This window comes from Notamacropus eugenii, chromosome 2 (assembly GCF_028372415.1).
Source record: "Notamacropus eugenii isolate mMacEug1 chromosome 2, mMacEug1.pri_v2, whole genome shotgun sequence".
NCBI lineage: Eukaryota > Metazoa > Chordata > Mammalia > Diprotodontia > Macropodidae > Notamacropus > Notamacropus eugenii.
In genome coordinates, this window is record NC_092873.1 from 47,232,410 (window position 1) to 47,304,498 (window position 72,089).

At 41.0% G+C, this 72,089-nt stretch overlaps 1 long non-coding RNA gene across 1 annotated transcript; it reads right to left on the reverse strand.

Annotated features, from left to right (window-relative positions):
• Nucleotides 1-23,979: 23,979 nt before the first annotated feature.
• On the reverse strand, nucleotides 23,980-58,896 carry LOC140523465 (uncharacterized). The gene is made up of 3 exons (XR_011973404.1): nucleotides 58,836-58,896; nucleotides 55,274-55,344; nucleotides 23,980-24,276 (listed from the first exon to the last, which is right to left on the reverse strand). It is a non-coding gene; the product is annotated as an uncharacterized lncRNA (long non-coding RNA).
• Between the last annotated feature and the right edge of the window lie 13,193 nt (nucleotides 58,897-72,089).

Here is a 72,089-nt window from a genome sequence, read left to right on the forward strand (position 1 = left end):
TCACCTCAAACTTAAATTTTCTCCTTTTGGATCTTGGTCCGGGGGAAAGAACTTCGACTTTAGAGTTAGAGATCTTGGATGCAATTTCTATTCCAGATGTTTGCTACCTGAGTGATCTTGGGAAAGTCACTTAATATCTATGAATCTCAGTAACCTTATCTGATTTATTAGGGGGCTGGGATAAATGACCTCTAAGGACCCTTCCCACAATAAGTTAATGATCCTGTGGATTTCCACCCATATACTGCTCCTGGTTCTGCCCTCTCTTCCATGCCACAGTCATTCAAATATTTGAATTTTCTCTTTTTGAAACTAAAAATTCCACCTTCCACAGATCTTACCTGGATCATCATCCCATACCTCACTCCAATTCCATTGCTAGCACCTTCTTACTGAAATTAACTTTCTCTCTTTGTATCATATTGTTTACATCTGGTCTCTCCCATTAGAATTTGATGTCCCTGAGTGAACATTTTTACCTTTATTTATATCCTCAGGACCTACTACATTGTCCAGCTTATAATAATAGATGCTTAATAAAAGCTTTTCTACTAAACATTTTGAGTTCCTATAGTTGATCCTCATTTGTTATGGACTCAAGATTCTTCCTCCTCTGGACATGCGCTAGTTGACTATTTTTCTTCTTGAGATATGGCATCCAGAGCAGTTCTCCATGGAGCAGTAAAAGACCTACAGAAAGGCCTCCAATACACAGGGTCTATCCCTTCTGAAAGAAAGGAAGTTTAACAGGATAAGGTGCAGAAAAGTTGCAATCTGCACTAGTGGAGGAATTACCCCTATCCTTAAGATCCTAGACTCATCAAAACACTGAAAATGAGGTCAGACAAGCCTTTGTTGGTGCCATAACCATGTGCTAATTACAAACACACTTCATTTAATCATTAAAGTAGGTCAGCCAGGTTTCCTAATTGTCAATACTTCCTTAGCTATTGCCTTGCATGTAAATTTGAATTGACTGTACATTTGAAAGAAATATGACTGCTTTTCTGTAAACATGGTCTATAATTCAGCTTAGCCACCTCCCTGCCCCTGCAATTAGTCTAAGCTACTGAGGGTTTATTATATCTATAAGCGTATAATTAAAAACAAAAACTCACTACCCCAAACCCCCTCTTAGTGAAATGAACTCTGCTCCTTATTATGTTAGGTTTCAGTTTCTGTTCCAAATTCATCCATCCTTGTGACAATAAGAATAGCTCTTGTTCACACAGAACTTTAAGATTTGCAGAGCACTTTACAAATATTATCTCAGAGGCTCCTAGATCTAGAGCCTAAAGGAAGCATCAAGATATTCTAGTCCAATCCTTGTCCATCAATTTATAGATGGGGAAACTGAGGTCTAGGAATTGGATTTCCCAAAGTCACCCACAACACATGTTAGAGTTTGAAATTTGAACCCAGAACTTGGACCCCAGAGTTATTGATCTTTCTACCACACTGCCTCTTATTCCTGGAATGCTCTCTGTCCTTGTCTCTACCTTCTCTGGCTTCCTTCAACATTTAGCTAAATGTCTGCCTTTTGTAAGAAGTCTTGCTCTGTCTGTCCTCTTTGTCTCTAATTTAATCTCTATGTATCTTGTATGGATGTAGCTGTTTTGGTCTCCCCCATTAGAGTATAAGCACCTCCAGGGCAGGGACTGCCTTTGCCTTTCTTTGTATCCCCAGCATTTAGCACTGTGCCTTGCATACAGTAAGCACTTAATAAAGGCTTATTGACTAGACTTGACTGTTTCTTCCTTTTGATTTCCATAAAGACATCAGGAGGTAGGTTGTTAACTGCATTTTACATCAAGGAAATTGAATGTCAGAGCTTTTAGGTGACTCATCCAGGAACAGGGAGGTAGTGTCTATGGAATTATGAGAGGCGGCTAGGTGATGCCATAGTGCTGGACCTGGAGTCAGGAAGACTCATTTTCATGAGTTCAAATCCAGCCTCAGACACTTACTAGCTGTGTGACCCTGAGCAAGTCACTTAAAACCCTGTTTGTCTCAGTTTCCTCATCTGTAAAAGGAGTTGGAGAAGGAAATGGCAAACCACTCCAGTAACTTTGACAAGAAAACCCCAGATGAGGTCAGAAAGAGTCAGGCATGACTGGAAAATGACTGAATGATTACAATGAGATTCTAATTGGTGGAGCACTCAAGGAACACGGGACAGCCTCTTCAAAGTCATGAGGGCAGGAGATGAGATGTTGGGCTCAGGCATCAGCCAGTATACCACTGTGATCGAAACAGAGTAGCTAGATAAGTGGGAATTGTGTTACAAAAGAATGGGAAGATCAATTGGAGTCAGATTGTCGGGGCTTTCATCTTCAACTTATGGAAGTCATCATGTAAGGGTGAGAGGAAGAAGGCAAGTAGAGGTAGGTGGTTGAGAGGCACTGAGGATTCACTTTTTTGTATTTTGTTTTTATATTCATTCATTCATTCATTTACTCACATGTCTGTTTATTCATCTAGCTATTTATTTATTTATTTTGGTCAGCCTAATAGAAATAGGAGGTTTGCTGCTTCTTTGGAGGAAAAGTAAAATCTAAGCGAAAAAAAATAAGATTTTGCACAGTCTGTGTCTGATGATCAAGACCGAGACATGGGTACATCCAGTATGGTTTATAATTAGGAGAATGACTTAAATAGGAGAATGTTCTGCTCTTGTCTACAGGTTTACAAAGATGAAATTAAACTAGGGCTTTCTATTGCAAAACAATAAGGAAATTGAAGGCCAATTATACCAGCTCATCAAAAAAGCTGGTGAACTGGAGAAGATTTTGCATTTCTGAGCAGAACGACTTTTCAGATGAAAGAACTTATTACAAGAAATTGAGAACATCTGTGCCATCAAAGACGGAATGTGGTGAATAATTGGACAATCATAGACTGGCAGCCATTTGAATACGCGGCTGTTTGTAAAACCCCTCGTTCCTGGGTGGAACTAAGGGAAGTGATCAAAATTCAACATTTAGAGAGGATTCGACTTGGCTTATTTGCTCTTGGACTTCTCCCTGGCTGCTACTTTAGCTCTGAAAGAAATCTGCTTGTTATTTTTTTCATCCTGTTTGAGTATTTGTCATGAAAACAAGGGCATAATATAACAGGGGAGGCGAGGGATTGATGACTAAGATTACTCCCTGGTTTAATTTTCACCCTCTGTCCTTCTAGGATGAAGACAGCAAAGTCATTAACATCTTTTCTAAGATTCACAGGATCACAGGATTTAAAGCTCGGTGGGGCTTTAGTGGTCATCTAGTTTGAGTATCTCATTTTACAGAGAAGGAAACTGAGGTATAAAGAGATTAAGATAGATCAGAATTTAAGAATATTTTAAAGGACCAAGTCAATTTTGGGCATCAATTGCTTCACCTTATGCTTCTAGTGTTAAGTACCTCGCCCAAGGTCATGCAGCTACTGAGTGGCAGAATGGGGAGTCTCCCTTGGAAACAACTTCCCTTAATCATTTGTGTCCTTATTAGCATCAGGATAACCTCTTATGCTATATTCCCATAGTGGTCACACACATTTGTGGTCACACAACACTCTTGATTCAATATCTCAAATGACCTTTAGTGAATCCAGAAAGTTCTGAGTGTCATGGGACTTCAGAGGTGATGTAGCTCACTCAACCTCTTCCTTTCCTTGGGATGACTGGGGGGCAGAAATCCTCTCTTCAAAACACCAGCTGAGTGGTCAGCCAGTCTGCTTGAGGACTTCTAGGCAGAGGGAGCCACCACCTTTCTCAGCAGCTAATTCCACTTCAAGACAGCCTTCGTCATTAGCACAGCTATCTTGGAGTGGTCTAAATCTGGCTCTTTGTGCTTCATTGTTCCTCTTCCTTCAAGGACCAAGCTGATGAGGCGAATAACTCTTCTGACTGACAAGGCTTCAAATTCTTGATGATCACTACCTTATTCTCCCTCTGTCATATCATCTTCTCCAGTCTAAACATTCCCCTTTTATTCGACTGAGCCTCCCATGGCATAATCTTGGGGCCCTTCATTTTCCTTCTTGTTTTCCATCTGATGGGCTATAACTTGTCAATGTCCTTTTTTAAAATATAGTTCCTTTTGCTGAGATAGGGAGTTATGGGTAGAGAAGCTCTGCATATAAAGTCAGGCTGGTTTTTCTTTTTCTTTCTCTATGTTGGTTTTATCAAACTGTTTTTTCTCCCTCACTTAATTCTTTATTAAAATGAATGACTCTCTGGACACATTAGGAGATAGAGATCATATAAAAACAAAAGATCTTGATAAAAGTTTATTTGAAATTAAATGTGATGGCTTGAAATCAAATGTAATGCTGAAGATGAATTCTGATTGGATCAGAGCACAGTAATCCTATTGTCTTCTTATTCTTGAGGCTAAGCCTCTGCTGAGAAAGCCAAAGGTTCCAGTAGGCTTTTTTTTTTGCCTGTTACATCACAGTACTGTCTCATATGGCATCCATGGTCCACTAAGACCCCTAGATTTTTTCCAGAAAAATTGCTTGGATGGGCAGTCATAAGTGTGCCTTTTCCCCTTTGCTGGGAATCAAGTTCTCTTATTATAAAAATTCACCGCATCATGCCCCATTTCCCTTCCTCTTCCAACCTGCCTAAGACAGCATTGTTGCTGGGGATGGGGAATAAAGGCAGGAATTATTTTGCTGAAGTTCAGTAGGTTGATTCCCTATTTTGATCTCCTTGAGGGTTGGCAGCTTATCATACAGTGTTCCGTGACACATCTCACCCTTACCCCATTAGTATGCCTCCCCAAGATTTATAGAAATCCATGTATGACCTCTTTCTTCTTCAGAGAATCTGGGATTTGTGTTGCTCTATCTTTGAAGAGTCAGGGACTGGTCACCAGCACACAACCCTTCCCCTAAGCTGGCACTACCAGGGACTAGTGCTCTCCTTCGGAAGAGCTTATTAGTTCCGAAATAGGGAGAAGAGATTGGGGAGGATCATCTTATCTAGTTAAAGGGGAAAAGGTTGTTAAAATCAATATGACCCCTCAAAATAACGTGCTTTGTCTCATACCTTGCTTCCTCCTTGAAGGCTGTTGGTCTCCTTTTGTAGACCTGGGCGATTTGAGTGCAACTGGGCAGCATTTGAATACAAGTTCTAATAACCTAAGGTTCAGTTTTGGTCATGGAGAAAATATCTCAAACAAGAGACAAAAGGTTGTATTTCAATAAAAAGTCAATGGGAAGAGAAATTCCTTCCATGATTTCAAATCCTTGGCAAATGTCTTAGTTCCTTCTTCCTTGATTTCTGCTTTCAGGAGAGTTAAAGGTGCTGTTGTAATCTAGCAAGAGTCTCTTGTAAGAAGGAGATCCATAGAAACAACCAGAATATGTTATAGGCACATTGGATTAATGAGATCTGCTTCTCTGGGGTTTCTACCAAAGCTTACTTTGGGCTGTTTGATCAGTCTTCATTGGAACAGAATAATTTAAAGGAAAAAAGCCATTTCAGTCTGTGAGTTTCTCACATCCCCTGTTCATAGTTTCATCATCTATAAAACAAGAGGGTTGGACAAAATTTCTTCTTAGGTTCATTCCCACTCTAAATCGATGATCCTATAAATGATCACTACCCCAGGCTTAAGTTTCCTCCTTTGTAAAATGAGGGAGCTGAACTGAGGCCCATTTCTCCTCTAGATCATGATCCCATGACTTCTCTGTGCCTCAGTTTCCTCATTTGCAAAGTAAGGAGATTGGACTAGATGTCCTTGGAAGTCTTTTGCAGCTCTAGATATGTAATTTTTGTGCTAGCTTTCACTTGCTAATAGATGCCATACTGGGGAAGGAGAGTGAATGTTCTCAATACTATGAAATTTGGCCCCCTGGTCCAAAGCCCCTATGAACACATCCTAGTTATGACTCTGACATCTATCATGTGTGCAGTTGGTGTTGGGGATACACAAAGGAATGAGACATAGCCCTAGGCTTCATGGAGTTTATAATCCCTCATGGATTATTATTAGCTGTTGTTCAGATGTTTTTCAGTTGTGTCTGACTCTTTGTGACCCTCTTTGGGGTTTTCTTGGCAAAGATACTGGAGTGTTTGGTTATTTTCTTCTCCAGCTCATTTTTTTTCAGATGAGGAAACTGATGTAAACAGAGTGAAGTGACTTGCTCAGGGTCACATAGCTAGTAACTGTCTGAGGCTGGATTTGAATTCAGCTGCCTAAACCTATGGGACCCAAACCTTGAAAAAAATCATCTGATGAATGTTGCTGACAATTTATCTATTTAAAATTCACATAATGAGTGGGTTTTCTGATGTTTATGTCTCATGCAGCTACCTCATGGCGATTTACTTTGGAATGGATATTGTGATAGGAAGGTCTAGGACAAGGAATATCTAATACTTACACACCTTTTTTCACTATCATCACACTTGATCCATATGGGAAAATAAGTATGGCTCCATTTTACAGATGAGGAAAATGAAACTCAGGGAGGGAAAGCGATTTGGTCAACATTCCAGTGGTATTTAAATGGAGGCAACTGTCCCCCAAATTGTTACACTAATGCATGCTCTCCCTACTACTCTCTATACTTGCTTTATGGTAATGGTAAATAGAAGGCGATAAAGTGTGTTGGAGGGGATTCAGAAAAGAGTCTTTTGAGTTGTCTGTTATAGAATATTTTTCTTGGATTAGGGAGTTTGGACTGGAGCCAAATAAACAGTAAAAAGACCCCCTACAAGGTTGCCTGGGTTAATGAACCACTGCTGCTCCCTAGCACAAGTTACCAGAGATGCATTCTGAGTATCACTGGATTTGAAGTCAGAGGAACTCATTTGGAATCCTTCCTCTGTCACTAATGAGACTGTATTTCCTTGAGAAAGTCCCTCACCCTTTCTAGGGTTTAGATTATTCAGTTTCTAAAACAAAGGAACTGAATTTGATGATGGTAAGATGATTATAAAGCAGGGTGTGTATGTCAATTCAAGTATGGAAGACCAGATCTCTCGCCATTCCCAAGTTAGTTTCCTTGCTCAATTTTATCCAGGGTTCAAAGGCTGTCTAGTGATTACACTCAAGAACATATTAAAAAATTACCAAAAGATCAAACTCTCTCTCCCCCATCTCCTCTCTCTTTTTTCCCATTTTAATTACCTTTGACCTCCACTGAGTGTATAAGAGATTTGAATTCACCTTTGGGCACTGAGATGATCTAGAAGCATAGTTAAATAGGGTTAATTAATTTCAAGTCTTTATTACAAAGCAATGGACTTGTAGAAGGGCAGAGTTGGAAAGAAACTGAGAAATTTCCCAGTCCAATTTTCTTATTTTTCAAATGAAGAAATTGAGACCCAGGTAGGGGAAATAACTTGCCAAAGCTACACAGCTCATTGGTGGCAGGACTCAGGCTAGAACAAAGGCACCCTTTCTTCCTACTGAGGGTGCATTATACAACCTTTATCATGTCATACCTGGTACTGAATTAAAATAGTTTCTGATAAATCCCATTTTTTCATTTGTATATACCAAAAAATCCATCCAAGAGGAATGTTAGAGCCAGGTCATGATGTTTCTTTGAGCATGCATGCCTTCTAGCAGGAGAAAGAAGAAAATTCAGTATATAATGCTCATATTTTGTAGCAGAAAAAACACATATTGCAAGCTGTCCCTGGCTACTGCCTAAGAAAAAATGTTCAATTTCCCTCTTGTCTGGATCATTTCCAGCAGGCTTTGGTGTCAATGAGACCTCTTCTCTTCTCGGTAATCCTCTTCTTGGAATAAGATGTTCAGGCTGTATTTTTATTTCATATGCTTGCCACAAGTTGTATGCTTATAAAAGAACCTCTCTGACTGTGGATCATAAAATGAGAAACTTTAATGAGAAAATGTGCAAATACTCTTGGAGGGGTCCCCAGTCTGTAACCTATTCCACAACACTGAGAGTCTGGCAAAAGGTATAGAGTCACGACGGAGGCGGGTGAGTTGACTGGGGCATACTTGAAAGGTATGATTGGTCACATGTCAAAGTTTGGCTAAAGCAGTCTCATGTTTTGACCATTTACATTGGGTGCACAGACCCAATTGTCCTAGAGCAAATCTTAGGCAAGCTCATACACGTGATGATGATGATGATGACGATGACGACTTCGAAGATGATGATAACAGTGATGATGGTAACTAGGGTTTCTATAGCATCTTAAGGTTTGAAAAGTGCTGTACAAACACCGTCTCAGTGGATAACATAACCTAAAACTCTAACGTCCTTACAGTGACTTGTGAATGATTCCATCTAGCTTAAACTTCCTATTCATTCAGTCATGCAACAAACACAAATGTATCCACTGTGTGTGGAGATCTCAGGTGCTGAGGCTGATGCAGAGTTTATGTAAGACATTGTCCTTGTCCCCTTAGAGCTTACAGTGTACTGGAAGAATCAGATACAAACACAGATAACTAGGATTCTCAGTGATACTCAGTGGGGGAGTTCACTGAACTGATACCTGGGTTCCTATATAGTAGCTAGGTGGTGCAGTGGATAGAGTGCTGAACCTTGGAGTCAGGAAGACCTGAGTTCAAATCTGGCCTCAGACACTTACTAACTGTGTGACCCTAGGCAAGTCACTTCATCTGGTTTGTCTCAGTTTCCTCATCTGTGAAATGAGCTGGAGAAGAAAATGGCAAACCATTCTAGTACTTTACCAAGAAAATCCCAAACAGGGTCATGAAGAGTCAGATATGACTGAAACAACCAAGCAACGTAAATACCTATATCTCACATTCCAGACACTGGACTAGGCGTAGAATTGGATAAGAGGAAACAATCTGGATTGCATTTGGAAAATTTCATAAGACTTTCCATGATCCTACCTACTCCCTGAAACAAAGACTCTTTTAAAAAATATTAATCTTCTCCAGGTGATGCTGAAAGATTATGAATCATGAAGCATCATATTTTTGAAAGAATCAAAATTACATAGTCCAAAGAACATTAGAAAGATAAATGGGGAGTGAGTGGGTGAGACTGGGGCATAAATAGGTTATAGTTCATTACCAAATATGACTTTTATGTGGGAAGTTACATAAACTATACCATCCAGGAAATATGGTATCGGAAACAGACATAGGTAGTTCAGGTAACAAGCATAACATCCCCATATCCAGGAGTCATTTTTAAAAAAGTATTTGTAACATTTTATTTTTCCCCAATTCCATGTTAAAATGATTTTATCATTTGTTTATTTTAAACTTTGAGTTCCAAATGTTATCCCTTCCTCCCCTCCACTTTCCCTGAGATGCACCACAAACTATTAAAAACTGGCTACACATGGGGTTGACCCCTTTTGGAGGATTAACGGGGAGGAGGACACAGACAAAAGGCATAAAGGATGAGAAGGTGAAGGCTGTGATTTTGCCATTGAACAACATTCTAGAGATCACAGATCCATTGGGTGATGAGCATAAGGCTGACACTAGTGCCCAAATATCTATGAGAGATCTAAAACACTGATGTGTAAAGTCAGGAGGTGAAGATCACAGCAGGATTGCTGGACAAGATGGCATTACAGGTGAAAGGTGAAGAAGGTAAAGGAAGATATTCCAGTAATTGGGAAAGTACCAGAAAACACAAAGGGACAAGAGAGTGGAGGGTCTCTAAGGTCCTCTCCTACTCTCAATCAATGATCTCATGTTTGGGGGATGCAGAGGGATCTGTGGAGAGTGGAGAGGTAAGGATGCATGGTAGGCCTAGAATTATGGGAGACCTTGGAGGCAGATTATAGAGGGCTATGAATGTCAGGCAACAGAATCTGAATTTGATGTAGTAGTCAAAGGGGAGTCAGTGAAGATTTTTGAACAGAAGAGAAGCATTTCTGGATCTAGGTATAAAAAATGTTTCTCTGGAAGCAGTATGGAAAATCAATTGGAGGGGGCGAGAGAGGAGGAAGAAAAATGTTCTAGGAGACTATTACAGGAGTGAAACCATGGGAACAGAGAAAAGACAACAGATATGACAGTTGCTACAGAAGTGAACCTTGGGAAATAGACATGGGAGGCGAGGTTAAGGGAAGGGAATTCCCAAGTGGGCATTCACAAGTCACTGTAAGCACTCTATAGTTATAAAAATGGGAAATGGTTATATATTTTACAAAAATAATGAAGACAAAAAAGGAATGGGATTAGGGAAAGAGATTACCAGCTCAATTTTCTGAATGTTATAGGTTACACAAACAGAGATGCAGTCCATCTTTGGGTCTCAGCTTCCACATCTATAAAACAAGAGGGATGGAGTAAATGACCCTTGAGATAATTTCCAACTCTAGGCCAAAGATTCCTTGATTCTGAGTCCCTTAACCAACCACTTAATCAGTTTTCTTATCTGTAAACATGGGGTTTGGGATAGGAGAGCTGTTCCAAGTTGTCTGTGAAGTCCTCTCCAGATTTTAAGTCTATAATTTTATGATATTCATGGCTATACTCAAAAGTACAAATTCCTAATTTTGTATCTTGTGGCTAAATTTTGAAAGATGAATATGTCTAATGTGTGGCCATATCACTATGTGCCTGAAATGGGGTGGAGCAGATCCTGGGAGATGAAGAGGTCAAGGAAGCAAGTGGTTAAGTTGCTTGAATATTGAAGATCTCACAAATTATTGAAAGAATGAGGTAGAAAAGAGGAACATAAGAAAGCACTAAATCATGAAGAAAATCAGAGAGATGACCTACATAGGTATATGATAAGCCAAGAAGGAGGAGTGGAGGATAAAGGGAAGATTTTATGAACCTCAAAAAAGGACAGCTCACTGAGAGACTCAATTCAATTCAATGAAATCTGTATTATATATTTACCATATGCAAGGTAGTGTGCTAGGTAGTGAGGACATAAAGACCCCCTCTGCCCACAAAAAATATCCTGCATCCAAGGAGCCTGCATCCTACTTGGAGGATGCACCATTTGGGGATATAGTGACGTACAAAATGATTTGAGGAAGGAAAGGTTACTAACAACCAGGGGCACCAGGAAATACTTGAGTTTCCATTATGGAAACTTCAGAGATAAAGAAGGCAGAGAGACTTGTCATATTTTGCTTCTGTTTCCTCTGCCAGGACTGACCTTTGAATTGGAAAGAAGAAGACAGAAATATCTAATACAGAGTGGATACCCAAGATAAGTAAGGAGATAGTGAGAGGGTCCTCAGCTGCCCTTGACAAAGCTGAGTCACCTGGCCCAGGTGAACTACATCCTCAAGTGCTGAAAGGACAAGCAGATGGGATTTGTAAAACCACTGTCTGATATTTGAAAGAGCACGTGGAACATGAGGGACATGAGGGACAGAGAAGGGCAAATGTTCCAATTTTTTTAAAGAAAGAGAATGAAATCTACAAACACTAGACCAATGAGTATGACTTGAATTCCTAGAAAAATTCTAAAACAGATTGTTAAAGACCTAGCTAATGAGTATTTTTAATTGAAGCAGTGATCATAGGTGTCAGAGTTAAGACCCCCCCAGAAATGGATAAACAAGGCAGAAAATTGGGCAGAATACGGGCAAGATGAAATTTTAATGGGGATGAAATGTAAAGCTTTAATATGAGTTCCAGAAATCAATGTTGTAAGTACAAGATGATAGAGACATGGACAGACAGAAGGTTATCCAATCCAATCCAATCCAGTCCAATAAACATTTATTAACCACATACTTTGAACCAGGCACAGGACAAACATTCACATGGCATCCAGAAGAAGAGATACAAGGATACTCTCAAGGTTCCTCTTAAGAACTTTGGAATTGATTGTGTGACATAGGAGACACTGGCACAGGACTGCCCAGCATGGTATGCCCTCATCAGAGAAGGTGCTGTGCTCTGTGAGCAAAGCAGAGTTAAAGTAGTTCAAAAGAAATATGAGATGTGCAAACTTAGAGAATCTACCCCAAATGTTCACATGAGCTATTTGTGCCTGACCTGTGGTAGAACATTCAGAGCTTGCATTGGTCTGATTAGCCACAGTTAGACACTCTGTAATTTGACAGAGTGATGTCATTTTGGTCCAATTTGAGGATGAAAGACAGCAACCAACCAGTTAAGCTGGTGATATAATTAATGAAAAGACAGTCCTTGCCTCAAGGAGCTTATAATCTAATGGGAGAAGACAATACACAAGAGACAAAAGATCTTTCTCTGGAAGAGGTCTGAGGGTATGAACTGACCACAAGATGAGTGTGAGTAGATGGTACAATATGGTGGCTAATGACATGTTCGGCTGTATTGAGAAGTATAGATTTAAAGAAAAGGAGATGACAGCTCTTGATTACTCTCTCCCTTACCAGATCACATCCAGATGATTGTGCTCATTTCTGAGTGATATATTTTAGGCAGGGCATTGATGAGTGTCCAGAGCAGAGCAGCCAGGATGGTGAAGGACCTTGTATTTAGATCATGAGATCATCGATTGAAAGAATCCACTGAAAATGTATAACCTGGAGAAGATATAATTATGTTCACCTACTTGACAAGCCGTCATGTAGAAGAGGAAGCAGATTCTCAATTTGGCCCCAGAGGGTATATATATGCCTATATATTGTATACATATATACATACATACATACATATGAACATGTATATACATATGTATACATATGAACACAAGCACACAGCTGACTTCCATTCTTGGATAATGAAATTGCCTCTGCCAATGCAGCATATCCATATCCATATCCACATCCACATCCACATGCATACACACGTATGTTTATGTATACACATACACACAATGCATATATGTGTATGTATACATATATATGTATGTATAGATATACTATATACACCTATATAGGCATATAGCATGCATAAAGGTATGTGTATTATATATGAAGATGCTATATACATAAAGATACATGCACACATATATGCACACCTATACACACCTGCCTACATAGGCATGGGCGCATGTATATATTATGCATATCTACATACATAGATACATACATATATACCTGCATTGGCAGATGGAATTTTGTTATCCATGAGTTCCCGCCACCGATGAAATGACAGATCTGGTATTTATCCACCATGATTTGCACAGTGCCTGGAATCTAGTAGGTACTTAATGAAAATCTATCGCTTTGATTGATTTGGAGAGGGATTGAACCAGAGCCCTCTAAGACCCACCCACTCAACTTCCAGCCCTGCAGACAGCTATCTGAGTCACTGGGGATGGGAGCCCAGTTTCTTTGTCTATGCCACGTGACTCCTGGGAGGGGTGGGTGGAGGGTGGGGTACTTTGGGGTGTAGAGGAGGAGGCCTCCCCTCAGCTCTCTGAGAGGTGGATTCTGGAAGCAGGAATTTTCTCAGCTGTCCTGGTTTTCATGGCTAGCTCCATAGCCATTCCCTCTTACCTTGATACAGGGCAATATAATAACCAGCTTTCAGAAGGACAGACAGTATAATGAATGGATAGTAAAACTCACTCATAAAAACAGTGGAGTGTGTCTCAGAGCGTGTGTGCGCTATCCTCTCTCGATTTACTACTCAGCCAGCTTTGCATTTTCATATAATTTGCAAGTTTCCTATTAAAAATAAGCATTTAATGTGTGTGCAATTAATTTTAATTTTTCCTCTTTCCCCCCTCCAGGTGATAAAAAAAGAAAAATAATTCTTTTTACAGCCGTGACAGAACACTGATAACGTAGCCACAGAGTTCATTAGGTGGTAATTAATGTATGTGAAGTATCTTGTAAATATTATGTGGTAATAGCTCTAAGTAAATACGTACTGTATATTCGGAAGTGCAGGCTTCCCTGAATGAAACGGTCCCTAATTAATTCATTTAGAGAAGAAGCCGGTGTCACCTCTGATTGTCTCATAGAACTGGTGTCTTGCTTTGGGAAAGGTGGCAGCCAGGAGCTCGCGGTTAATTACGGGGCTTTGACATTGGTGGGGACCGTCCTGGCTTCGCTAACTGGATTGGACAGATGCCCCTGGATCTCAGCCTGCCATTGTTGCAGAGGATGCTGGGAGACTCCAGTGACAAAGCCCATTAGGGATGTGGAAGGTGGCAGCGGGGACCTGGCAGAGACACGTGGTTCTTTCTAGAACGCCTTCCAATGAGTGCCTCTTCACCTCGGGCTGCTTAATGATCTCCGATAGACAGACAATGCCGGGCCGGCCACTCTGCCTCCTCGGCGAGGCTAGACCCGCCGCTGGGTTTTTGTCTGTTTGATCCTCTTGACTGGTCCATGAAAGGCTTTTGCCTGGTGCTGGCGGGGCTTTTTTGTTTCTCCTCAAAGTAGGGCTCACCTGAGCCGTCACTCCTGGGGATGCTCGAGAGTCGTTAAGGGGGATGGAAAAAAAAGAAAGTCCGTTCTGGCTAAATGAGTGGAAGATTTTCTCCATCCCTTCTCTGTCTGTGGTTTTTCCTTAAAGAGTCTAGGACCAATCTTGACTATCAGGGCCCGAGGTGTTCTTTGAGGATCTCACTGTATGCTGGGAGGCAAGCTCCTCTTAAAACTTACTTTGTCGGAAACAGAAATGTCTTCTGAGTGGGGAGAGGGGGAGGACATTTTTGTTTTTTTCAACTTGATTTAACGCTGCATAGGGACCTCAGAGACCATCCAGATAACCCACATCATTTTATAAAGGAAGAAATTAAGGCCTAGAAAGCTTTAACTAACTTGCCCAAGGCCACAAAGAGAGTCAGTCTATAGGATCATAGACCTAGGACCTTGGAGAGACAACCTTATTTTATAAATGAGAAAGCTGAGACCCGGAGAGGCTTGCCAGAGATTGCTCAGATTCCAAGTAACACCGTGATTTGAATTGAGGTCTTTTAAAGTATTCATTCTCTCTATTACATGAAACTATCTCTGTTTTCTTTTACTGAAGCTTTAATAACCACTTATGCCACACCCTCCCCCTCCAGGACCCTGCACCTTGTCCTCTGTCCTCCACCGTATCTATCACCCTCCACAGTAAGAGTAACCATTTGTACCCAGTGGAGAAGGCAACTGCTTAGGGAACATAATGTAGTGGCTACAAGGATGGTCTCCCCTTCTGAAATATCCCTCCCCTTCTATTCACCTCCATCCCCAATACCTGATCACCTCTACTTGAGATCCCTTTGAGAGGAACCAAAACTTTCCAGTCCCTGGAAATACAAGGACATCTCTAATCTAGTCCAGTGGTATCTTGGGAGCTGCAGGCTGACATATTGTTCAGTTAATTCTTACTCAAACATTATCTACCCTAGAGGGATTATAGGATCACAGTTTTAGGACTGAAAACTATCTCAGAGGCTGCCTAGTAAGAGGGGCACTTTGTGCAAGAAGGGGATTACTGTATAATAAGACTGGAAAACATTATGATCCCACATTTACAGATGGGAAAAATGAGGCAGAGGGTTTCTTAATTGTTTTTTGTAGGGGACTTGTCACAATATGGTCATTGTCAGAGTGACTTAATGTAATATGGGGAAAAGAGCGTAGTATGGTACCATGGGAAGATTGCTGGACTTGGGGGTCATAGAGCCTGAGCTGAAATGCCAACTCTGTCACCTATTGCCTATGTGACTTTGGTCAAGTCATGTCTCTGGACTTCAGCTTCATCTCCTATAAAACGTTAGATTCAATGACATCCAAGGTCACTTCTAAGTCTTGGCAACTTGAGGTCTTCTCTCTGAGGTCCCTCCTGGACCTACAAAATCATGAGAAGCCTCAGCTATGCTCCTCCCTTTATTTCCAACCCACTCTCCATTTTCTACGTGGGTACCTTCCTTCCTTCCCCATCCCCTATACTCTTCCTTCCCTTCAAATGAGCTAATATTTGTACAAGTCTGTCACACAGTGCCTGGCACATAGTAGAAACTTAATAAATGCCTATTCCTTTTCCCTTTTCCTCTTCCTTCTCATCCCCTTTTAAGTTCTTTTTAATATTCTGTTTTACTCATTAAAACATGAAATCCTTGAGGACACAAACTGTTTTTTTTCCTTGTTTCTGTATCCTGAACACTTAGCACAAAGGTTGGCACATAGTAACTGCTTAATAAATGCTTTATCCATCCATCCACCCACCCAATCACCTAAGGTCACAAAGGGAAAGGAATACCCATTTATGTAGCACCTACCATGTGCCAGACTCTTTACAAATGCCTTATTTGATCTTCACAATCACCCTGCAAAGTAGGTGCTGTTATAATTCCCGCTTTACAGTTGAATAAACTGAGGCAGAGGTTCAGTGACATACCCGGGGTCATACTGGTAGTAAGTGTTTGAGGGTGGATTTGAATTCATCCCTTCCTAATTCCAGGACTGACCTTCTATGTACTATGCCACCTAGCTGCTAAGGGTTATGACAAGTAGAGCTGGGCTTTGAACTCAGGTCTGTTGAGGGTAAATTAATGTGTTTTTTCTACTATACTGTGATGTCTCATCACAGATTTAGAGGTGAAAGGGTCCTCAAAGGCCATCTAATTTAACTCACTCATTTTACCTAGGAGGAAACTGAGTAAGGCCCAGGGAGGGAGAAATATTGTGAACAGAAAGATCACTAGCTCTGGAATCTGAGGACCTGAGTTCAAATCTTGGCTTATTACCTGTGTGATTCTGAGCAAGTCACTTAACCTTCCTGGGCCTCAGTATCCTCATCTGTAAAATAAGGTATCTGGACTAGATGGCCTTTGAAGTCCCTTCCTTCTCTAGGTCTAGGCTCCTCTGTAGTGACTGACTCAAGGCTGGATGGGGAGCCAATTAGGTGGGCCAGGAGGTGACCCTGGTTTCTCTAACTCTGCATGCATCCTTCTCTGTACTATATCATACTGTCTTATCCTTGCTGCAGAAATACTCCCTGTGAACTTCTCTGTCTTCTATCTGATGGACTGTGGCTGGCAAGGGGGTGGGAAACTAGGCCAAGGTCCCCATCAGAGGGAGGCTTTCCATTTGGAGGTTATGATGGGTAGTAATGGGGCCTCCCTGACCTTTTAGTGGGGTTACCAAGGTGAACAAGGCAGGCTTTCATAGATCCTGGAAGCTGGCCAGGACCTGACTCCTGACCAACTGCCTTGAGGCATAGACTTGCAAAGTCTGTAGAGTTAATGGTCCTGCTGATTTAGAAACCTCTTCTAACCCTGGGCCTAACTAAGGGAAGTGGATGTGCTTTTGCTGATGGTTTCACAAAGTCAAGTCCAAGAGCCTGCACCTAGCATAGGCAGATCTCGTTGACTGGTCTTGAATTTTGGAACATTTCCTCATCTGGCACTGGAGATGAAAATACAAGCTAGTGTGCCTTGGGAAGGTATCAAATTATTATTGGACCAATAATGACTCCCATTTCTTTTCAAAGAAATGCATCTTTATTTTTTATCTTTTGTTTTTACATTCTGACCTACTGAAGCCCCTTCACCTACAAGAAGAAAGAATAAGTACAGTGGAGAAAGAGTTAAATGTGGGTTGGAGATCCACATCCCACCTACAAAACCAGGGCAACTTATTCCTCTTGATCACATGCCAGCCAGGTGGGAAAACAGAGGAGACAATATTTTTTTGTGTTTAACAGTAATATTCCACTGCTTTTATGCCCCAAACTTTAGTCATTTCCTACCTTTCTTTATTTTTAAAGTCTAGAAAACACCTTGATCAATCCATGAAGGGACGAATTTTAATTTAATGCCTCTCATGTACCAGACCTTGTGGTGGATATTGGGAACACCTCAATGGGAAACAATCTCTGGCCACGAAGAGCTCACATTCTAGGAGACACAAGATATGATAGAGAATAGTGACTAAGGAAATGAACTTTTATCTAAGGAGTCATAGAAAACACCAGAGTGATCTCAGGGCAATGTGTCAGCTCCCCCTTTCTAGCAGCAATTTTGGTATTGATTGGATTATTGTTTCCTGAACTAGTGGCTGAGAGGTGGTGTATACAAGGGTGGTGTAGTCCCTGAGCGTATGTACCCAGTCAGGCTAGAAGTTCCTGCTGACATTTTCCCATTACTTCCACAGTAACTCTTCATAGCAACAGATCCATAGTGAATCTTCAGTCTTCTCTTACTCAGGAGAGTTGTATAGGTCTACAAACAAGATTCCCCAAATGGCCAAGCACCTGTGTCTTGGGGCTGGCTAGTGAAGATTGGTTCACTCACTGTTCAATTCATTTAACACCCCAAAGTAAGAGAATTCATTTAGGGGGAAGCAGAGGAGCAGGGTGTCCTTGTTTTCCCTTCTTCATAACAATCCATTAAAGTTAAGATACTCTTATCCCATTTCACTGATGGGGAAAGGAACCGCAGGGTAGGACTTTACACATTGTAGACACTTTAAAAAGTGACTTTGCTCTCAGTCATTCAGATGACGGTGACGCTCATTATCAGTGTTATCATTCATATAGTGCTCAAGGTTTGCAGATTTGATCCTTACAACAACTCTGGGAGGTAGGAATTATTTTAACTCATGTTACAGATGGGGAAACTGAGGCATAAAGTTACTTGCTCAGGGGTCATACAACTAGTAAATATCTGAGGCAGGATTTGAACTCAGGTCTTCCTGACTCCAGGCAGGCACTCTATCTAGTGTACTACCCAGCAACCTATCAGGATGAGGATTTGAGCCTGTGCCTTTTGAAGTGTCTTTTCCAGGCTCTTCTGCGTTTGCCTTTATGTTCCTTGAGGTCAAGCCCCTTTCCCCCACAGGATATTGTTTGAGGCAGTCTTGAAAGCCTCCCAAATTCTTCTTTCAGGTTCCTGAAAGTTCCACCACTTGGGACCTTTGGACACTCCTAGGTAGATGTAGTTGCAACATACGGAAAGGTCATACATTACTGACCACTGACACCATAATGCAAATTAGTTTATTATACCAGTTAGCTGCTAGCTCTCAAGAAGTAGAATAGAGAGAAGGTTCTGCCTGGTTGAGAGAACAAAGGGTGTTATAGGATTAGAGATTTAGAACTGAAAAGAACTCCGGAGTCTGTCTAGTCCAGTTTTACAGAGAAGGAAACTGAGGCAAAGAAAAATTTAGGGGCTTGTGTGAGATTGCATAGACGATTAGTAGCAGAGGAAAGATCTGAATCCAGGGTTGAAGATCACAGGATTTTAGAGGTAATCTGGTTCAACCACCTCATATTTATAGAAGAAGAAACTGACTTGGGTCAAAGCCCATACAGGGAGTAAGCATCTGAGGAAGGATTTGAACTCAGTTCCTCTGACTGTATAGTCAAATCTCTTTCCACTATACTATGTGTTTTTTTTTCTCCCTCCTACTCTGTGAGTCAATGAGTCTAAGAACTGGAAAAGAAGACAAAACAATGAATTCAGGACATCTTATTCCTTATTCCATGAGAAATGCTCTTTGGGGTGAGTAGTTGGGGTGGAGGTAAGGGGAGGCAATATGAGAAAAGACATGGGTGGAGAGACACATAAAAGAGGAAAATGGTGGGGGAAGAACCTCAACCTAGCCTCATCTGCTGCAGAGACCATGAGCTCACCCTCCTTTTGGCTTTCATGATGGGGTAAGCCAAGGCCAGTGTTGACCATTTTCCCTACCCCCCATATGCACTCACTCCCCTTCTCCAGAAAGCATAAAAACACTCATTTCCCAGTAGGCAATGGGCATCTTCTTCTCATCAAGGCCTCTGATGGAATCCAAGATGGAGCCCTCTTCATTTCCTGAGCTGGAGCGGAGCACATGGGAGTCTTCTCCAGAGGAACCAGAGCCACAATCAAGGCTTTCCAGACACAGTTCTCTAATAGTACAGTAATCAGCAGTAATCACCCATACTGCTTCTATACAGGATACCTAATAGGATTCAGCAACTCTGTAGTGAATACATTTTCATCTACAGGACTAAATGCAAGCATACATTACCTGTTTAATTAAAAACAAAATTCTCCAGCCAACAATTTACTCCCTCTCTGGGGTGCATGTTACATACATTACTGATGTTTTCTTTAAACCCACTATTACTTATTCCTCAAAGAACCCACTGTTGCTTGTGACTGCCTTCGTGGGCTGCTATTGAGGAAAAGAGCACCCTGAGCCTGTTTTTCTCAACTAGGAAGAAAAGGAATGTCCTGACTACAGGTTTGCTGTTCAGTTGTGTTTTGGTCCTCTCCAACCTTTGTGACCCCAGTTGGGTTTTTTTTTTGGCAAAGATACAGGAGTGGTTTGCCATTTCCTTCTCCACATTGTTTTACAGATGAAGAAACTGAGGCAAACAGGGTGAAGTGACTTACCCAGGGTCACCCAGCTAGTAAGTGTCTGAGGCTGGATTTGAACTCAAGAAGATGAGTCTTCCTGACTCGAAGTTCGGCTCTCTGTACACTGCTTCACCTAGCTGCCCCAAGTACAAGTTAACAATTTGCAAGTACAGAATGGAAAGGTCTAAAATTCGCATCTTAAACAAATTGGTAAAAAAAATATTCATTAACCAGCCAATATGAACCTTGAGCTCTCTGGTTCCATGAGGGGACTCAGCCTCTCAACACAGATGACCCCTTAGCCTTCCCTGCCAACCAGACCCTTGAATTTAACACATCCTTTTTTACATCACTGTTTGGTGCTTCTAAGTCCTTTAGCTGTGGATGAAATAGATAATTTGGGTTACTTGGAGAGACTGACATTTCATCTTCCACCTTTGTAAAACCTATCCCCAACGCATTGAAATCTCTCATCATCTTCATCTGTTAGAAGCCCTACCTCCATTCAAAGCATGACTCAGTGTTCCCTTCCTGCATAGACAAAGATTTTGCCAATTACTAGGACTTTCCTACATGATATTTGCTTTGTGTATACATGTATACACACATACACACATATATATATACACACATATATGCACGTGTATATACACACATACCTATACTTGTAGACACATGTAGACATATAGTTTATGTTTGCATATTCCCCATATATATGTATATATGTGTGTATATATATATATATATATATAAAATACACATATATACTTATAGGTAGGTAGAGAGCCTGTAAATAAACACACCATGCATACGTATGTATGCACATATATACACATTTTCAAAATTTGCTTATCTGTGCCCATGTTGTATTCTCCTTAGTAGAATCAGTTTTTTGAAGACAGGAACTTTCCATTTTTGTCTTTTTGTGCATTACATTAATCAGTGGTAATCTATGTGCCAAGCACTTTGCTAGACACCAAAAATACAAAGACAGAAGTGAAACATTTCCTGTTCTCAAGGAACCTATAGGCTATTGAAGGAGACGTAATGTGTATGTATGTATGTATATACATGTGTGTATACACACACACACACACTGTGTATATATATGTGTGTGTGTGTGTGTGTGTGTGTGCATACACACACAGATGTGTGCGTAAGGATATGCAGCCAAATAAATATTAGGCAATTTTAGGTATCTAGTATAATGTATCTTGCCATAGGAGGTATTTAATAATTCTTGTTGATTTAATTATATTGACTCTCCTACTGGATTGGTAAGCCTGGGGTAGTGGTATGATTGAACAAAGGGATTCAGGATCAGGAGAAAGAGTAGATACTTCCAGATCTAGCCAGATGCTTGGGTCCTTCAGATGCTCGTACATCTACTGGTAATGCTGTAATTTTCTTGTTTGTTGTTTGCTCAGTTGTGTCTGACTCCTCATGACCCCATTTGGGATTTTCTTGAGAAAGATACTAGAGTAGTTTGCCATTTCCTTCTCTATCTCATTTGACAGATAAGGAAACTGAGGTAAACAGAGTTAAATGACTTGTTCAGGGTCATGTAGTAAGTATCTGAAGCCAGATGTGAAATTATGAAAATGAGTCTTCCGGACTAGTGCTCTTAGAGGCCCATATTGTAATGTATTGCAATACAGTATACAGAAGGCTCCAGCTTCTTAAACTTGGAATGCAAACATAGGACAGGGAACAGACAAGTCCACTAGGCTTCAGTGGACATCAGCCTTCTGATTAGTAAGTATCACAAAGGAGATGAAATTGTTTTGGATTGACTGATTCTTGGTGAACACCTGTTGAGTTGGTGATCGCTGCTTTCCTTTCTAAATTCTTACAACCATCCCATTAGTAATTGATTTTAGAATTTTTCTGGGGAGCTAAGTCAAGTTTATCGATCTGCCATTTCCCTGATTTGAAAATCAGGACATTTGCTCTACTTCCTCATGGTTCCTCTTCTTTCATTTTTTTTGAGGTCTTTCAAAGATGGTTGATAATAGTTTCACTACCATATTCTTCAACCAGTTATTTCTGGGGTGCGTTGTACTTTAGCTTATCAAAGGTAGCAGCTCAATTGTTTCTCTTTTGTTGTCTTTTTATTTTCGATTTTGATTCTCCTTTAACCATTTTTGTTTTCCTGGGTGTCACTAACAAGTTGTATGATTTTCAGGCAACTTGTTTGACTGCTCTGAGCCTCAATCTCCTCATTTGTAAAAATGAAAGGCTTGGATTGAATAATCTCATGATCCTGTTAACTCAGAATTTTAGAACTGGAAAGAACCTTCACTTTCACCTAGTGCAATCTAATTTTGCTGACAAGAAAACTGAGGTTCAAGAAAGTCAAGTGATTTGCCTAACACCACACACCTTGCAGTAGCTCAAAAGAAACATGAGATACCCAGATGTAGACACACATGCTCATGTGGACTTTGTAGCCCCACTAGTGGCAAAGCCTTCTGAGCTCACATTGGTCTAGTCAGACACAGCTGGACATGCTATACATTGGTCCTAAAATAGTAATGCCATTTTGGTCCTCTTTAAGTGTGAAGGACAACAACCACCCAACCCACCGACACCTTGAGAGTCAGTGTGGCAGAGTGGGCATAAGTGATATTTCAGGAGTTGGGAAGACCTGTTCGGAAACCGCCTCTGACATTCACTGTGTAACCATGAGCAAAGGGTTCAACTTCTTCCTGATCCTCAGTATTCTCACCTGCAAAGTGGGGATGAGTATTCTAACCAATTCATAGACTTGTGTTGAGATTAAGATATGCATACACACATATGCACACAAACATACATACTTTTATATATACATATATGTGTGTAATACATACACACATATACCCATATGGTATCTACACACACACATACACACTTATCTGGTATCTATATACATATATAGTACACCCATATAAAATACATAGTACATGTATGTACACATACATAAATATACATATACCAATATACTTAGGCATACATACACACATATAACTTTGCTAATTTAGGATTAACTGTGGTGAAGTTAGAATAAGCACCACCCCTCTCCAATATCGCAGTCTCAGAGGTAGAAGGAACCTAGACTGGCATCTACACAATCAATCGATTTACTACCTGCCGGGTACTGTGCTAGAAGATAGAAGACCACACAAAGAAGTAGCTCATGTACTGGCCCATCCCATAGTTGAGGGGAATCTCCACTGTGCTATATCTATGTGACAAGCAGTCATCCAGTCTATGGCTGGAAAACCTCTGATGACAAGAACCTTTCTTCCCAGAGATTCCATTCCCCTTCTGGATGGCTCTGACTGATAGGAAGTTTTCTCTTCCTATCAGGTGGGAATCTACTTTGTTGAAACTCCTAACCACAACTCTTAGTTTTAAGGCCAAGCAAAGCATACCTAATTCTTTGCTCAATTCCATCGTTGTTGCCCATCGGGCAATTGAAAAGGAACTCAGCCAGATGTGGAAATTAATACCTCACGTCAATTGAAGGCTGCCTTTGCCACAGATTGTTTTCGATGACGAGCCAAAGCTGATGACTCGGAGTAATTGAGGTAATATTTCATGTGATATATACATATTCCTCCTTGATGTATCTGATTCTCTAACTAGCCATCATCCTATTTTATAATGTTATCATATTTTTAATTATATTGTACATACTTGTTTGCAACTATTTGCTATATATCCAGGGTGACATTACCGTAAATTAGTTTTTACCCACTGGCTCTGACTGTTTTTCACTACAAACTGAGCCATAAATACCACACCTGAGGAAGCTGGTTCACATTATTTATTTCACTGATATGTGACCACAATAGCAATATGTAAAGGCGAGATGCCTTGAGAACTGGAATGTGAGAAATGCGGGAAGGGAAAGAAGCCCATACCGTGGGGCTCACGGGCACAGCTGGTATGCAGTTTGGGAGCTGGTTGATTAGAAAGTGGTCTGTGAGACAGGTGCCTGCTTCTCACCTAGAGAAGGTGGCCTGGAGAGATGGGTCAAAAGGTGTTGGCTTTAATGAGATGAATCAAGATGAAAGTCTTTGCTTGCTAGCTGTGTAGTCCTGGACTGTGAGATTCTCTTATCCAAGAATCCATTTCCTACCACAGAAAATTGAATTCAATAAATTTCAATAAATGATTGAATTTAACCTAACAAATTAAATGTTTATGAAAACCCTACTCTGTGTAGGGTGAGAGGCAGCATGGATCAATGGAAAAGCTGACAGAGACCTTCTAGTCCAATTTCCTCATTTCTCAGATGAGGAAACTCAAGTCCAGTGTGGTCAAGTGATTTATCCAAGATCACACTGGTAAGATCATAAATCTAGAGATTGATGGGCCCTCAGGGACACCACCATTTTATAGATGAGAAAAATGAGAGCAAAGGAAGAGAAGAGACTTTATCAAGGTTATCAGCCTCGTAACTCTCAGAGACAATTGGAACCCAGTTTCTCTGTCTCTAAAGGCATTGTTCCTTCCATCATGGCACCGTGACTCTCTCTAGGGGCCAGGGCTTAAGCCTTGGAGTCAGGAAGATCTGGGCTAGAATTTTGCTTCTGAAACATACTAATTTTATGACCTCAGTTGGCTTCTTAGTGCCCAAGGCATCTCTCTAAGATTATAAATCAAAGATGAGTTGAGGCTAGCCATTGGTGGATAAGGATTTCCACACTGTAAATTCCATACACGAATGAAATCCCAGGTCATTCTCTCCTTCCTCCTTCCCACAACGTGCAAGACACTGTGCCACTGTGCTGGGCACTGTAAGTATGACAAGAGTAGCTAGGTGGTGCAGTGTATAGAGCATTGGTCAGACTTGAGTTCAAATCTGGTCCCAGACACTTGCTAGCTGTGTGACCCTGGGCAAGTTACTTCACTCTGTTTGCCCCAGTTTCCTCATCTGTAAAGTAACCTGCAAAAAGAAATGGCAAATCACTCCATTATCTCAACCAAGAAAACTCTAAATGGGGTTACAGAGAGTTGGACATAATTGTGAACAGCAAAAATAAGTTTGAAAGATATAAGTATAAAAATGAAACAATTCTTGCCCTCAATAAGCCTGTATTCTAGTAGAGAAATCCAACATATGCACAAACTAGGAAATACTATTCAGTAGTCTTCAGTAATATGAAATCATTTCGGGTAAGAGAGAATGCTAAGTGAAGTAAAGGAGGAGAGTATCAAGAAAGACCTCATGTTGGAAGTCTTACCCAAACTTTGCTTCAAGGAAAGCTAGGGGTTTTGGGAGCCCAAATGTCTCCCAAATTGGTGGAGTTGGGAGATTAATAAGATTTACCTTATTAAAGCAAGTTGGGAGACAATATAGTGAAACATTCTCCAGGTTGTTGGGGAGGTTGATGAGAATCATAGGAAATGATGGGCATAAAATTGCTTCATTTTGAAGTTCTACAACTATAAATGTACAATACCCTAAATGTAAGGTGTGTATGATATTATCAGGTTGTTTGGGGGTAGACAGATGACTATAGGCTCAGACTATGAACCTATAAAGCTAAACCTACAGCTCATGAGATTAGCCTGGTAGGTAGAGCCAGCAGTTAGGCAGACCCAAATTTTAATGCCATCTGTGATGATCACTAGCTCTTTCATCACGGACAAGTCATTTAACTTCAGTGTGCCTCAGATGAGCTGTGATCAATGTGGTCTATCCAGATTCTTCATCTATTCTGGTCTCCTTCTCTCCCTCCCTCCTCTCATTCTTCCATAGCACTTAGCACAGTTCTGGGCCCTCAATAAATGTTTGCCATCCTCCCTTAAGGACTGGCTTTGGGTACCAATTCCACCCAAAAACCTCCCTCAGCGAAAATTACACTGCTGCACATAGAACCAGCAGGGAATCCGAGGGACGTCTGACATTTTAAAAGCCTATTTCAGCTGCTCAAAGAAATCTGGTACACATTCCATCCCTGCCCCAGCAGAGCCTTTGAGATAGCCACAGCACGCAGCATCCTGCAAAACACTGCCATCGCTCAGGGGATGGCCGTGTGAGAGGAGACAGGCAGTATTATGTCAGGGGCGGTGAAGGAAAAGAAGCACGTAAAAGAGAGCCTCTTGTCTCCTCAGCCAAATCCCAAGGCAGAGGCAGCTACTTCCAGGAGAAATGCCCTCATTCAGTAAAGCTTCAGAGGTGAATAAACATGTCAGGCCTCTCTCTCACCAAACTGGTCAGAACAGCAAGCAGCTCTCCAGACACCCAGACTGGGGGCCTTCCCATCCCATCAGGGACTGATCTCATATTCCTGCCCCTGAGACTACTGGACCTGTTGGGCCAAGGTGTGCTCTCTGCCCTTAGTCAAATCTAATAGGAAGATAAGCATGGTTGGACAATCTGTCCTGATAGGGCAGAGATTGAATTCTCTTTCTTGGTGAATCAGGTAGATGGTGTTGTGGCTGAATTTGCAGGACATTCTGTTATTACTCCTTTCTCCCCAGGTGGGTGGGTATTTTTTCCATGCCTTAGCTCTCCAGAATGGCAGGTCCTAACTATGGACAACAGAAAATTTCCAGGAAGAACAAGACTGCGTCATGTCAGTGCATACGTGGCCCTCCTTCCCAAGATATAATAGCCAGAGTCACAGATCTCCTCATCAAGACAGAAGGGAGGGGGAAGTCCAAGACTATCACTCTTGTGGTCTTACCTATTTTCTGCCTTCTTACTCTCTCATATTGTGTGCTGGAACTCACATGGTGGCTAAAGCTGGTCCAGTCAGGGTACACCAACAATGAAGGGTATGCTAAGCTGACTTGCATACAAGTTCCTACCCTATTGCAGATGAGTGAAATCTGATGTCTGTATGTGGTGGCCAAGGCCCGCTGACCTCTTTTGCTTCCCATGCTTGTGACTGTGCTATATTTTTCCTTCCATTTGGGGTATCTCTCCCTAGCTACACATATATAGTTTTGTTTATCCCTTAAGATACAAGAATTGGCTGAGATAGGAATTCAGAGAAAGGAACATAATTGGTGTGACCGGGCCCACGTGACCACAGGAGTTAAATGCTTACTTCTGGATCTAGTGATCAAGAACTTGGGAATTCCTGGTAGAGGACACAGCTTTCCCAGACTGGCAGGAGGTCAGAGGCCTACTCTCAGCAAATGTATGATGCCTTATGTATACTTAACCAGTCTCCCTTGGTGGCGCTTCATCCAAGTCATGCCCAATAATGGAGAATTCTCTCCCAGTCCGTCTTCTCTTCTCCCTCTCCTATTTCACTTGGTGATCTCTTCAGCTCCCACAGATTCAATCAGAATTACTGACGATGTTGAGATCTACTTCTCTAGCCTTAATCTCTCCCTTAAACTCCAGACCTTCATTTCCAACTGCCATCTGGACATCTCTGATTGTTGGCCTTGTCCACATCTTAAGCCCAGCACGTTCAAAACTGGACTCATTATCTTTCCTCCCAAACCTTCCTCCATTGATTTGGGCATCACTGTCCTCACACTTACCCAGGCTTGCAACCTAGGTGGTATCCTTGACTCTTCAACCAAAGCTCCGCCATCTAGTCAGCAGCCAACTCTTCTCTGCCTCCTGGCTCTCCTGACTTCCTTCCAGTCCCAGTGAAAAGCTTACTTTCTATGAGAAGACATTCTTGATGCCCCTTTGTTCACATCCCTTCCCTCTGTAACTATCTCCAGATCACCTTGTTTCTAGTCTGTTTTCACATTGCCTCCTATGGCCTATGAGCTCCATGCAAGCAGGCACTGACATTTGACTTTTTCTTTTTTAATCCCTAGTATGCAGTACAGTGCCTGGCACATAGGAAGTGTTTAATAAAAGCTTATTAACTAACAGATACAGGTAGGTGGCTGCCGTGGATAAAGCAATGAGACTTGGAGTCAGGAAGACCTGAGTTCAAATTTGACCTTTGGACATGTGCTAGTCGTGTAACCTTAGTAAAGTCTCTTACTTTTTGTTTGCCGAATTTCCTCAACTGTAAAATAAGAATGAATGTAAGATGCAAATAACACCTACCTGGCAGGGTTGTTATGAAGGTCACATGAGATAATATTTAGAAAGTACTTAGCTCAGTTCCTGTGTTTAATAAATAGTTATTCCCTTTTCCTTGGCATCAGAAGATAGAATCATCGATCACAGGGCTAAAATGAAGGGAGCTTAGAGACCTTCTACGTCATTGCTTTCATTGTAGAGTTGAGAAAACTGATGCCCAGAGGAGTTAGAATTAGGAATTACATGGTAATAGGGGATAGGATCTTGGATTGAGAGATTTAAGGTCATAGAAAGAACCTTAGAGGTCATCTTCTGACCTCCTCCTCCCAATCCCCCATTTCACAATTTAAGAAACAAATTCAGAGAGATGTGATTTTCCCAAAGTCAAACATCTGTAAGAATCAGAGGGAAGATAAAAACCAGTTTCTCTATTTCTAAAACCTAGGTTCTTTTCTCTGCATCCAGATATCTCCCCAAGACAAAGTGAGGATGGTAGATTCAAGACCTGGGTTTAAATCCCAATTCTTTCACTTACTTAAGAGATTGCGTGACTTTGGGCAAGTAATGTTGTCTCTAGTCCTCAGTTTTAAAGCTGTTCATCTCTAAATGCCTAAGATGATATGATTCTAAATAACTATTTAAAAAATAGAACATGATTAATGTCTCAGTAAGGTACGATCAAGACTCCATATGAGAGTTTTAAGAAGGATCATTTATTACTAGGGAAATCAAGGAAGGCTTCTTGTAGGAAGAGGTGGGTCTTGAAGGTGGAATCTCAGGGTCAATCAGTGCACGTACACACACACACACACACACACACACATACCACACACACACACACACACACACACACACACACACACACACACTGTCCTGGCAATCTATATCCCCACACAATGACACCTAAGGAGAGGCTGTGGTAGAATGACCTCTTCTGATAACTGGTTTATCTCACCCTGGAGGCCTGGCTGCCATGTGGCAGTGGGAAAGCCACTTATTCTGTGTTTAACATGCCTCACACCCGGTTTGCTCACTCGCTCCTTCACTCATTGCTGCGCTGAGGGCTTGTTTACATCACACTACTCTTGCATGTTATTTTATGCAGCACTTTGCTATCAAAACAAATAAAAAGGCTGAGCAGCTTCCTTCCCAAGGGAGAAAACAAACAAACTTTTTCCTAGTGTTATCAAGTTCTGGGCTCAGGACCAGATAGGTCCTCCTGTCACACAGCAGAGAGGGCCTTTTTCCTTCCAGTTAACTCCAGCTCTCCATTTCAGGAAAGATATTACCAAGATAAAAGGAAAGAACTTGGAATTCTTTCTTAAGGATCAGTGAATCTGGTAGCTCAAACTTTATAGCAAACCTTAAGCCCAGACAGATGAGCCGACATCGCTGCAGGGCAGGAGAACTTGGTGACTCATCAACGTTAAACAATCAAGGGTTGGATTCATTAGGGGAGGAGGTAGTTTGAAATATTAAACCGGAAACTGAATTACCTTCCTCATCTGTGTTTGGCCACAGAGTGGGAGTCTTCAGGAAACCCGGTTTTCCTGATTATTTTATGCAGAATCCTTTATCATTCCCCTAAGAGTCAAAAAGCCTTCATCATTCCTCAGAAATAGCCTTCTATACTCTTACACTCTGGCGAAACTATGGTCTCACTAATGTGGGCATTATCTTTGATCGACCTATCAACATTTCTTAAACACTTTCTATGCCCTAGGAGCTCTGTGAGGTGGTGAGGATACCAAGATGAAAGTGAGAAGGTTCCTGACCTGCAAAAGATTGAGCTCTATCGGAGGACACAGCACACATACACACACAAACACACACGCATACATACATACACACATATATACATATCCATATGTATAGGGATAGACATATGATAGAAAAATAAACATATAGACAGATGGTAGAGGGACAGAAGGACAGACAGACAGATACAGACAGAGAGACAGGTAGACAGATATGATACATAGATTGACAGATAGATGATAGATAGAAGTATAGACAGAGACAGACAGGTGGATATATAGAGAAATAAGTAGACAGTTGATAGAGAGATAGAAGGATAGACAGGCAGGCAGACAGACAGACAGATAGATAGATAGATAGAAAGATAGATAGATAGATAGATAGATAGATAGATAGATAGATAGATAGATAGATAGGTAGATAGATAGACAGAGGAATAAATAGTAACTGTGATGCATCTGACACCATGCTAAGTACTGGGATACAAGACAGAAATACAATGGTCACTGACCCCAGAAACTCACAAGATTGGGAAACATCTTTGCCTGATCACCTTTTACTACTCTTTTCCACGTTCTCCCAAAAAATTTACGTAGAGGTTATATCCACTGTGCTGGAAGCCTTCCTTACTTTCTCTGATGTTGTGGGAACAGTAATGAAGCAGCAATATTGGTTATCTTTACCTCTGAGTGACCAACTCATATTTTTCTTTCTTTTTAAAAAAAGTTCTTTTTTTTTTTTTGTATTTCTTTCCTTTCTCAAACCACAGAATAAAATAAATAAAAGGAAAAAAAAAACTTCCTTAAATAAATAAGCCAGGACAAGTAAAACCAATTTCCATATCCTTTAAGTCTGTCTCATTTTGTACCTGAGTCCATCATCTTTTGGTCAAGAAGTGGCTAGCAGATTTCATTACTGTTCCTCTGGAATCATGGATGGCCATTGTGTTGATCAGAATTCTTAAAGCTTTCCAATTTTTAAAAGAATCATTATTATTATACAGTCTGTACTTTTCCATCATCCATGACAATGGCTCATACCACTGCATAGACCAAGGTAATTGTTAATTAATCGTCAATTGTTAGCACTATATAGCACCAACTATGTGCCAAGAACTCTGCTATGCAATTTATAAATATCATCTCCCTTGATTCTTATGACAAACTCAAGAGACAGATGTTATTATCATCCCTGTTTTATAATTGAGGAAACTATGGGAAATAGAGGCTAAATGACTTGCCCAGGGTCATACAGTCAGTAAGTATCTGAGGACGGTCAGAATTTGAACTCAGTTCTTTCTGACTCCAGGCCCAGAATTCTATCTAGAATGCTGTTCCATCTAGAATGGCATAATGGCTAAGGAACCTGGATTCAAGTCCCACTTCTGACTCTGTGTGACCCTAGACAAGTTGTATCCTGGGCAATGATCTAAGACTATATACTTTTCAGAGGAATTTCTGGCTTCCATTGTCTGGGAGACTTCTCTCCACTAGAAAACATAGATCTAATCCCTGATGGCATTCCTCTTGGAGAATTCAAGATGTGTAATATATTGCAACTTGCTCACACCAATCATGGGCTCATAGAGTTGGAACTGATGGGGATCTTAGAGTTCATCCTGTCCAACCTCCCTCATTTTTTTTTTAAAATGAGGAAACAGGACCCCAAAGAAACTAAGTGATTTCTTCTCGGTTACACAGGTAGTAAGAAATAGGGCAAAGATTCAACCTAACATTGAAGTTTTGGGTCAGTCTGTGGCTGTGGTAAGGGGTCAACCTTTGGTTGGGGGAATGGGACATTCTATGGCTGTGATCAGGTTAAGGTTATGGGTCAGTCTATAACTATGTTAGGGGTCAACCTACGGCTGGGGTGAGAGGTCAGTCTTTGATCAGGTTAAAAATCAAACTGAAGCTGTAGCTGTAAAACCTAATTAGCCCAAGGTGATAAATGAACCTTTCCTTGTCTGTTCTTATTAGGCACGAGTGACCCCTTTGACAGGAAAATAAATACAGGAAATACCGAAACAGTCACTCAGCATGTACTGGGAAAAATGATGGGCATTTCTCTAGGAGGAGAGACCACATGACTAATGAGGAAAGACCCACAAGAGACAAGGGGGAGCAGATGTATTGAAAGCCACCTTTAAGCAAGGAAAGCCTTCTAGGTGGTTCACACAGCCAGAACAGAAGACACAGCAAGGTCTGCCCAACTAGTAGATTGGCTCCAACAGAGCAAGGATAGCCATCTGGGTTGCCAAAAAATCAAGATGAGTCAGTGATCCAGCTTTTTGAACAGAGATGGAAACAGCCCATGTGGGACTGCTGATTTTACCGTTAACTCATGAATGTTCATACCAGTTTTCATTTGCTTGGTCTATGCTCTCATTATAATAGGTGACAACAGGCTTGCATATGAATATCAATGGTCTCTATCAGTTCTCTGAGCAGTCAAGAAAAAAATGAAGCCTTACATCTGAATGCCAAATTCAGAGTGCCATAATGTGAGCAAAAGAGAATCCATGACATGGAGGTATATGTCGAATGATGTAAGCAGGACAGGCGAAAGCTGGAACAGGAAGGGGTTAAATGAAGACTTCTATGGCTTACATAATATAAAGATAGTAATATAATAAGATTAGTATAATATTATATTACATATAGTATATAATAAGGACAGCAGATAACTGAGAATGGAAGGGAAATGGAGAATAATAGGAGATATTTGATATTATTGGTCTGTTGATGGCTAGAGGAATTGCCAGAGAAGGAGAATTGGAATGGCATTTGTCTGATTCATCTGCTATGAGGTGACCTCTGAATGGGGATAGTAATGTCCATATAGATATAGTATTATAGATTTAAGTGATTCGGTGGTCATTTGTACTTGGCATTTTAAAGGTAAGGAAACTGAGGCTCAGAGAAGTCCCGTGTGTATATATGTGCATCAATTATCTATCTATCTATCTATCTATCTATCTATCTATCTATCATCTATCTATCATCCATCTATCTCTCTATCACATGCATACATAAATACATACATAATGTTTATGTTTACATGTCTATATATGTCTATACATACACATATACACACACATTTGTATATACACAGCGATTTTAATGTCTAGACAACAAAGATTTCAGACACTGCATTTGATGGGTTGTGGGGTATTTTGGGACAATGAAACCCATTAAATCAAACCATATGGGTAGCCTCCAACCTGCTCTGCCATAGAAACTGCAGATCAACAACAGAGGCCGTATAACAGAGTTTGAGGAGTAGTCATATAACAGTCCAGTTTTCACATTCAAAGATCCTAGAAGGAGCTATGATTTGGTAACCCAATGGGAAGTGCTCTGGAGCTGGAGTGAGAGAACTGGAGTTCATGTTCTGACTCTGCTATCGTATGACCTTGGGCAGGTCACTTAACTTTCCTAGCTCTCAGTTTCTACATCTGTAGTAACAGGAGGGTGTTGAACTTGGTGGCTTCTCTGAGCTGCTTTCTACCTCTATGATTCTATTTCATGAGTGTGGGAATTCTTGGCTACTAGTGTGTGGTTTATAATCAATAGGTACTGGTGAACTTCCTGAGACTCAGAGAGTAAGAACCAGAATGCTAAGAGAATGGAAACCAGCAAAAACCTATCACATTTATTCAGCCCATCACTGTGCTAAGTACTGGAGGTACAAATAAAAAGTAAACACAGCCTCTGTGCTCAAGAAGCTTATATTCTAGGGGGAGGGGGATAATACATACAGGGAAGTGGTGATCAGGGACTGGTATTTTGGTCTGGAAAGTTATTAGGGATGTTAAGGGTAGCTTTAGGGTAGAAGACTGATGTACCCTTTCCAGGATCAATGTCAGAGTAGAGTTGATTTGCTTAGACAAGTAGCCACTACTACTCTTGGAATCAGGAAGAAGAAGGGTTTACATCTTGCCTTGGATACTTACTGGTTTTGTGACTTTGAGCAAGCTACTTAACCATTTTGTGCCTCAGTTTTCCTCATTTGAAAAAATGACTGGATTGTATTTGAAGGCTTCCCTTTAGATTTAAATCTATGATCTTGTGGTCTTTTTAATTCAATAACTGGAAAGTGGTAGAAAGAAGTTGGTGGGACAGGAAGGCTACATGCATATGATAAGAATACTGGTGAGAAGGTGGTTGAGGATGGGTTGAGATGTGATGGGTGATATCAGGAGGTAACCATCAATCAGGAGAGCAGAATCCCAGGGTAGGAATTAAGTCCTCCCCAAGCCTGGTTTCTGATAAGGCAGCTTGGGAGCAGATGGTTGGGAAGGTGCTGTGTATCTTTTATTCTTGAAGAGCACCATGACATCAGGAAAGTGATGGCATGACATGCAAATGAACTGAATTTAAGTGAGGGAAGGCTGCTGAGAAGTGGAGTCCATTGGAGATAGGATTTGAACCCAGGTTTTGCAGAACTCATATTCAGCAATTTATCCACTAAGTCAGAACATTCTCATTATAACTTCAAAGGTAGCTGAGGATATCTCTAGACGACTTTATCTGCCGGGAGTCACATTAAAACCATAAAAAATACCTCCACTACTCAAATCTTTGTCCACTTCAGCACCCTGTGACTTCAGAGACCAGAGTCTCTATCAGAAGGCACATAGAGGGAAGAACCAGTAAAGATGCCCAATAAAACTGATTGTTTTGTTTTCTGGGTATGATAAGGTGTCTTAGCAGCCAGAGTTTCCCATACCACCCTCTCATTTCCAATTGGAGTGTTCCTTCTTGGTCTGTAGCTTCTCTAAAGAGAAGACAAAATACTGGCTACATCTCTGGATCACAGCACCTGGATCACTTGATAGTACAATATCCCCCTACAATAAAACCTTTGGGTATTTTCATAATTCTAACATCAAATCAGTCTAAGTGTACCATAGTAGGCCTGATGGAACCATCTTTGGCCCAGGGGTATTGAGAGAATCACCCTCTTCTTTGTGAACATCGTTTGTCTAGATAATGTACATCTATCAAATTGTCTGAAGTTTTGGGATATTCACCATGCAGTGTTGGGAATATTGCAGGGACAGAAAAACTGACAGGGCTCTGGGAAGGGTGATCCTCCTTCATGGTCCTTGCTATCCCTGTTCTGTATGGTCCAGCTGTCTGGCTGCCAACTCAGCAGTGGTAGAATAGGAGTCATAAGCCTGAGCAGTGTCTGTGTTTCCTGGGAATCTGCACTCAGCCCCTTTGCCATTTCAGACCTTGACAAAGAGACACTCTACATCAAAATGGGGTCTATATGCTAATAATGGGAGGGAGGTAGAGGATGAGAATTCAAATTCTGCCTTCAATGTGACCTAGGAAAGATTACTTCACTGGGCCTCAGTTTCCGGTTCTGTAAATGCAATGGGATGAGTAGAATAGATGGTCTCTTAGGAGCTTTCTAGCCCTAAAGCAAAAATGGAAGATAATGAGATAACTCAGAGAAAAGATGGTTTAGGATGTGATGAGACTTATGGGGAGAAGGGACTACCATGTGGTCATGGAACACAGTGGAGCTAACTGGGCCATGTGTATATGAGCTGTGGATTCATTAGCTCCATGCTTGGCCTAAATGAACACTGTGGCATTGACTTGCTGTATAGTTCCATGCCTAAACAGCCAGGCAGAAATACATGGTGGGTGGCACACAGAGTACATAACATCCGATTTGACTAGAGCCGCCAGGAATAGGTCTATTGTGAATTGAGGTGATTTAGCAACGCCTCCAAAATCAAAGTACAGTACTTGAGAAAGAGAAAAATAAAATACCAGTGTTTTATGGGAAGGAAGCTGTGCAGCTGGAAAACTGTTGAGGTTTGAAAATGGAGAAATTGTACCTTTCTAAGAAGCAGCAGGTAAGAATATACTGGGTAAGGATGCTATTTGACCATACTCCAATTCTCATGAAATACAGCCTCATGTTTTTTTTATTTTTTACTGCCCACCCTAGTTGGCTCCACACAGTCTTAGAAATGTATAATGAGGGATGATTCTTCACTAGCCACATACATGACAAAATGGGGCAGGCAGTCAGAGAACTTAATGGGGCTCCTTCTGATTCTTTCTATGCATGGGAGACCAAATTTGTGGTTTATTGTCTGATCTCTCTTGAATTTTCATATGGTTTTATGATGATATCAGAAAGCTAAATGATTGGAATACCAACAGAGTCATGTTCTAAACATGGCCCAGTGGAAAGAACTTTAGCTTTGGAGCCAGAGGACCTTGGTTCAAATCTTGTCTCTGTATGACCTTGGGGAAGTAACCATTATGGGCCTCATCTGATCTATGATCCCTGTTTTTATATTTATTGCACCTACCTAGCATAATATCTTATGTTTTATAGGGTGTTATATAATTAGTAATAACAGCTGATAATTAACAATAGCTAATATTTATTATAAAGCACTTAGCATGTGCCATGAGCTATGTAAAGTACTTTAGAATTATTATCTCACTTGATCATTACAACAACCTTGGGAAGTAGGCAATAATATTTTTATTATTATGCAACAATAACAATAAAAATGAGTTAGCATTCACATATTACTTTGGGGTTTGCAAAGCTTTTTAAAAATATGACCTGATTTAAGCCTTACAATAGGCCTCATAGGTAGGTGTGATTATTATCCCATTTTACAGATGAGGAAAGCAAGATTGAAAGGCTAAATGATTTGTTCCAGGGCTCCTCAGTTGGGGAGTGTCTCAGGCTAGATTTGAATTTCCAAATTCCTAAGTCTGGCACCAGCCATGGTACCCACCTACCTCCTGTTGCCTACTTAAAATTCTTGTTGATTGACTTGAAGATGACTTCTCTGAATCTCAGTTTCCTCATTTGTCAAATCCAGGCCAATAAGCATTGACCTACCTATTATGTGCAAGAAACTGGATATGGTACTGAGGATACAATGGTTTCTGTTACTAAGGAGTAATCACTATATTGGAAAGGTGGGAAGGGATACAATATATAAGCAGATGAGTTATATATATTATAATTTGAGGAGCAAAGAGAGGGAACCAGCAACAAAGGAGATGAGGAAAAGTTTTCTGCAGGCAATGGCAATTGACTTCTGCTTTGAAAGATATTAGAAATTTTAAGAGGTTATGGGTGCATTGTATGTAAGGGGGACAGTTGTTCAGTCAGTAAACAAACATTTTAAAAGCACTTGCTATGTGCCAAGCATTGTACTAAGCATTGGAGATACAACAAATTCTAAATAAAACCTTTCATTCCCTCAAGGAACCTGTATCATAATGAGGGGGGACAACAGGTATGTGTATAAGAATATACATTGCCTATAGAAAATGAATACAAGGTGGCTCCAGGAGGGGTGGTGATCTTAGCATCTGGGACAATTAAGGAAGAGCTCCTGTAGAAGATAGTGCCAAAGGCTCCTTTCCTTCATGCCATCATTCTCCTGGTGAGGCTTCATGGAACAGTATAGCACAGAGGTGGTAGGTAGAGAGCCAAGTTTAGGAAACAGGAAATAGACCAGATTGGATGGAATAGAGAGGGTGTGAAGGGAGGGTATTTGGAAAGAGAGCCCAGATTGAGATTGTGATGGGACTTAAAATGCAAATTCCCAGGGAGACTGAGCCAAGATAGCAGAGTACAGGCAGGGACTCACCTGAACTCTCCCCCAAACCCTTCCAAATACCTTTCAATAATGACTCTAAACAAATTCTAGAGTGAAATAAATTCCCAGTCCAAGACAACTTGGAAGGTTGGCAGGAAAGGTTTGTTGCACCTGAGTGAGAGTGGAGCACAGTCCAGTTTAGACTGTGTCAGCACAACCTCACTCCAAGCAAACCAGAAGCAAGCCTCTGGGTGACTGAATCACCAGCAGCAGTAGTGGTTTCCAGTGGTTTCCCAATCCACAAATGCCAAGGACAACTTAGAAGGTCAGCAGGAAAGGTCTGTGGGACCTGGCTGAGAGAGAGGATCAGTCCAGCCCATCCTCAGACACAGCAAGCCAGACCTTGGGAGTGACTGAACCAGCAGCAGCAGCAGCAGCAGCAGCAGCAGCAGCAGCAGCAGCAGCAGCAGCAGCAGCAGCAGCAGCAGCTGCCTCTGCAGCTCTCAGCCCATAGACAGTAAGGGGCTCGAACAACTGTTCAGAAGGGGATTACAGGAGTCTCTTTGCTAGTACTGGTGAAAGACTTTGCTGCTTTGCTTATAATCAGATATGGATTGCAATCCTGGGTGGCAGTCCCAGAATGAGGAGGAGCACTGGCAGAGCAGAGCTTGCAGCCACAGTGGAACAGGAATTCTTCTCACAGTTCCAGGACAGAAAAGAGTACTTGTGGTCCCTGACAGATCAAAGCACATGGCAAGAGGGTAGTAAATACCTCTCCTTAGTCATACCACCTTGAAAGAACTGAAAACTTCCAAGTTGCTAGAAGTATCTCTGAAAATAGCTGCACAAAACACCCTCCATCCTGGAAACAAAACCCTACTTTAAAAAACAGTAAAAAGTCAAGTAATTGACTAGGAAAATGAAGAAACAACAGAAAAAAATTCTGACCTTAAAAAGTTATTATGTTGAAAAGAAAGATCAAAACATACACTCAGAAGAAGTTAACAAATTCAAAACTCCTATATCCAAAGCTTCCAAGAAAAGTATGAATTGATCTCAGGCCATGGAAGAGCTCAAAATGAATTTGGAAAATCAAGTAAGAGAAGTAGAGGAAAAGTTGGGAAGAGAAATGTGATTGATGCTAGAAAATTATGAAAAATGAGTCAACAGCTTTGTAAAGGAAACACAAAAAATACTGAAGAAAATAACACTTTAAAAATCAGACTAGGCCAAATGGTACAAATGGTACAAAATGCCAATGAGGAGAAGAATGCCTTAAAATGCAGAATTGGCCAATGAAAAAGAGGTACAAAAATTCACTGACGGAAAAAAAAACTTAAAAAGCACAAAAGGTCAAATGGAAAAGGAAGCACTTTTGTGCCTCACTGAAGTGTTCACTGAAGAAAATAATTCCTTAAAAATTAAAATTGAGCAAATGGAAGCTAATGACTTTATGAGATATCAAGAAAAAATAAAACAAAACCAAAAGAATGAAAAAATAGAAGACAATGTGAAATATTTCATTGGAAAAACAAATGACCTGGAAAATAGATCCAGGAGAGTTAATTTAAAATTTATTGGACTACCTGAAAGCCATGATCAAAAGAGAGGTAAATATTATCTTTTAAGAAATTACCAAGAGAAACTCCCTTGAGAGTCTAGAACAAAGTGAATTATACTGTCCACTACTTTGGAATGATCAGGGGAGAAGGAATAGTAGCCTCTGGCGTAAACTGGTGGACATTGAACAAATATAACTGGGTGGTGGAAACATAAGAAAAGAAGAGAATATAAAATTTTAAAAAACCTTTGTGCATATTTCATCTGTTGCATAATAGAGTTAAAATTGAAGTGATTACATTATTTTCCAAACATACATACAAAATGGAAGTTATAACCAATCAGTGGTCAAGTCCACTTAACAAGCAAGTGTTGGTAGGCAGCCATGTTGTCCATTGTCAGGAAGTCTAACATGCATTGACTGGAATATGTGCATGTAATGATTTGTTTACAATACAATACTATACAACTGCATGAAATAATATCAAGTCATCAAAATTTCAATGCAAGAAAAAAACACAAATTTACAATAAATTATTAAATTTAAGATGTGCCATTTAAAAAAATTTTACATGACATTTTTTAAAAAGCATTAAAGGGTTAAAGAAAGTATATTTCCAGTGGGGAGCACTGAATAATTTTTTTTTATTAATTTTTAACATTTATTTTCACACAATTTTGGGTTACAAATTTTCTCCCCTTTTCTCCCCCCCCCCCAAACCCGAGCTTTCTAATTGCCCCTGTGACCTATCTGCTCTCTCCTCTATCCTCCCTCCCTGCCCTTGTCTCCGTCTTCTCTTTTGTCCTGTAGGACCAGATAGCTTTCATGACCCCTTAACCTGTATTTCTTGTTACCCAGTGGTAAGAACATTACATTTGGTCCTAACACTTTGAGTTCTAACCTCCTTAGCTCCCTCCCTCTCCACCCCTTCCTCCTGAAAGACAGGCAATTCAATATAGGCCATATCTGTTTAGTTTTGCAAATGATTTCCATACTAGTTGTGTTGTATAGGACTAATTATATTTCCCTCCATCCTCTCCTGTCCCCCTTTACTTCTATTTTCTTATGGTCCTTTCCCTCCCCATGAGTGTCGACCTCGTATTGCATTCTTCTCCCCATGCCCTCCCCTCCATCCTCCCCCCCACCCTGCTTGTGCCCCTGTCCCCCACTCTCTTGTATTATGAGATAGGTTTTCCTATCAAAATGAGTGTGCATTATATTCTTTCCTTTAGTGGAATGTGATGAGAGTAGACCTCATGTTTTTCTCTTGCCTCCCCTCTTTATCCCACCACTAATAAGTCTTTTGCTTGCCTCTTTTATGAGAGATAATTTGCCCCATATAACTTCTCCCTTTCTCCTCCCAGTATTTCTCTCTCACTGCTTGATTTCATTTTTTTTTAATATATGATCCCATCCTCTTCAATTCACTCTGTGCACTCTGTCTCTATGTATGTGTGCGTGTGTGCATGTGTGTGTGTGTGTACTCCCACCCAGTGCCCAGATACTGAAATGTTTCAAGAGTTATAAATATTGTCTTTCCATGTAGGAATGTAAACAGTTCAACTTTAGTAAGTCCCTTATGATTTCTCTTTGCTGTTCGCCTTTTCATGGTTCTCTTCATTCTTGTGTTTGAAAGTCAAATTTTCTTTTCAGCTCTGGTCTTTTCGTCAGGAAAATTTGAAAGTCTTCTATTTCATTGAAAGACCATTTTTTCTCCTGAAGTATTATACTCAGTTTTGCTGGGTAGGTGATTCTTGGCTTCAGTCCTAGTTCCTTTGACTTCTGGAATATCCTATTCCATTCCCTTCTATCTCTCAATGTAGAGGGTGCCAGATCTTGTGCTATCCTGATTGTATTTCCACAATACTTGAATTGTTTCTTTCTAGCTGCTTGCAATATTTTCTCTTTCACCTGGGAATTCTGGAATTTGGCCACAATGCTCCTAGGAGTTTCTCTTTTTGGATCTCTTTCATGCGGTGTTCTGCGGATTCCTTGAATATTTATTTTGCCTTCTGGTTCTAGAATCTCAGGGCAGTTTTCCTTGATAATTTCATGGAAGATGATGTCTAGGCTCTTCTTTTGATCATGGTTTTCAGGTAGTCCCAGAATTTTTACATTGTCTCTCCTGATTCTATTTTCCAGGTCAGTTGTTTTTCCAATAAGATATTTCACATTATCTTCCATTTTTCGAATCTGCGCGGTATGTTCTGAGATATCTGTCTTTCTTGAAAAGTCCTTAGCATCCATCCGTACCATTCCAGTTTTGAAAGATCTATTTTCTTCAGTGAGCTTTTGAATCTCTTTTTCCATTTGGTTAATTCTGCTTTTGAAAGCATTCTTCTCCTCATTGGCCCCTTGCACCTCCCTTGCCAGCTGAGTTAGGCTAGTTCTCAAGGTGCCAATTTCTTCAAGATTTTTTTGGTTCTCCTTTAGCAGGGAGCTGATCTACTTTTCATGCTTCTCCCTCATCCCTCTCATTTCCCTTCCCAGTCTTTCCTCCACCTCTCTAACTTGATTTTCAAAATTCCTCTTGAGCTCTTCCATGGCCCTAGCCCATTGGGTGGGCTGGGACACAGAATCCTCGATTTCTGTGTCTTTGCCTGATGGCAAGCATTGTTCCTCCCCATCAGAAAGGAAGGGAGGAAGTGTCTTTTCTCCGGTAAAGTACCCTTCAATAGTTTTATTTCTTTTCCCTTTTCTTGGCATTTTCTCCAACCAGTGGCCTGACCTCTGAATGTTCTCCTCACACCCACCTCGCCTCCTGGTCCTCCCAGCCAGCGTTTGGGGTCTGAGATTCAAATGCTGCTTCCCGCCTTAGGATTTTTGGCGGGGGCAGGGCTGCTATTCAGTGTGAGAATTAAGTTCAGGTGGTCAGGGGCAGGGCTGCCTCTCAGGCATAGTTCCCTCTGGGGGTTTATGCACAGACCTTCCACAATGGATCCAGGCTCCTGCCCGTTTGGGGAGCCCCCGTCCGCAGCTGCCTCTCAGCCCCCACCTCCCGGGGGGCCCGAGCCTTGGGGGCACCCCACTCCCCTCTCAACCCGCCAAAGAGACTCTCTCACCCACCCCCGTCAGTCACCTGTTGGTGGGGGGGCCCATGCTGCCGCTGAAGATCCCGCCTCCGGAGCCCTCTCAGATCTGTGCCTCTCGGAGCCATGGCCGCCGCCGCCGCCTCCACAGGTCCGGGCTGGGCTCCGCATCTGCAGCGCAACGGACCTTTTGTGAGAGGTTTGCAGGTCCCTCTGTGGGTGGGGGGACCCGCGTGGCCGCTGGAGATCCTGTCCCTGTAGCCCTCTCGGATCTCCTCCCCTCAGTGTCGCGGCTGCAGCAGGGCCGCACTCTGCTCCCTGTCCTGGCGCCCAGTCCGCGGTGCGAAGGACCCCCCGCGAGAGGTCCGCCGGTCTCTCCGGAGCAGGAATCTCCCTCGCTCCTATACTCCGTGGTCTCTGGGTGCAGAATTCGCCCTGGCTTGGTCCCCTCTAGCTGTTCTGTGGTTTGTGTGTTCGGAGCTATGTGTATGTGCCTCTTTCTACTTCACCATCTTGGCTCTGCCCCCCAGAATTTCTGAATAATTTTTTAAAAGGGGATGGTAGGTCAAAAAAGTTTGGAAACCTTTACTCTAAAACCAGAGGATAAAATAGAAATTGCAAGAATCCATCAATCACTTCCTCAAAGAGATCCTAAAATGAAAATGCCTAGGAACGTTATAACCAAATTCCAGAGCTCCCAGATCAAGGAGAAAATATTGCAAGCATCCAGAAAGAAGCAATTCAATTATCGTGGAGCCACAGTTGGGATAACACAAGATTAAGCAGCTTCTACATTACAGGCTTGGAGATGATATCACAGAGGGGAAAGGAGCTAGGATTACAACCAAGAATTGCCAACCCAGTAAAACTGAGTGTAAACTTTTAGGGGTAAAAATTCAATGAAATAGAAGACTTCTGAGAATTCTTGATGAAAAGACCAGAGATGAAAAGAAAATTTGATTTTCAAATACAAGACCCAAGGGAAGTATAAAAAGGTAAACGGGAAAGGGACTTAATAAGATTAAATAGTTTACATTCCTACATGGGAAGATAATACGTGTAGCTCACAAGAATTTTCTAATTATTAGGACGGTTAGAAGGAGTTTGTACAGGTGTGAGTTGAATATGAAGGGATGATATATTATAAAAACATAAAATTAAGAGGAAAGAGAGGAATGCAGTGGGAGAAAGGGAAAGGGAGAGGGACAATGAGGTAAATTATCTCACATAGAAGAGGGAAAAAAAGCTTTTACAGTGGAGGGGAAGATGGGAAAGGGGGTGGAGAGTGAGTGAACCTTACACTCATCAGAGGGAATAACATACACACTCAATTGGGTATAGAAATTTATTTTACCCTACAGGAAAGTAAGAGGACAAGGGGATAAGAGAAGTGGGGAGTGATAAAAGAAAGGATTGGAGGAGAGAGTAGTCAGAGGCAAAATACTTTTGAGGAGGGACAGCGTGAAAAGGGAGAGAGAGAACAGAATAAATGGGAAGGGGAAATAGGATGGAAGGAGATATATTTAGCAATAATAAGCGTGAAAAAATATTTGAAGCAGGTTTCTATGATGAAAGTTTCATTTCTCAAACATATAGAATAACTGAGTCAAATTTATAAAAATTAAAGCAATTCCCCAAGTAATAAATGATCAAAAGACATGGACAGTTTTCAGATGAAGTAATCAAAGCTATCTATAGACATATGAAAAAAATGCTGTAGCTCACTATTGATTGGAGAAATGCAAATTAAAAGAATTCTGAGGTTTAACCTTATACTTATGAGATTTACTAATAGGACAGAAAAGGGAAATGACAAATGTTAGAGAGAAGTGGGAAAAGTGGGACATTAATACACTGTTGGTGGAGTTGTGAACCAGTTCAACTATTCTGGAAAGCAATTTATAACTAAGCCCAGACAACTATAAAACCATGCATACCCTCTGACTTAGCAATACCATTACTAGGTCTATACCCCAAAAGAGATTAAAAAGGAAAAGGAAAAGGACCTACATGTGCAAAAATATTTATAGCAGCTCTTTTCTGGAGGTAAAGAATTGGAAATTGAGGGAATGCCCATCAATTAGGGAATGGATGAACAAATTATGCCATGTGATTATGATGGAATACTGTAGTGCTATAAGAAATGATGAGCAGTATGCTCTGAGAAAAACCCGGAAAGACTTACATGGGCTGATGCAAAGTGAAATGTACTGTCTACAAAGTTAACAGCAATACTGTAAGATGATCAGCTGTGAATGATTTAGCTGTTCTCAGCAAAATGATGATTCAAGACAACTCTGAAGGACATAGAATGAAAAATGCTATCCCTCCCCAGAGAAAGAACTGATGGTATCTGAATACAAATTAAAGTATACTTTTTTCACTTTATTTTCTTGAGTTTTTTGCCTGTATTTTCTTTCATAACATGACTATTATGGAAATGTTTTGCATGACTCCACATGTATAACCTGTATTGAATTTCTTGCCCTCTCAATGATATGAGTGGATGGAGGGACAGAATTTGGAACTCAGAGTTTTAAAAACGAATGTTAAAAATTGCTTTTGCATGTAACTAGGAAAAAATAAAATACAAAATAAAATTTTAAAAATTTACTAATAGCAAAAGAAAAAAATTAGCAAATTCCTTGGCATCTGCTAATAAATTCAAGATCATTTCAGGACCTAGAAGACACCAACAGGAGAGTGAGTGCTACTGATCTGTCACAGACTCCGCCTGGAGCAGTGATGACTCAGTGGCCGTAGGTTCAAATCCACACTCTGATACTTTCTACCTGTGTGGCTTGGAGTAAATCATTTGACCTCTCAGGCCTCTGTTTCCTCACCTTAACAACTGATCCAATACAATCTAGCACTGGAATGAGCTTGTATTTTTTCCCAAAGGCAATTGGGAGGATTCCTGAGAATGAATCAGAATTATGGTTTAGAAAGATTGTTTTGGCAACTGTGTGGAGTCTATAGAGAATGTGAGGGAAGAACGTAGAAGCTTGAAGTCCAATCAGGAAGCTGTTTCAGTTGTCAGGATGAGATGTGCCAAGGTTGCTGAATGAGGTGGTAGCCATACTGAATGAAGAGAACTGGATGAAAGACATTTAGTGGTGGTAGAATCCACCAATGATTGGATGTAAGCAGTGAGAGAGAGGGAACAGTCAAGGATGAGGCTGATCTCTACCTTCTCTGCAGGATCTCCAGGTTCACTTCTATCTCTGTATCTCTGATCCTCTTCCCAAAGTTTCTAGCCCAAAGTCCAAACACAACATTCCAGGAATCCTCCAGGGGCAGAGACCGATCTCGATGGGCAGTTGAATAAACATGGTGACCCCTGATATGAATGAAGTTCAATTCTTCTTGAGCATGTAACATTTCAGATAATTTTTCCCTCCTCTAATCCCTGTTTTATGCTTGCACATCAAGTAGCAAAAGCTTAATGTTCCGTACAAATCAAATTTTAGCTGCTAGTTGAATTTTCAGTTTAGAAACACTTTGTTCAGACAAAATCCCTCCTTTGGAAATGAATCTTTTTTCTTTTTCCAGATTCCTCTTTGTTCTAATTCTTGCTTCCTCCTCCTCTATTTTTTTCTCTTTTTTTGTCATGAGGGAATAGCATATACAAAGTCAGAAATGACATTGACCTTCAAAACTGGTCTGGACTTCTCCCTCTCCTGTGACTTTCCTGTTCAGTCTGGTGTTGTCTTCAGGGAAAGAGGGAAACAGAAATGCCACTCCAATTTCTGAAATATAGAGAGTCTCATCTCACCATGTTCTCCTCAGGGGATAGAGAAGGGCCTCATAGTCAGGAAAATCTGGGGTTAAGTACCACCATCTTTGAGAGGCATTAGCAGTGTGGCTAGGCAAAACACTTAGGATCTCAGTGTCCCAGGCAATTTTCCCAAAATAAAAATTGTAGAGATGGTGCCCATCTGCATTGATAATAGGAGTTTCCTTCTTGGGAGCTCTCCATAGAGAAAAAATCCTGTATTTAGACAAAAAACAAATGATCCCTTGAGAACAAGAATTGTTTCATTTCCGTCTTTGTACCCCCAATACCTAGCAGAATCTAGCTCATTCCATATACTCTTATGATTTAACAAATGCATTTAAAAATGTAGCTATGTGGTGCAGTGAATTGATAGTTGAACTTTGAATCAGGGAGACCTGAGTTCAAACCCTGTGTCTGCCACTTAATAGCTATTGGTTGGTTGGTTATTATCTTTCATTCTTGAAGAAGACCAAAATGACATCACCATTTTGGAATCAAGGTGCAGTGTGTCAACTGTGACTGATAAGACCAATATGAGCTTGGAAGGCTCTCCCACAAGTTGGGCAAACATAGTCCACTTGAACCTTTGGAGTGGAGATGGCTCTAAATTTGTGCATCTCATATTTCTTTTGAACTAGTGCAATTCTGCTTTGCTCATGGAGCACAGCACCTTCTTTGATGTGAGCGTGCCATGTTAGGAGGTCCTGTGCAAGTGTCTCCCAAGTCATGCAATCAATTCCAAAGTTTTTCAGAGAGACCTTGAGAGTGTCCTTGTATCACTTCTTCTTACCTCTGTGTGAGTACTTGCCTCTTGTGAGTTCTTCATAAAATAGTCTTTTAGGAAAGTGTACGTTTGGCATTCCAACATCGTAGCCAGTCTATCAGAGTTGCTGTCTCTGCCGCAGAGTTTGAATGCTTAGCAGTTTCATTTGAGAAAGGACCTCAGTTTCTGGTACCTTATCCCGCCAGGTGATCTTCAGAATCTTCCTAAGACAATTCAAATGGGAGTGATTCGATTTCCTGATATGGCACTGGCATACTGTCAGAGTTTCTCAGGCATACAACAATGAGGTCAGCACAATGGCTCTGTAGACCTTCAGTTTTGTACTCAGTCTAATAAGTCTAATATCTCTTTTCTCCCATACTTTCCTTCAGAGCCTCCCAACCAGCTCTGGCAATATGTGCTTCATCATGTGCTGATCATCTATATGAACATCTCTGGAAACTATACTGCCAAGGTATAGTTATCCACAATATTCAAAATGTCTTCATTTGCTGTAACTATTACTCCCAAGTATAGATGGTATTATGCTGACTGATGGAGAATCTCTGTTTTCTTAGTGTTAATTGTAAGGCCAAAATTAGCACAAGTGGCAGATAATTGATCTATACTTGGTTGCACCTTGGTTTCAGTGGCTACATTGAAGCAAGTCACAACTTCTTCCAGATTCAGTTATCTCAACATAAAATGGGATTAATTAGAGCACCTCTCAAAGTTATCATGAAGATCAAATGAGATACTACATGTAAAGTACTTTGCAAAGCTAAAGGTATTATATAAATACAGCTATTATTACAATTATTGAAGGGCAACTAGGTGGCAAAGTAAATAGTGAGTGCCAGACTTGGAGTCAGGAAGACTCATCTCTGACTTCAAATTTAGCTTCAGACCATTACTAGCTGTATGATCCTGGTCAAATGGCTTCACCCTGTTTGCCTCACTTTTCTCATCTGTAAAATGAGCTGGAAAAGGAAATGGCAAATCCCCTCAAAGGGGTCATGGAGAGATGGGCATGACTGAAACGAGTGAATAACCACATCATCATTATTTTTATTATTTTAATAACTATATCAGAGAGTCTTACTTCAGCAGCTTTTTGAACACCATCTCAAAGAATACAGAGAAGAAGAAGCGAAGACTGTAAGAAGGATAGAAATTCTATGAGGTCACAAGTAGTATGGCTTGAGTGAACCCAGATTGGTCACTGTGGTCCTAATACCTGGATAAATATGAATGAAGGTAGTGAATTAAAATTGTAGTGAATTAAAGGAAGCTTGTATTCTATTCCACATAAGTAGATTGTGAATTTGTTATTTGAAGTGGGGAATTTGTTACCTTGAACAACCCCTGGTAGGAAATATCAATGAATTCTGAAAACGTTTGAAGAAATAGTGTAGAACCCAGCATGGACAGTAAGAGAAGTTAAGGTGTGTTGACACATAAGTCAAGGGTGTGACTGGTCTTCCCACATAACACCTGCTTTTGAGCCACTCTTGTCAATAGGGTCTTAGAGGTGAGGTCTGGTCCATGGGGGTCATTCCTTATGTTCCTAATGGGCTCCAAACACTTTCAACCCCTCTAAAAATCATTGGATCATCTGAGAAAAAAATAGAAGTCATGCCTTCCTACTGGTCAGAAGGTATCCCAATGCAAGGCTCAGTAAGTTCAATGTTTTAATAGGGTCTTGACATGTAAGAAAGACAAAAAAAATTGATATTTCTATTTCATGAATGGATGGGGGAAAACCACAATGATGTAATATTCATTTAATGAATGAGTCTAATTTTCCCCCCAACAGTTAAACTGACTGTCCAGACTACCCCCGGCTCTGTATTGTGAATAAAGCTATAATAAATCCATGAGTATTTATTAAGCACCCATTATATACTTGAAAATATTCCAAGCATTGAGATGCAAAACTAAAAATAAAATAATTTTTTGCCATCAATAAGCTTATATTCTTCCTGAAAGTGACAAAGACCACGATTCCCCTCTTCATGGTTATTCAGTGGTTCCTTTTGGCTCCTAGGACAAAATGAAACTACTAAGAGAGACATTGAAAGCTTGTGACTATTCAGGTTCTTTCCTATCTGCAGGATTATTTTATTTACTCCCCTTTATGGACACTACTTTTCCAGCCAAACTGATCTCCTTGCCTTCCCTAATCTCAGCATTCCATCTCCCACTACCACACCTCTGGAGAGGCTAGTCCCCCTGCACCCTCCCTCATTCCTCACCATCATCTCTTAGAATCCTTAGTTTCCTCAACTGAAGTGCCATTCTCTGCTGGAAGCTCTCCCTGATCTCCTAGTTGTCTGAAATGCTTCCATTCATAGAAAATATTTACTCTCTTTATGCTGTATCCTCCAAGAAGAATGAAAACTTCTTGAAGGAAGAAATACTGCTGCTGCTGCTTTATCATTGTATTCTCAGGCCTTAGGCTACAGTCTTGTACATGTGGGCACTTAATAAGTGCTTAATAGATTCAGCTCCACTAAAGAAATATCCATTTGGTGTGAGAGAGAGAAAGTGAGAGGGTCAGAGAGAAGGGGGAAAGAGAGAGAGAGAGAGAGAGAGAGAGAGAGACAGAGAGAGACAGAGAGAGAGACAGAGAGAGACAGAGACAGAGAGAGACAGAGACAGAGACAGAGAGACAGAGACAGAGACAGAGACACAGAGACACAGAGAGACACAGAGAGAGACAAAGAGAGAGAGAGACAGAGACAGAGACAGAAAGAGAGACAGAGAGAGACAGAGACAGAGAGAAAGACAGAGACAGAGACAGACAGAGGTAGAGAGATTCAGATACAGACGAGAGACAGACAGACAAAGACAATACAAAGACAGAGAAAGAGACCAGAGAGAGAATAAGACTGAGTCCTGGCAGGGACTCAAGCACAAGGGAAACCCTAGATCAGCACAAACATATAAATCCATCAAATATGAGAATAAAATTCTCTAACAATTGAATAATTCATCTAACATCTAATAATTCATCTAACAATAATCCTGGGGTACACAAATATTCCTGAAAGGAAACAGATCCTCAGTTATGTGAATCCATTAGAGATCCCTACCTTGTATCCACCAGAGAAGAGGGAAAATGTGGAGTCCAAACCTGCTGCCTTCTTGGCCCAAAAGGAAGGAAATGGATAAAAAGACTCCATTGTGTAATGTGTGTCTTTACCCCCTTTTATCCCCCTCTATCCCCTTTCACCCCTATAGCCCATGGGAATCAGGTCCCATGCTCTTGGTCACTGTCTGGGCTGCAGGATCATTCTTTCAGAGCTGCTAGGATTGCCAGGCCCTGTGCTCAGATGAAGAGATCCTGAGTCTAGGTGCCACCAAGTCCAGTTTCCTGTCTTCAAAGATGAAGAAACTGAATCCCATTCAAATGAAGTGATTTGATCAAGAACACAGAAGGATCAGAAACAGAATTTGAACCTGTCTCCAAAGATTCCTTCCCCTCTACTATTGACACCTGCAGCCACATCTGAGTGATTTCAGGTATGCCCCTTAACTTCTCTGGGTCTCAGTTTCCTCATCTGTATAATGAGAACATTGGATTAGATGGCTTCTGAGGTCCCTTTCTGGTCTAGAGGTGAGATCCTAGGATGACTGAATGAATGAACCAATGGATGAATGCATTAAAAAAAATTATTAAGCATTTACTGCACACCAAATCTCTTTTAAATTCTGAGGATTCAAATAGAAAAAAAAACTGCTGAAACTCTTACTCTCCAAGACCTTACACACTAACTGGGGTAGAAAGCACAAAATAAAGGTCATTTGTAGTATAGGAAGGAAGGTTTAGAGATCCTAAATTTGCTTCAGTGGGGCAGATGTCAAAGTTCTGGGACCCTTAGGTTGCATCAGGGAGCCAGACCCAATCAAATTTCCTCTTCCCTCTTCAGGGCTAGATGCAATACGGTATTTCCTATGTGTGGAGGCTAGTTCTGAAGCTCAGTGCTGGTGTTCATTTCCAGAGGGCTAAGTCATTTTGAATGAAGAATGACCCTGTTCTATTCATGACATCCATCCTCTCCTTCCCTTCAGTCAATGTTATTTGAAGGGGCTTGTCTGCTCTGGTTTGTGCCCAGAAGAGGCGGGATGGGACCCTCTCCTACCCCTTTCAATTCCAAATAGCTGGGAAGAAATTTGGAGTCGTTCAGTAACTTGGCAATGTCAAGGATGGTTGAGCAAGGGGACTCCTCCTGAACTCCTCCCCCATTGGGGATTGATGATTCATTCTGCCCATCATATCACAGCCAAACAGGCACGCTTATAACAAACAGCACCAGGCATATTGACTACAAACTGTGGGAGATGCCAATCCAAAGAAGATGCTGTGAACACAGTTCAGCCTGTCAATGATTGACCAGGGAGGCAATTAGCCACTCTGGTTGTGTAATGATTCTACTACTGAGAACTCACATGAAGACAACACAGCTTCATGTCTTGTCTCTGATGATTTCTCTGCTTTGTGACTTTGGGGAAATCACTTCATCTTGTGGAGTCTCAGTTTCCTCATCTGTAAAATAAAGTAACTAGACTGGATGGCCTTTGAGGGTCCCTCCAACTCTAGCTTATATGGTCCTGGAAGCACAGGAATAGAGACTATCCCTGTCATTTTTACCAGTTCAGGGAACTCCCAGGTGGAAAAACTTCCTTTTTTTTGTTGTTCAATCATTTCAGTCCTGTCTGACTCTTGGTGACCCCATTTGGGGTTTTCTTGGCAAAGATACTGGAGCGGTTTGTCATTTCCTTCTCCATCTCTCTTGACAGATTAGGGAACTGAGGCAGAGTTAAGTGATTTGCCCAAGGTCACGCAGCTAGAAAGAGTGTGAGGCTGGAGTTCAACTCAGGTCCTCCTGACACGAGGCCCAATGCTCTAACCACTTCACCATCTAGCTGCCCTGGTTCTATGAACTCATTAAAATGTGAAAAAAAATATGTAGGTGGATTTCACATAGCAAGCAATATATTAGTTTGACTGGTTTCAGGAAGCTCTTACAGGCTAAATTCATTCAAAGATATTTTGGCAGTAAGAATGCCAGTAGAGTTTAGGAAATACTTCAATGTGTCTTTTTCTAGGCTTGTGGACATATACTATCTAGCAGCCTGGCGACATGGACCTCTTCATAGCTTGGCTCAGGATTGTGTGTTACTCTTCTAATGTTCCAAGTCTGGTGTATGGTAAGAATGCAATTAAGGGACTTGGAGAAATCTGTTGCTGAGTGATAAATCATCAGGGAACATCTGACATAAGTGGGCAGGACCGATCATTTGAGATGTAGGCTTGATCATGGAATGAGCAGCTCTACAAATGAGCTGATCCTGGGGGTGGGGAGTGGGGGAGTAGGGGAGTGGAGCATCATTCAGACAAGAAACAGGAACATGCTGGGTGTGTCAAAAGGGATCATGAGATGGGAAAAGAGGCAAGACATCAAGGACACTGGGAGAGGTAGGATGGGTGGGAAGGGGGCAATTCATGCTTTTGCTTAATGAAATCACTTGGGGCAGTCATCTTCTGGGGCAAAGAGTTAGCATCTAAAATAAATATTGGTAGAATACAATCTCCTTGAGAATATGAATTACTTCATTCCTCCTATTGTATTCCTGGAGACAAGTACAGGGCCCCAGAGAACTTACCATCAGTACAGTAGTTGACCTTGATGCCATGTCCATCCTCATTGAAAAGATTTGTCAACATGCTGCTAAAAAGCATGGGAGCAAGCACACATCCCTGTTTCACTCCACTGGAGAATGGGAAAGCACGAGAGCATTGTCCATTATCTAGAACCTGAGCCATCATGAAATTGATGTACAATATTGATGAATTTCTCCAGGAAACCCAGTTTTGACGTAATTTTCCATAAGCCCTCATGACTAACAGTGTCAAAGGCCTTGGTCAGATCTACAAATGTTGCATACAGACCTCTGTTCTGCTTCTGGCATTTTTCCTGGAGTGTCGGGCAGCAAACACTATATTGACCATTCTTTGGCCCTTTCTGAAGCCACACTGCCTCTCAGGTATATGACCATCTTCCAGGTGAAGGATGAGCTTATTAAGGAGGACTCTAGCAAAAATTTTGCCAGTAATAACTAAGAGAGAGATTACTTTGTGATTGTCGCAGGACAATACAAACCAAAACCAAAGTGAAGGGAGTGTTGGTGCGTGATTTTCTGTTTGCAGATGATTGTGTACTCAATGCAGCCTCTGAAACTGAGATGCAACAAAATATGGATCAATTCTCTGCTGCCTGTGCTAATTTTGGCCTAACAATTAACACCAAGAAAATACAGGTGCTCCATCAACCACCACCATAACATTTATACGTGAAATCATCGGTTACAACAAATGAAGAAGTTTTGAATGTTGTGGATAAGTTCACTTACCTTGGTAGTGTACTTTCCAGGGATGTACACACTGAAAATGAGGTTGATGCATACATTGCCAGAGCTAGCTCAGTGTTTGAGAGGCTCTGAAGAAAAGTTTGGGAGAGGAGAGGTATGAGACTCACTACCAAACTGAAGGTCTACAGAGCCGTTGCGCTGACCTCATCGTTATATGCTTGTGAAACATGGACAGTCTACCAGCACCATGCCAGAAAACTGAATCACTTCCATTTGAACTGTGTTAGGAAGATTCTGAGGATCACCTGGCAAGATGAGGTACCAGACACTAAAGTCCTTGCTTGAGCTGAATTGCCAAGTATCCAAACTCTGATGGGCTGGCCACGTTGTTCAAATTCAAAATGTATGCTTGCCAAAAAAACTGTTTTGTGGAGAACTCGCAAGGGGCAGGTGATCACATGGTGGTCAGAAGAAGTGATACAAGGACATTCTCAAGGTCTCTCTCAAGAACTTTGAATTTGATTATGCAACACGGGAGACACTGGCACATGACTGCTCAGCATGGCATGACCATATCAGAAAGGGTGCTGTGCTCTTTGAGCAAAGCAGAATTGAGACAGCACAAAGTAAATGCAGGATGCGCAAATTTGGGATATCCACCCCAAATGTTCACACGGACTATCGGTGCCCAACCTGTGGTAGAGCATTCCAAGCTTGTATTGGTCTGATCAGCCACAGTTGGACACGATGAAATTTCACTTTATCATGGTGATGTCATTTTGGTCCTCTTAGAAAATGAAGAACAACCACCACAGGGCTCCCAGCATCTAGATGGCCATAATGGATAGAGTGCTGGGCTTAAAGTCTAGAAGACTTGGGTTCAGATGTGACCTCAGACACTTACTAGCTGTGTGACCCTTGGCAAGTCACTTAACCTTGTTTGCTCCAGTTTCCTTATCTGTAAAATGAACTGGAGAAGGAAATGGCAAACCACTCCAGTATCTTTCCAAGGAAACTCCAAATGGAATCATGAAGGATCAGAAATGTTTAAAAATGACTAAACAACAACATATACAGGACCTGGCAAACAAATGTCTATTGCTTGATAACAAAAATAGTAACTCATGTTTCCACAGTTTTAAGGTTTCATCAAACATTTCCCTCCTCCCTTAGGAACTCATTGGGATAAGTAATGTATAATTATTCCTGTTTTACAAATGAATTAACTGAGGCTTTACAGCATGATAGAATAGCTTACCATAGCTCTGGAGTAAATGATCTGTGTTCAAATCCCACTTCTGACCCTTTGCCAAAGAGAAATCCCACTTCTATCCCTCCACTCCAACGTCGAGTGATGAATTGAGAGTTGAGTGCAAAGCTATGAAGATTAGCATTCAAGTTCTGTCTCTGATGCCTCTCTGAGCTTCCAGTTCTGGACCCATGATCTCAAATATCTCGTCTGATCTCATGCAGGTCAAAGGAGGCAGAAGAGATATTTGAATGGAATCCCTCCAGCTCCAGAGGAAATTTCTTTTTCATTAGATTGTGAAGACAAAGGAAACACAAAGTGAAGAAAAGGTCGGGAAGCTGGGTGTCTCTAGAATACGTAATTGAAAAGTCAGAGATGGAGCAGACACCTGGACATGGGAGTAGAGAGTCCAACCTGGGGAGATGAGTGCAGAACCCAGAGGTGAAGGTAGGGAGTGGTGCTGTCCATGGTTTGATATGAAGGCTGGAAACAGCTTAATGGATGGCTGCACTGGGGAGAAGCAGCTTGGGGACAGCTGTTTGCTATCACTGGTTGCCCCCTGGGCTCTAAAGGAGTGGTCTGATCACTTCTCAACTGTGTATTTGTTGGTTTTCAGCCACTGGGAGACTCAAAATATCTGGCACAGATAACCAGTTTAAAGGCTGTTGCAAATTGTGGGGAAAGAAAGGTGACTTCCATCTGGTGCCCAAACCTGGGCTTTGCCAAAGATATTTCTGCCCAGGTTGGGATATCTGGGGAGAGGTGACAGGGAAGTAGGACCTACTGAAAAATAGTGCCCTGAAAATCTGAGGCTGACTGAACAGTTGAGTGGGTGGAAAGGACTCAAGGGCCTTGTAGTTGATGATAATGATGGATGTCTCTACTCCCCAGAGATGATGTTCCCATGTTTTCAATGTCACTCTGACTCTGTGAAGCTCTGTCTCCCTGATGGTGTGTGTGTGGTGTGTGTGTGTGTGTGTGTGTGTGTGTGTGTGTGTGTGTACTTGACTACTTACCTATCTGTTGTTATTTGTCCTTTGTTTTTGAAGAGGACCAATGGCATCATGGATGATGTCTTGACTCATGCCTAATTGGATTTAAGGAAAGCAGAGTTGCACAAAGTCTCTATCTTCACTCTCCTCTTCCAGAGTCATCAAAGACCAGTGTCAGGACAAAAGTCCAGACAACTGGCAATGTCCTGGGATGCAATGGATGACCTTGATGTCTTCAATGTCTGACCAAGCTCTGAGTGCTACACAATACCCGATTCAGCCACCTTTACGGCTGTTGGAACTAACTGTTCTCATTTGTCCATTCCACCAGGGGAAATCTTCACATGCTTGGGATAGACAGCCCCCTAACTCACTAAAAGATTTGAGGTCCATTGTTTATCACCAACCTGGTTTGACCTTTCTGCTGAGACTGTTTACAGGGCTGTGGATACTGCACATGCTATGGAGTTTCTTGGAGCTACAGATGATAGTTGGGTGAATCAGGTGGACACCAAAGGTGGATGAGTAGACCTGAAAAGGGCTCAGCAGCCTTCATATGGGGGGTGATAGTCCTCTCTGAACATGCCATACACCACTCTTATCTATCTACCTATCAATCATTTATTTTTCTTCCTTCTTTCCTTCCTTCCTTTCTTCCTTCCTTCCTCCTTCCTGTTTTCTTTTCTTCCTCTCTTTTTCTTTTCCTTTCTTTTTCATTTTTCCTCTATCTCTATTTATCCATCTTTAGACATATTTATTTTAACTAATTTAGTTTGTGTTTGTGTGTATGTCTGTGTTCTACTCCCCACTCCTAAATCCATCAACTCCTAGAAGATGTATGAGCCATGTTTAGAATGTTGTGAGTGACTTGGTCTCACCTTAGCCATGTACTCTCTGCTCTTCCATTTCAGGCTCCGATGTTTAATAAGGGCATTGATAAATTGGACAGTGTCCAACAGAAGGCAATCAGGGTGGTAAAGTGCTTTGAGTTCCTAATATATGAAGACCACTTGGTAGAACTGCAGAAAGTAAGATTCAGGGGCCATAAGGGCTTCCTGACTTGAGTAGAGATTAGACTGTTCTCCATGGACCCAGAGAGCAGAAACAAGAATAATGGTGAGAAATTGTAAAGAGTCCAAGTTAAGATTTATGGCAGGAAAAACTCAAACTGTCCAAAAGTGGAATGGCCATCCTGGGAGGGGATCTTCTTTATCCTTGGAGGTCTTTAAACAGAACCTGGACAACTACTCATCAGGCATTTTCTAGTGAGTAGCTGCCAAAAATGAAGTGCCCACTATGCACCAGACACTGTGTTAAGGGCTAGGGATACAAATAGAATAAATGAAATTATCCCTCCTTATAAGAAGTGTACTTTTAATTGAAGACAGAGAAATATATATATATATATATATGCATATGTGTATACACACATATATACACATGTGTGTTTATATATGCACATATATAAACACACATGTGTATGTGCAACCACATGTGTGTTTGTGAAACATATGAAGAATAAACATAAAGAGAATAAATGCAAATGTACACAAAGTCGTGAGCTGCAAGGTAGTTTGGAAGGCAGCGCACTCACTAGCAGCCGGAGTCAGAACAGGTTTCATATACAAGATGGTGCTTAAATTCAGTTTTAAAGGAAGATAGGATCCTATGAGGTGGAAATGAGAAAGGAGTGCATGGCAGGAATGGAGGACAGCCAATTCAAAGGAATGGAGGTGGGAGATGAGGAAGCATGTGTAAAGAAGAAAGAGAAGAACTGTTGGTTAGATTGCAGAAGATGAAATAGATAGTCATGTCTGAGAAATCTGGAAAGCTAAGCTGGGGTCAGGATGTGAAGGATATTTAAAACTAAATAGATAAATTTACTTTTTATCCCAGAGGCAATATTCATAGGGATATTCATTCCCTATGAATAGGAAATGCCGTGATCAGAAGACTTCTGCTTGAAGATAATCACTTTGACAGCTACAATGAGGGTTGTCCTGAAGTGGTGAGAGACTTGAGACAGGGAGATGGATTAGAACACTATGTCAATAGTTTTGTTGCTGTTGAGTCATTTTTGACTTTGTGACCCCATTTGGGGTTTTCTTGGCAAAGATACTGGAGTGGTTTGCCATTTCCTTCACCAACTCATTTGTCAGATGAGGAAACTGAGGGAAACAGGGTTAAGTGACTTGCCCAGGGTCACATACAGCTAGTAAGTGTCCAAGGTCAGATCTGAACTCAGGTCTTCCTGACTTCACACCCCATGGTCTATCCACTGCATCACCTAGCCTCTTTGTCAATAGTCTAGGCAGGAAGCAATATACCTCTAAACTATAGCTTGCTTTGTACCTGTTTATTTGCATGTTGTGTACCCCCATTATATTTTAAGCTCTTTGAGGGCAAGGATTGTCTTTTGTCTCTTTTTATATCCCCAGTGCTTAACACAATGCTTGGCACGCAGTAAACCCTTGATAAATGTTGACTGATTGATAAATCTAAAGTAACAGCTGGGAAAACAGAAAGACACTTGCCTCCTTTTCACATTTATTTTCCACCACTGATCTTCCACTTACTTTAGTCTATGTGACTTTACCAAGTCAATTCTCCAGCTCTCAATTTTCTACTCTCTAAAACAAAAGGATGGGACCATGTGACCTCTGTGATTCCCTTCAGCTCTAACTCTTATCAGGCTCTTAGGGATGGGCGTGAGACCTGCTGAAATAAAAGCAGAATCTGGGGAGGGAATACCTGGGTCAAAATACCATGTCTGAGGTTCACCACTTGTGTGACCTTGACCTTCCTAGGGCTCACTTTCCTCAAACATAAAATGAGGATGTGGAGTATGTGGCTTCTAATATCTCTTCTGACTTTTGGTCTATGATCCTCCCAGGATCTTTCCTTCTTGACCCTGGTGGAGACTGGCTACCTTGACCTGAGCTTCTATCCTGCCTAAGACACTTAAAAGCTGCATGACCCTGACCAAGTCCCTTAACTTATCAGCCTTCATTTCCCCATCTACAAAATAAGAATAACTGTACTTCCTTCACAGAATTGTTGTGATTCCCAAACAGGAATGAGAGATAGAAATAGGGACTGGAATTTTGATTTCTTAGATGTAAGTTTTTCCCAGATGAGGAAAACTTTTTTATCAAAGCAGATCTGGATTTCTTTTCCTGCCACTTTGAATCTTATGAAGTTGCCTAGAGCAGAGGCAGCAAATGGGGGCAACATTCCCTAGTGAGGCATGAACTAGATTAAAATGTAATTGGGCAACATTTTACAAAATACATAAAAATGCAATAAACATTTGACAAAAGACATAAAAAGCACCATAAACATTTAACAAAATACATAAAAATACAATATGTGGTTTTCTAAATTAATATGCAGCCCCTCAAGGGTTCTTAGGGAAGCTTTGTGACCACGGTTTCTATCTGAAACTGACCTAGAGAATTAAAAAGTTAAATGACTTGATCAGGATCACTCAGTCAGTGTATGTCAAAGGCAGGACTTACTTATCCTTGGGGTCAGCTCTTTTTTAGTCTTGGATCATTGCATTCCTTAGAATAGTTAAGTAACTTACAGTTAATCATCTTACAATGTTGCTGTTACTGTGTACAGTGTTCTCCTGGTTCTTCTCATTTCACTTTGCGTCAATTCATGCAAGTGTCTCCAGGTTTTTCTGAGAGCATCTGGCTCATCCTTTCTTATATCACAATGGTATGCCATCACAATCATATACCACAACTTGTTCAGCCATTCCCCAACTGATGGTCATCCTCTTCAATTTCCAATTCTTTGCCACCAGAAAAGAGCAGCTATAAATATTTGGGCATAGTTTCAAATTGTTCTTCATAATTGTTGAATCGGTTCACAACTCCAAGGTCTTTAAATGAAATAATATATGTGAAATTCTTCTTTGCCAACAGTGAAATGGTGAAGTGCCATGTCAATATTTGCTGTTCTTCCTCTTCATTCCTCCATTGCTTAGCCTGGGTGATAGCCTACTCCCAGTCAGCCCAGATTCCTGGGACTCTCTTAGGATGTCGACAATTCAGCTGACCCGCAGATTTGTTTCCTCAAAAAGGGAGGAAGACAACCCTGGAGACCTCGTATTTCATTTCTCTTCATTCAAGTCAAGTCAACAAGTATTTATTAAATCCTTACTATGGGAAAGACAGAATATGCACAACTATGTAAAAATAAGGTCTGAATTGGGGATGATGAATTGGGATAGATGGGAGGTACCAGTTCATTTGTATTTATCAGACTTGAACCACCTAACCCTTGTGGCAGAAAGCTCATTTAACTAGCTCTCTTACAAACTCTGGGTGGAGTGCCTGGCCTGTAGTCAGGAAGACCTGGGTTCAAATTTGACCTTAGACACTTACTAGCTGTGTGACCCTGGCAAGTCACTACACCCTGTTCACCTCAGTTTCCTCATCTGTCACATGAACTGGAGAAGGAAGTGGCAAGCTTCTCTAGCATCTTTGCCAAGAAAACCCCAAATGAGGTCACCAAGAGTCAGACACAACTGGAAATGGCTGAACAACAAAAACCTATGAGTTCTACCAGATACTAGGGCTCCACAACCACTCTTCTGAGACTTGCCTTGCCTCATTTCTCCCTCACGCATTTATTCCTTCTGCCTTAGATCATTATGCCTAGACACTGGGAGCTTCCCTCGCCTCTGTTCTGTTCCATTTTCCACATTAGCCTTACCTAGAACTCCAGATAGAAAATTCATCTCTCCCTTTTCTTGGTCTCCCTTTCCTCATTCATAAAATAGGGCTGTGGAAGCATGCTGTACTTGATAATTCCTCTGTCTCTGAGAATCTTTGATGTTATTATGATCATCTATGATCCCTCCCAAATACTACTATTTTCCCTCCTAGATTATTTGGTATGTAACTCCTATGTATATTTTTGGACAAGTCACTTTACTTTTCTAGATGTCAGTTTCCTCATCTGTAAAATGAGGGTCTTGTACTAGATGATCCCTGAGGTCCCTTCCAATTGCAGATCGATCATCTCCTCTTCTCCTATATGACCTGGGCTTGGATTTCAGCTCTGGAACCCATCAATGGTTTCACCAATGGTCAGGTTGCCATCCCTCTTTGGGACTTGGCTTCCTTCTCTGTAAAACAAGGAGATAATCTCTAAAGTGGCATACAACTCCAGATACTCTGGTCCAAAGGGGAACCACCAAAGCTGCAAGATCTACCAATCAAACCTCTGTGATACTCAAGAGAATGGATCTTTGATGTATTTATATAGCCTTATTGTACTTGCTTTAACTTCTTACTCAGATTACCCTATCAATCAATCACTAAGCCTTTATTAAACTCCTACCTATGTTAAAGGCACTTAGCTCAGCCCTGAGAATACAAATATACACAGAACAAAGCTTAAGATAGTGGAAAGGATACTGCATTTGGAGTCACAAAAACCTGGGTTGAAATACCATGTTAGACACTTAGTAGCTGTAGGATCCTAAGACATCAGTTTTCTTATCTGTAAAATTGAGCTTCATGGCCTTTAAGCTCCCTTTCAGTCTTAAATCTATGACCCCATCATCCTACTCTTAGGGATATGACTTTCTAATGGGAGCAGGATGGGGATCATATATGGATGCAGATGCAGAATAACCAAAAATAGATAGAGAGGGAGAGTACTAGTAGTTAGGGAAAAATATCCATTTCAAAGCTGGGTTCTTAACCTGTGATCTACAAACCTGGTTTTAAAAATCTATATTTTGATAACTATTTCAACATAATTGGTTTCCTTTGTCATTCAGTACATTTTTAACTGGACGAATTTAAAAGCATCGTGCTGAGAAGGGGGCTTTCACTAGACTTCTGCCCATGGCGTCCATGTCACAAAACAGGTTGAGAAAGTCTAAAGTCTTTTGAGCTGCTTTTCCAGAGGCCAAGGTGATCCATTACACTCTGGGCCATCACCAGTCATTCGGACTTTTGTCCTGCCTCTGGTCTTCCATGACTCTAGAAGACAAAGTAAGGCTTATGATTTTGCACGCCTTGACCAATCCAATTTATATCCAATTTACAAGTGAATCAAGACCTCACCCCATGATATTATCTTTGAAAAAGTAGTGTGAACAACATTACATTTGTCCCACATTAAAGTACTTCCATTTCTCAGCAAGGATGATGATGGTGGTGGCAGGAATGGAGGCAGGAGGCAAGAGACAGGTCTACCCAGAGGCTAGGGAGATGGCCAGATGAGCTCCAGAGTATGGGGAAAGAGGTGTTGGGAAGATCTATATGCGTTATTTTACAGTTGGGGAAACTGAGCTCTAGGGAGCTGGAACAATTTTTTCAAGGTTTCCAAGATGGTAAGAGAGAGAGCCAGAGTTCTTAGGGTTATATTCCTTGAAAAAGCTGCAAGAAGTTGTGTGTGGGCGCTCACAATACCTGCTACTGGGGAGGTAGAGGATAAAGTAAGGGTCCATCGTGAAGGCTGGAGCTTCATACTTCCAAGATCACCATGCTCTAATGGACAGATGAAAAGTTGAGTCCTTCAGACTGCTATTTCCATAGAACTTTAAGCCTTGTAGCTTTTAATTTTTTTCTTATACATCATGACTTTAATAAACATCAGCTGATATTCAAAGACTTAAAAAAAGATTTTCTGTAAAACACACAGTATGGTAGAAAAAAGTAGTGGCTGTGAAATTAAAGGACCTACCTTTTTCTGTAAAATTTGCCAAGTCTGTAACCTTGGGCATGTTATCTACTCTCTTAGCCTCAGTTTCCCCATCAGTAAAATGGGATTAGATGTCCCCAGATGTCCCTTTCTTCCCCTTATCTAGGATTCTATGATTGTTCTCTTTGCCCTTTTCCCTCAACTGTGAACTTCTTTTACTTTAATAGTAAGTATATTAAATTTAAATAAAATAAGTATATTTTTAAAAGCATATTAACTTTAATATGGTAGCAAGAAAATTATCATGTTTGTTTGCGTCCCTTTTTAGAATGAGTGAAACTTTTTATCTAAGAGTGAAACTTTCATATTTTTTGACACTCTTTTCTTTTTTTAATGTTCATTTTTTGAGTCTTAATCACTCCCCACTAAATCCTCCCTCCATTATAATGAATATTGAGTGATGCTTTCCTCCCACCAATCCTTTGATATGGAGACTATGAGTACTGTTAAACCCATTTTCCAGATGAGAAAATCAAGACTCTGAAGGATGATTTGTTTGGTCTGAACTGCTGCTTTCAGACTCCAGGTACACCTATCTCGGCCTCAATGACTTCCTCCTTTCCACTCTTTGTTGGGAGAGAGCTGGCGAGGAAAGTTATCTCAGTGCCAGAGTTGGGTCTCTTTCATCCCTCAGAGATTTTTATTTTATTTTAAACTTCAGCAATGCTCATGTTATGTGTGAATTAACTATGAATTAAATTAGTTATGAATAAATCTATCAAATAGAAAGGTTTATAGTCTGAGTGAAAAAAAGTCCGTTCATTATGATTATCCCATTCTGCTTAAAACCATGATTTGGTACATTTTAATAGCAGTATCCAGAGGCCTGACTCAGAGCTTATATTTCTCATTAGCAGATCTTCATGCTTGGCTAGCAAGCCTTGAACTATGATGGGTTTCAGGAGGAAACCATTGCTTTTAGATCTGTTAAATCATTGAAACGCCCAAATCTTAATTAGACATTGGAGCAAAAATGAACTCTCAAACAATGGTGCTTACGTTAACTCTTTCACTTGGGATGACTTCTCTCTCATTTGAAGTAAGAGGCCTCAGAACTCTGTGCAACAGTAATGGAAATGCAAAACTCTACATTTTTTATTTAGGTGGGGATCTACAGGTGCGTAATGGTGCATATGCTAGGAGTTGTGGTTGTTTTGGATATTTTTGCTTAACTGTTTTGCTTTGCTATAGAGGAAAGCTAGATTGGGAGTTGTGGGTGGGGGATACACCCAGAAATACTAACAATGTAAAAATGAAAGGCATCAGTAGGGAGCTGGTATGACACAGAAGAAAGAACTTTGTCTTTGGCTTCAGAGAAGCTGGATTCAGATCCTATCACTGCAAGTAACCATATGTGTCTGGTCTTTTACTCCTTCATCTGTAAAACGAGAAGATTAAACCAGATGGCCTCAGGGGTATCTTCTAATTTTTGACCTGTGATCTCTTGATATTGTGAGGGCTTGAAGGAGAGAGGAGTAAGGAAGGCAGGGTTTGTGGAATGGGAGTATGGGAGCAAGGGGAGGGGGGGGATTACTACCTCTGTGAAATAGGGTAAATGACCTAACCTTCTTTTTGCTGTTGAGTCATTTCAGTCATGTCTGACTCTCCATGACCCCATTTGGGGTTTTCTTGGCAAAGATCCTGGAGTGGTTTACCATTTCCTTCTCTAGCTCATTTTAGAGAAGATGAAACTGAGGTAAATAGAGTTAAGTGACTTGCCCAGGATTACACATCTATGTTAGATCTGAGTTCAGGAAGATGAGTCTTCTTGACTCCAGGCCTGGCACTCCATTCACCGTGCCACCTAGTTGCCCTAACCTCCCTATGCCTCAGTTTCCAAATCTCTAAAATGAGTGTATCAGATAAGATGGGCTCTGAAGTAGGTCCCTTCTTGTTCTAGATTTGAAATCTTAAAATAAAGAAATGCAAAAGTCCTTCCAGGCCTGGGTGTACAGAGACCAGCCATCCATAGCTGGCAAAGTTCAATGAAGTCTAACAAGGTATGATAGAAATTGAAAACAACCAGTTAAGTGTGTAAAATATGTATCTGCTTGGCAGAGATTTGTGGCTTAGGAAATGAATTTCAAGTAGATTGGAGGTAGTGAGATCCTGGGCTCTCCAAGTGTTTTCCCCTTTGTCTGTAGCCTGGCCAGCATTGTAGCCTATGGCCCTTTGCAGAACCCCTTTACTCCAGGATAGGTTATTGGCCAACACTTCTAGGGAATGACAGAATTCATGCTAACGGGTTGCTGGCAAAGAACTAGGTCAATCATAAGTACACAGGGATCACAGACTTATAGCTGGAAAATATCCTAAGAAGTGGTCTATTCCAATCCCTTCCTTTTACCAAAGAGGCGCCTGAGGTCCAGAGTAATGTAAATGACTTTCCTACTGTCACACAGTCATCACCAGATCCAGAATTTGAATCCAGTTCTCTGCTTCCCAATTCAAATCTCTCTCCCCTGCACCTTACAGTTGGGTTCAATAGATGCAGACCATGGAAACTGAGATACATATTTTAGGGCAAATTTTATACTATTATGAATTTAATGAAATCAGATCTATAGAATTTCAGACACATCCATGATTCAAATAAAAAGCTTTATTCTCCCCCCAAGTGCTTGAGTCATTGCCTCATCCCTCCATCTTGCTGATAGTAATAGCTTACATTCGCATAATAATGCTTTATTGCACTTTCTCCGTCATTCCTGTGAGGTACCTCATAAAGGGAATTATTGACATGGGATCAAAGGATCGTGGAATTAGCACTGAAAGGGACCTTAGAGGTTGTGTCCAGTCCTTTCATCTTACCAGATGATAAAAGCAAACCACTGAGGTTAAATGGCTCACTCACAGCTGCTAAGTATGGGAGGTGGGATTGAAATCCAGGTCTTCTGTCATCAAGACCAATGCGTGCTCTGTCCAACAGGTTGAAGCCTCTAAGGGAAATCAAACTGAGCCCCAAGACATTTCATTCACCTTTCCTTATCTCCCACAAAAAGGCATGAGCTGAGTGAAACTCCTCCCCAATTTAAATCTCTTTTCTCAACCAAACAGGATTAAATAATTACATTGCTTCCCAATTGTCTAGCAATGTGTGAACATCTGTTTTCTCTGCAAATTTTCCTCATTCTTCACTTCTTTTCTCATTCTGGGTTCCCTAGTAGGTAGGAGGCATTCTCCCTAGTAGAACATCTGGCTGGGGTGTATTGCATGAAGCATCTCTACTCAGAGGTTGATTTTTGCAAAAGGAAACACTAAAAAATTCACTCAAACACTCCTCCTTTTAGTCCCAAAAGAACTAATTGCCTGGTAAGCTGTTTTTTTTTTAAAAAATCCATGTAGATAGTCCTCTAGATGTACACAATACTTCCCTTAGTGCATTAGAGCTTTATAAAAAAAACACACACACAACACATAGATAGAGTAGTTAGAATGTTTAAAGAATCAACAAGTATTTATTTTGCACCTACAATGTGCAAGGCATGGGACTAGACCAGGGATGGGAAACCTGAGGCTTTGAGGCCACAGTGGCCCTCTAGGTCCTCGAGTGTGCTACATGTGACCTCAAGGCTGCAGATTCCTCACCCCTGGACAAGGTACAAGGAATATAAGTATAAAAAAATATAATCTTTAATTCTGAGGCAGCTATATATGAAAATATATCCCTCATAAATACTGATTAAGAAGTCCAGTTGTTTTTTCCAGTGTTTTATTTCTGTTTCTCCAAACCATTCTAAGTTGGATCTTAATTGGTTTTGTGTTGTTTCTGTTTTTAGAGACATTGTTGATGTCCTATGGAGAGCAGCATAGAACTAGAGAAAGTCAAGAGTGTGGTTTCAGTCATGCCTTTGTCAGAGACCTAGAAGTCCCTTCACTCCTACCTACCTTAGCCTCCTCAGTTGAAAGATGAGGGCTTGGATTAGATGATTTCCAAGGCCCCTAGGATCTCTAGTTCTATGATCTATGATAAATTTCTTCTCTGTGTCTTCTTCATTCCTTCCTCTGTAGTGCAGGGATGGGGGAAGTTGGACTACATAATCTTGAAAGCCCTTTTTAACTCTAAATCCTAGAATCTATTATAGACCCATAAGTATAAGGATAAATTTAAGAAAAAAATATTTAGCTTGAAGCTGGGCCTATGGAGAGGCAATTGAGTGCCAGCTGTCTACCATTTATATTGTTAATTTATTAAGCCCTGTTCTTTATCCTCTCTGGAAATCGCCTCCGTCCTGCTCACTGGCACACAATGCCATGAGGGCCGCTCCTGCTGCAATCCTGACAATCTCAATTATTCAGCTTTCTGCCAATTCCTCTTAGACTTTTCTAACGGGAGAATTTACACTGTGTTATTGAATTAAAAACAGCTCCAAGCTTTAGGGAATTTAAGCTAATTAGCAGGCATTTGTAAACCCCTTTGTTCTCAGTAATTTGTTTACAAGAGTAAGTCAACCTTTTCATTATGGGTGCCTTGGCATGGTCCACGTGCTTTGGTGGTAGAATCATTTTGGTTTTGGGTCCAACTAGGCCCAAATGAGGAAGCTCCCTTTTGCTTCTGGTAAGGTCCAGTGACCCAGTTCTCTGGCTCATGCCCTAAAATGTTGTGTGCTTAGAATCACATCTAAGAAAATCAGCAAGCTACCTGATGCTCCTTATTCCTGAATCATCCTTAATCTAAAACAGTACAACCATTCCAAATCTCCTTTGCTTTTGGGACATTGTGGGGTGACAGAGTTAGAGTGTCAAGAGACTTAGAGATCTAGAACAAAATAGTTCAACTTTTCTTGTCAACAAATGAAGAGACTGGGAGGTATCTTGTCCACTGCCACACGTGTATTAAGTAGCAGAGCCAGGGCTTGAACTTAGCCAAGTTCTCTCACTTCAAATGCAGTGGTTTGCTTTTTTGGGGGGGTCAAGGACTATTTTCTCTTTTGTTTGAATGAATCAGAAAAAAAATGCCTGGCTCACAGTAGGTACTTTATAAAATTTTGTTGACAGACTAGTCTAAACCACACTGCTTTTCTCCCCACTGTAGGTGTTCAAACAGTGTATAGATGGTTGTTTGTCAGGTATGAGATAAGAGGGCATTAACTGGAGGATTTGGGTTCAATGGTTGCTTAAGCTCCCTTCCAACTATAAAATTCTATGATTCTTTGATCACTTAGCCTAGGGGTGAGGAACCTGTGGCCTCAAGGCCCCATGTGACCCTCTAGGTCCTTGGGTGTGACTTCTTGACCGAGTCCAAGTGCTACAGAACAAATCCTTTTGTTAAGGGGAGTTGTGTGAAGTTTAGATTCAGTCAAAGGGCCACACTTGAGGACCTGGAAGGCCCCATGTGGCCTTGAGGCTGCAGGTTCTCTACTTGTGGCTTAGGGTAATGCCCTCCCCCTGTTAATTATCTCTGTTTTATCCTCTCTCTCATATATGCATGAAAACAGACACGCATATACACATATACAAACATGTATATATGTATGTATGTATACACACATATACTTACATGTATATTACTTGTAACACACATTCTGTATAATATATAGCTTGTTTACACATAAGTCTTTTCTTATTGTCTACCCCATTAGACTGTGAGCCTCTTGAGGAAAGGGATTCTTTTTTGCCTTTCTTTGTATACTCAGCATGCAGTAGGAACTTAATAAATGCTCATTGATCACTAAAGATTCTCTGCATCCTCCTTTAAGGTTAACCTTAAAACATTATATTGATGTTAGCAATGATGATGATGACAGTAATTGCTAATATTTATACAATGCCTCAATTAAGTGCTTTACAGTTGTTACCTCATTTGTTCATTACAACAACCTGGGAGGTAGGTGCTATTATTTTGCCCATTTTACAGATGAAGAAACTGAGGCAAACAGAGATGAAGTGACTTGCCCAGGATTGCACAGCTAGAAAGCGTCTGAGGCCAGAACCCAAATCTTCTTGACTCCAGGCTTGGCTACTACATCCACTCTGTCATGATAAGGATGATGAGTCTCCTCTTACAATCCAGCTCCTCTTCCCCAGGCTCTTTCTCTTGATTTGTTTTTGCCTCTCTAGGTTGGTGTTTGAATGCCTCACTTCCCAATGCTATAAGTCTTTCAGCCTTCTGATTGCTATAATCTGGTCCCTGTGTGATAAGTGATTTTGTGCCACTCAATCTCTCTACATCAGTAGGACAAATAGAGGGTCACCAACATACAGAATCATAGGATCAAAGAATTAGAAGTGACTTCAAAGGTTGTTTAGTCCAACCCACCTTGGAAACATGCATTTTGTGTACAACTCCCCTGACAGTAGTTGTCCAGCCTCTGCTCATGGGGGGAACACACTCATTCCTGGGTCAGCCCATTTTCCTTTTGAACATCTCTGTTGGTTTTGGTGTTTGTTTGTTTGTTTTTTCACCCACTGAACACCTGTCTTTCTGCAGTTTCAGGGTATTTAATTCAACAAGCAAACATTGAGAACTTACTATGGTTTAGGCACTGTGCTTCCTACTGGGGAAAATGAAAGGGGGCATTTTCCTTATTTCAAGAAACTTATGATCTCCTGGGGAGATACAACATGAAAACAAATAAATGGAAAGAGTAATGGTTCTAGAGTCATAAGACATAGGTTCAAATCCTGCCAATAATCATTACCTATGTGACAATGGGCAAGACGTGATCCATGACCTCTCTCGGCTTCTGTTTCCTCAAATATATGTAGCTCATGCTCTGAAGTGACTATCCCAATTCCTATATGCCCTGATGAGTCAGTTCCCTTGACTGTGGCTACAGTCAATTATTTGTCTAGTTGTTCATCCTTCATTTTTTAAGAGAACCAACTACATCATGGACTATGGTTTGTCTCATGTGTGAGTTTGATTTAAGTGAGATAGAGTTGTACAGATTTGTCAACATCACACTCTCTTCCAGAGTCATTGAAGTTCAGTGACAAGGCAAAAATCAGGACACCTGCTGATTACCTGGGATGCAGTGGATGACCTTGAAGTCTTCAGTGTCTGATCAAGTGCTCCACAGTACCTGCTTCAGCTATCTTTATGGCCATTGGAACAAATTGTTCTCATCTATCTACATGCTTGCAGTAGGTGCTCACTCACTGGTGGGTTTGAGACCTGGACTACTCATCTGCCTTTGGTGTACACCTTCTCCCAATACTGTCCCATGGCTTCAAGAAGCTGTAACATGCACAATGCAGCCAGTCTGGTAAAACCATCTCAGCAGATAGAATAAACCAGACTGAGGGTAATGGACAGTCTGTCTAGTATTATAGCTTACAAACTCCCTGATCCTGGGGATGGACCTATGCCCTTCAATTCTGTGGGGCACATTTTTCACAGCTATCCTGTGAGATTTATAGGGTAATGGCATCATTTCCATTTCACAGATAATATTAATCACCTAGCAAGTCTGTGAAGAATCAGAATTAGTCCCCAGGTATTCAGCTTCTAATCTAATACTCTTCCTAATCTGCTGCACCTGGGATCCCTTCTGAACTCGGTCTGTCAGGGACCCTTCATCCTTCCACAAGTCCACCTGAGAGACTATGGAAGAGTTCCAAAGAAGTTATCATAGACTAGTTTTCCCATGCTTTGTGACGTACCATCACTACCCAACCTTTGACTTAATGTTTTAACCTTTAGACTTCCAGAAACTTAGTACATCTCCCTCTACAATGCTCTCCCTACAGACACCCCCACACAGACATACACAATGTGGGTATACAATCATAAACATGGGAGATCATGCAGAGCAGTGTAAAGAATGACAGATTGGAAATTAGAGCATCAGACTTTAAATTCTGACTTTGTCAAGGACAGTTTTTGCCTTCCTGTATATCTCTAGCACTTAATCCTTGTAGCCATGGGGCTACACAGAAGGTGCCTGATAAATGCATGATACCTTCACTTGACTTGACAGTCACTCCCTGTATCATTTTGGTCTAATCACTTTCTGATCCTCAGTTTCCTCATCTTTCAAATGAAGACATTGTTCTAGGGGATCTGTTTCTTCCAGCTTTACATCTGTGTTCTAATGAAAGCTACATGGTCACCAGACTCCCAAGAGTACTGCTGCTTTGATAACACAGTCATCTCTTCACTCTGAGGACTGGTTTAAGGGCACATGCTCAGAAACCTGAGCTAGTTCTACTTTTATTATTGGGCTATAGTTAGCAACAAGGAGAAGGGCTAGTGTCCTTCAGGGAGTTATTGGCCATAACTACTGTCTTTCCAGTTCACAGATCCAATTGTCTTCTTTCCTTGGTTGGGATAACTTTTCTCTCTAATGGCATGGATGTGCATTTCAGTGTTTTAACATGTGAATCCGGTTGAGTTATTTTGATCGATACTGAAAGAGTAAAGAAGAGGAAGAAGAAGAAAAAAGAGAAATAGGAGAATGGAGGAGAGGAGAAAAGGGAAAGAAAAGGAAAGGGAAAGAAGGAAAGAAGGAGAAGGAAAAGAAAAGAAAGAAAAGGAGAGAAGAGAAATGAAGAGGAAAGAAAGAAAAGAGAGGAAAGGAAAGAAAAAGAAAGGAAAGGAAAAGAAGAGGTGGCAAGTGAAGAAGAAAGAAAGGGAAGGAAAAGAAAGGGAAAAGAAGGGAAGGGAGAAGAAGGGAAAAGGAAAAAAGAAGAGGAAAGGGAAGGGAAATGAAAGGAATAAGAAAAGTCAGTAATAAATAAAGCATTGAAAAAAACACATAATTCTGCCTGCTTTCTCCCAATTCTGCAACACCTCAGAAGTTTGTGCAAAACAAGACTGTTCAGAATGACCAGGTCCTAACTAACCGGAATGTCTGGCTAAATAGCTATTTTGAAAACGTATACCTAAAGTACATCTCTTTTAAAACAATTCCAGGGAAGATGAATTCAAGCAGACAAGCAGAGATTAGCAACACTGTACAATTTTCTATCATTTTAAGCAGTAGAACACAACCTGAAAATGGACGATAATTGGGGCATAGAATTGTCTCCAGGCTGCCTATTTTACTCTCATTTTTCCCAGAAGTATTTATATTTGATCTCATGGTGAGCAGACTGGAATTAGAGAGACGTGTACTCACTCTTTGAAACAAGCAAAAGGGATCCTGGCTGGATGACCTTAGTACTGGCGACCATTTCAATCACTTGATCCAATCTTTAATGTGGACAGTCCTACATTTGAAATGATGACAGAACCAAGGGAGGACAGAAGAGAATAAAGGAGGTATTTTACAGCCAGGTGTTAAAAACCATGCTTATTTCATTCTACCTGAGAGTTGCTGCCTACATATTCAGTCACATTTTTTGAGAGGTAGAGTAGTACAGTGGGATTTGGAATCAGGAAGACTTGAGTTGGAATCTTTACTGAAACAATTACAAGTTTTGCCACCCAGGCAACTTATTTAACTGACACCTCCCTGGTCCTCAGTTGCCTTACCTGTAAATTAAGAAGGTTAGAATCAATGAACATTAAATTTGCTTTCAAACTCTTAATCTCTGATCTCATGACTAGATAGATGACCTTGAGGGTCCCTACAATATTATCCTACAGTCTGCAGCTAGTAGGGGGCAGTGTACAGAGCATCAGGTCTGGAAGTCAGAAAGACCTGAGTTCAAAATACTAGCTGTGTGATCTTGGGCAAGTCACTTACCCCTGTGTGCCTCAGTCTCCTCATCTGTCAAATGATCTAGAGAAGGAAATGGCAAATCACTCCAGTATCTTTGCCAAGAAAACCTCAGATGGGGTCTCTAAGAGTCAGACATGACTGAATTAAACAACCATATGATCTGCTACTAAGAAGCTGTATGACATTGGGTAAATCACTTTCCTTCTCTGCAACTCAATTTTCTTTATGATCCTGTGATCTTATGAGCCATGCCCTCCCATAAATTGACCATTGGGGTTCCCCATATATTGTGAGGGGAGGGGATTATCCTCCTCATATTCTCCTAACACTTTTGGATGCTGGTAGGGTACAAGATTTTCTAGAAGTTATCACTTTCTCTCATGACATGACCAGTTCACCTGTTTTTTTTCAGATGACATCACTTACAATTTTTTTTTTGTACAATTTCTCACGTGTGACATGTTGAATTCTCCTTCCACATAACATTTGGACTGACTATCCAT